This window comes from Ambystoma mexicanum, chromosome 5q (genome assembly GCF_040938575.1).
Source record: "Ambystoma mexicanum isolate Mex_15411 chromosome 5q, UKY_AmexF1_1, whole genome shotgun sequence".
NCBI lineage: Eukaryota > Metazoa > Chordata > Amphibia > Caudata > Ambystomatidae > Ambystoma > Ambystoma mexicanum.
This window is the reverse complement of record NC_090933.1, coordinates 180,596,020-180,668,108: the sequence shown is the minus strand read 5'-3', so window position 1 is coordinate 180,668,108 and position 72,089 is coordinate 180,596,020. Positions and strand designations below refer to the sequence as shown.

The following is a 72,089-nucleotide window of genomic DNA, read 5'->3' as shown; positions in this document are numbered from 1 at the left end:
GGGAGTTCGCAGGGGGGACCAGTGACAAGGAGGTGACGGAGGAACAACCTGGAGTGTCTAGACAGGAATTCCTGGGGGAACTACACGGCTTGCTGTCGAATTTGGCGAAAACCTTTAAGGACCAGTTTCAACTGATGCGGGCTGACCTGAATGAAGCCTTAGGGGAGATTAAGCAGGACATGCGGCAACTGGGTGAGAGAGCAGACATCTTGGAGAAAGGTCTCCAGGAGGTTGAGGAAGAAACCACGTCCAACAGTGTGGCCATTGAGAGACTGGATGTAGCAACGCGAAATCTGGAAATCCAGATGGAAGATTTGGAGAATCGATCCCGAAGGATTAATATCAGGGTGAAGTTGCTGCCTGAGTCGGTCCTAGACAAAGATCTGAAGGCGGTGGTTCAAGGCATTTTTGCTGACATCCTGTCTGAAGAGCACCCGGAGAACATTGAGCTAGACCGAGTGCATAGAACCAGACTATTGATTAAAGGACAAATGGCGAGGCCCAGGGATGTTCTGGCCCCATTTACTAGATATGCTCAAAAGGAGGCAGTACTGCGCGCTGCCCGGCAGCGGGAGCCCATTAAGTTCAACGGGCAACAAATTGCATTATTCCAGGATCTGGCAAGCAGCACGCTCATGAAAAGGAGACAAATGGGCCCTCTTCTAAAAGTGTTAAACGAGAAGGATGTCAGTTACAAATGGACACTCCCGTTTGGCCTCCTGTTTGAATGGGAAGGAGTTCAAAAACGCATCAAGTCTCTCCAGGAGGGGGCTGATCTTCTTCATCTGGATCTAGTGGAGACTCCCTCGAGATCGGTGGCGCGGGGAGCAACAGCACGTCCTGGGTTGAGGCCTTGGGAATGGACAACGGTAGGCGAGAAAAGGAGAAAAGGGGGCAGCGAAAGCAAGAAGCAGCGAAAGAGTCATCCAAGTGGGGAAAGGAGCGGGTCCCCAACTACCTCATGACCCTGGATCGCAGTAAGGAGGTGGTAGGCCACCAAAAGGTGAATCAGAATGTTGGGTGGTCGGAGGAGCAACCATTTTGGAAACGGAAAGGGCGATTATGCCCGAGGTGGGAGCGGGGAGCAAGCATGAAGGGGTTAGCCTTGCAGGGAGGGAGGGGGGAAGGAGGGAGGGGGGACGGGACAAGGGGAAGGGGGGAACGAGTCATTCAATGAGGGGAGAGCCAGGTGGACGGGAGTTCAAGTTTTGTTCCAAGAATTAACTCTGACCTCTTAGGCGGTTAACACATAATGTGAGGGGGCTGAAATCCCCCCTGAAGAGGAAAAAGCTGGAGCTATTTACGAGAAAGGAAAGACCCGATATTATGGGACTGCAAGAAACTCATCTTTTACTCAAGGACCAGGGTCGGCTGAAGTTAAGGGGGTTCGAGCAGATTCTTCATGCCTCTGGCCCCATTAAAGCACGTGGGGTAGCGCTGGCCATTAGGAATACTGTAGACTTTAGAGTAGAAGCAGTAATTAGGGATAAGGAGGGGAGATTCATCGTGGTCAGGGGGAGGTATCAGGAGGCTCCCTATTCAATTGCGGTGGTGTACACCCCTAATTCTGGCCAGGAAAGGTTTTAGTTCCGGCTCCTGAGGGTCCTCGAGGAACAACCGTGGGGACAGATCGTTCTGATGAGTGATCTGAATATCGCTAGGGACAGGGAGAGGGATAGGAATGGTATCTGCATAGGAGGAGGGGGGGGCGGTAATATCGGCGGGCTGAAGGAAAGATTTGGGGAGCTGGGCCTAAGGGATGTCTGGAAAGAAATAAAGGGGGAAGAGGAGGGCTACACCTTCTTATCTGGAGTCCACGGGTCACAATCTAGAATAGATTACATATGGGTCTCGGCGGAATTGGTGGGAGGTATTCGGGAAGTGGCTACGGGGCCGATAGGGATAGCGGATCATAAGATTGTCTCGGTAGTGCTGGATTTAGGTAAAAGGGTGAGGGGGGTATGGGGTTGGAAGCTTCCAAGGGCGATCCTGAGGAACCCGGGAGTACAGGGGGACATTGAAGAGAAGAGAGGGACCTTTTTTGCACTCAACAGGAAGGAGGACACGAGTGAGGGGGTTAGATGGGATGCTTTTAAAGCTACTATTAGGGGGAACCTGATTGCGGCGACCGCCTTTCATGCAAAGCAACTGAGGGCCCTAGAGGCCCAACTCGAGTCGGAGGTGGAAGCGGCCAGACAAGCGGGGGCATGACTCCCTCTCGGGCGACTATGCAGACATATAGGAAGGCGCTGGGGCAGTTGGAACTACTGCGTACCAAGAAGGCAGAGGGGGCATTACTGGCAGTGAGGCAGAAATTTTATGCAAAGGCTAATAAAGCGGGCATGCTTCTGGCGAGACTCCTTAGGGGTAAGAGGGCAAGAAACTCCATTACAGCGTTGAAGGTGGGGTCCGGGGTGAGAGTGTCGAAGAGGAAAGAAATACAGGAGGCTCTGGCAGGGTACTATGACTCTTTGTATTCATCGCAGAACCCTTGTAGCGAAAAGCAGGATAGGTTTCTGCAATCTGTAGAGTTAAGGGAGATAGATAGAGGGGCGCAGGAAGCGCTCAATCGGCCTATCACGGAAGAGGAAGTCAGAGGGGTAATTAGGGCTCTCCCTACAAATAAAGCCCCGGGCCCGGATGGGTTTACTGCGGCATTTTATAAACTGTTTGTTACGCAGTTAGCCCCTCAAATGACTTTGCTATTTAACTCTTTCCGGCGTTCAGGTCGAATTGCCCCGTCCATGGAAGAAGCGAAAGTGACCCTAGTCCTAAAGCCACATAAAGACCCAGAAGAGAGGGCAGCCTACCGGCCTATACCCTTATTTAATATAGATGCTAAGATTTTTACCAAACTTTTGGCTAATAGGCTGGACGGCATTCTCCCATCTTTGATACACCCGGATCAGGCGGGCTTTGTTAAAGGCCGACAAACTGCTGATAACATCAGAAGGGTCGCCCATTCAGTAGAAAAGGCGCAGAGAACGGACACTCCCGTGGTCTTGGTGGCGCTCGATGCTGAAAAAGCCTTTGACCGCGTGGAGTGGTCCTTTCTGTTCTGAGTTATGGAGAAGATGGGCATACGGGGGGGAATTTTTGACTATGGTGCAGGCTAATTACCGAGATCCGTCCGTTAGACTAATGATAAATGGGGTAGCTTCCCGAAGGGTAATCTTGCAGAGAGGGACAAAACAGGGCTGCCCGTTATCCCCAATCCTCTATGCGATTTATTTAGAACCTCTGTTGCAAGCAATAAGGGAAACTGAGGGGATTCGGGGCATTCCATTCGGGGGGGAACAGCAGAAGGTCGCAGCTTTTGCGGATGACATGCTGCTAATGTTGGCGTAACCGAGAGCATCGCTCCAAGCAAGTATGTCCTTAATGGAACAATTTGGTTGGGGAGGCATCAGGGTTAAAAATCAATGCCAGTAAGTCGGAAGTCCTAAATCTAACGTTAAAGGGAAGGGAGCGAGATGAGTTGAAGGGGGGCACTCACCTTCTCTGGAGCCCTGGAGGGATAAGATACTTGGGGGTCTGCATCACAGCAAAGTTGGAGGGGTGGTACGCAGCTAACTTCCCCCCTCTTCTAAAAATAATTAAGAGGGACTATCAAAGGTGGAAGGGGCTGCGGGTGTCATGGTTTGGGTGGATTGCGGCCGTCAAGATGGTGACTCTTCGCGGTTGCTGTACCTCTTTCAGGCGATCCCGCAGTCTGTCCCCGCTAGCTTTTTCAAGGAATTGGGGACCTTGACCAAGGAATTTGTGTGGGAACGTAACAGGCCTAGGGTGAGTGGTAGCTTGATGATGGCCCCCAAGAGCGTAGGAGGATTAGCGTTACCAAATTTTAGAAGATATTATGAGGCTACTCAGCTTCGCATCATTAGGGAATGGCTGAAGGCGGAAGATCCTCAACAAAATAAACGTTGGGTGAGAATGGACAGGGCGGTAGCCCATCGCAATTTGTCAGAAGTGCTTTGGTTGCCTAAAGACCACAGACCGCGGCATCTGTATGAAAGCACGATAACCAAACTAATGGCAGATTCCTGGGATAGGATGTGTGTTCCAAGGGTATCACTACGTACCCATCCCCATTCACCCCCCTCTTTGATAATGGGGACTTCACCCCGGGCTTGGAGAAAGGAGCGTTTAGGAGCTGGCGGGAGGGAGGTTGTAGGAGGCTATGTGACCTGTTTCGAGGCGGAGAGTTACTGTCCTTTATAGAATGTAAATGGGAATTTGCCATACAAGAGAGGGAAAGGCTGAGATATGCACAGTTGAGGCACTGGGCACTCCAGCCGGAAGTCAAAAAGGCGGCCACTAGAGAACCAATGCAATTTGAGGCCTTTTTACTCTCTAACGATGGAACGAAGGGCCTCATTTCTAATATTTACAAGATCTTGAACGGTTCTCACGCTGATCCCCGTTGGTCCTATATGCAGAAATGTGAACAGATTCTTGGTAGAGATATTAGTAAGGATGAATGGGGGAGGTTGTGGAGGAGGCTACCTAAATTAGCAAAAGCGGCCCAACTACAGGAAGCATGGTTCAAGATTCTGGTTGGGTGGCACTATACCCCTGCCCGGCTCCACAGGATGTTTCCCACTAGATCGGGTAGTTGTTGGAGGGGCTGTGGCCTGATAGGAACCGCAGAACATATTTGGTGGAAATGCCCCAAAATCGAGCCCTTCTGGAGGGATGTTCAAAGGATGCAAAGGCAGGTTTTTGGCTCGGGAGATGAACAAACTCCAGTACAGGTCCTCTTGGGCTTTCGGGAGCCATTGGAGGGAGGGGGAATCAGGGGAAGGGAGAAAGCGAAAGTGATCCTGATCTTCGCAGCTATGATGTTAATAGCCCAGAGGTGGAAAAGCCCCGATATCCCTATGACTCATGATTGGTTCTGTAAAATTTGGGAGATCGCTGCAATGGAATTGGCGTCCTACGCCATGGAGAACAAAGTGCAGAACTTTGCTGCAGACTGGGGGGAGGTGATGGCTTTTCTTAAAGATGACTATAGAGTGATGTGATGACCGCAACGTCTCAGACTGTTGGAGTTACAATGAGGCGGAGGACCTGTCCAGCCATAAGAAGATTTAGTTTGTTGAATGCTCGTAATTGTTTATTCGTTTGGGGGGTGGAAGGGAGGGGGAAGGGAATGTTTTTGTCTGATTTCGACTTGTTGTGAAATTCAATAAAAAGAGTTTTAAAAAAAAAATCACTTGTGCCAGCAGAACTTATTTAAAAACTCCCACAGTGCGAGATATCAACCAGAACCCAATCATTGGTCATTTACCGTGTACTACCTGTGTGGCATGCAGGTTCTCAAAGAAAATTACCTCTTTTTTCATGCAAAATAAAAACTGGGAACTCCGCACCTTCACGATTTGCAAGAGTAAAAACGTGATTTATGCTATTCGTTGTCCCTGCCAGAAGATCTATATTGGCAAAACAACAAGGGAAGTCAATAATCGCATTAATGAGCATCGCTCAAAAATAAAAACCTGTAACCTAAATGCCCCCATGGTCATTCACTATATAGAAATGGGGCATAAGGCAGAACAAATGGAATGGTTCTGTGTGGAAAAAGTTGCTGGCTTTAATCAAACGCAAGTTCTCAAAAACTTGGCCTATAAAGAAGAACTTTGATTTTTAATTTAAAAACACTGACACAGTGTTTGAATACCTTAGAGCCGTGGCATTCGAGTACTTGAACATCTTATTCTGATCCATCACCTATAGACTCTTGATATCTGGCAATTATTTATAATTTGCACAGATGCATAGGCCTTGATAGCACGTGCTTGATTCATTCTCCAACCCGTACATTTCCAGAGATTCTTATGTTCATTACATAGTCGCCGCCAGCCGCGCCCGGAATGGTGATCTTTAATTGGTTCTTTTCAACTATTGCCCATCTGTCTTTTGGTAAACATTTGGGACCTGGGGTTGCTATGACAGCACGCCCTCAGGTACCGCTACGCGTTCCGTGGAAAATACACGTCACCCGCGAGGTTCGTGCAGGTTCCACTCGCGAGGTCACGTGACTCTCCAGCTCGATCACGTCAGAGGCCCGAATTCATTGTAAACTCGCGCGCACATCGTTGCAGCGCTGTTGTGCGGCAATGTCGAACGCAAAAGCAGGTTCGTTGTGCGGCAACGTTGAACAAATAAGCAGGTTTGGCGTGTCCATCCTGCCCGGATCACTAGCTGATTCATCGCGGTCCCCGGCCTCAGGTAAACTATCGCTGGTTGTGCCATTCGGAACGATTAAACCAGCACTACTTTAAACTAATTATCGTAGGAGTTTCTATTATATCTTGCTAGCGTAGGATTAGTATGGCCTTCGCTGGTTGAATCTATGGAACCAGATTGCGACCGTAGGATTAGTTTAGCCTTCGCTTAATTGAACACATTGTTTGAATCTATGGAACCAGATTGTATATTTTAGAGTTGTTTCCTAACGTCCCATAAACATTACCAGTCACTTGCTCCTTCAACATTTCGCGATGTGACAGAAGAGTTTATCACTTCCTCTCTTTTCACTTAGAGACGTGTTACGCCCAGGGGCCATCGTGATTGAATCACTGGGACCCACAAGTTCCTTTCAGAGGAAAGTGACTCATCCATTCCGCACTTCTCCTATCCTTGGATCACTTGGGTAAGATTATCTATAGCCCAGTGTGTTACAACTTGGATTTTGCCCTTCCAGTTAGGGAAGAGTTTTTTAACAGTTTGGCATTGCATTACAAATTGAAGTTTCAAGTTTAGCAACCCATCACGCAGGAAATTCCTATGTGGACACTGGCAACTTATATGACGGCGGCTCCAGTTTACTAGATGAGAAACAACGACGGGTCTCTTACTGTTTGTGTTAAGGTTAGCTTTTTAAATATGCCTTCTTTACTTATGAGTACCCCGGGGTATATTGTAGTTTGTAAGGCAAATGGTTACTGTGAGTTCCCCATTATGCCAACTACACTGCCATTCCATGACACTTGGGACTTGCATTTCTGTTTATTTTATTTTGTGCGCCATGATCCATTGCCATTCTGCCCTGAGACACCAATTTATTGATGGTGGCACTCTCCATCTGATACCCACGGTCCGCCCCGGATACACAGATTTGGGGTGAGAGCAGGTTTTCGTTCTGGCTAATATTGTGATTCTTGTGAAATGATGTTATTCTATATTTAGATATATTTTTTAAGGTATTCACACCATCCCCATAGGAAACCATTGATCTGTTGTTTCCCTTCGCTTTTAGAAAGCTATTTTGTTATCTCCTGATGTAGACGTAACAAAAACAACGTTAAGACGTCGAAACCGGTAGAGAAATCTAGGGATGAGGCCGCTTTTGAAGACCTCTGGTGCCCACCCTAATTGTTGACCAATTATAGAACTCTTTGTGGCCATGTATTTTGTCTTGCACAAACAAATGTTTGTATAACAATTGAATTGTTTGGTATAATATAGACTAATAGGTTTTTATCTTGTATTTTTTATCTTGTACCTATTGATGTTTGGTATGAGTGGATTGATGTATGAAGAATGTATGTGGATGAATGTTCGAATGATGTCATAGTATGAATTGTATGAAATTATTGTGATTTTTTAAAAAAGGTATCAAGTATAATAACATTCTTGATACTGTATTTTTGAAATTGTAGCCTCTAGATTTTCTTTCCGAGATCAATTGCTATACTAATACCCTAATCTAGAGTGTGGCGTTCCCTGTGTCTTTCAGAAACACTTCCTTTTAGGGCAGACAGCTCTGTTTGGGTGACAAATATTTTAGGAAAAGACCAAGTGCTTGTGTGTAAGGCTGCAGGCTATTTTATACCTGTCTCTTTTTAGAAAGCTCAATTTCAAGGTTATTCTCTGATTTTATTGCAGTCTGTTTCATTAATAGTGCCAGTCCCCCAGTGATAGCTGGAGCCTGCCCCCTTCAGATGCTCTGAGGACCCTAATGGCCCACAATCACCCTATCAAAGAGGCTTCGCCAAACCACAATCCATTTTTATCCCACATGGAGGGAACACTTTCTCCACTAGCAGAGACAGTTACCAGGGCCCTGTCAATCCTTTACTTGCACCTGGGAAATTGTATCTCTTTCCGTCAGCAATTCTGGATCTTCAACAAACTGCCACACAGCTCCTCCCAGCTTCTACCAGGGTCCACGAGGGGACTCTGTCTGTTGCAGACCTCAATTGCAGGCGCCCAATTCACAGCACCGGGAAAGTTGTCATCACATACCTACAAAGCACTTATCAGGGGGAAAACTGTTTGCCAAGAAGAAACATGCTACTTTTCAGATTCTGTCCATCAAGTACTTGGTTAGTGGACTCAGACATATGTAGTTACCCTATAATAGGCTTACAGTATTGATAGCAAACAACTGTCGAAGTTGGATGAACGTGGATGTAGTAGGGGCTGCAAGTGGCCGCAGAGCCGGATTGACCAAGTGCGAAAAATTACCTTTGGTGGATGTGCCTGTGACTGTGATGTGTGTGTTGCTTTCACTCTGGGGTGGATTCACACTTTTTTCCATGGACTAATCTAGCTTTGGCCTATCTTCCTTTGTCACACTGTGCTCTCTTGAGGCTCATAACATAGGTGAACTGTTATTACTTTGTCTTGAAGAAGTTTTAGTTTTTCCTTTTGTATACAGTATCATGTCCAACTCCTCTTCCATTCTCTGCAGACATTCTGCTAAGCAAGGCTGATGCTGGAATTTGCAGACAGTCCATCGATGATGGCAGATGTTCTTGGCTGGAGGTGCAATCTTTGGGTTGTGATCGAAAGTTTATTAGGTGCTGTCACTAGCATGTACTTTACTTTAACCCTTGTTGATCATAGGGTCGCTCATTGGCATATGCTCTAAATTTCCCTTTTGTGGACTTTGTAGACACTCTCAAGCTGTGATCCTCTCTTTGCATGTCTACAGTCATTTCTTTCTCTGGAAAACCTCTCTAGACAGGGCTCTGTTAGATTGGTGTTCTTATTCACATTCACTAGTGTTACAGTGTCAAGAGGAGACCCATTTGGCAGGTGCAAGAGGTAGGTGTTGCATCTGAAGCTGTAGAACCTGAATGTGACTAGTCAGTTATTTTCTTATGTATCTGTATCCATATCATATTATTTGGTATGTTCCCCTCTGGCTAGGGTACTTCAAGCTTTGATGAAACATGAATTGTTCAGAGTTATGTCCACTTGCATTTCTGTGGTCCGATTTACTAAATAGTTAATAACTGCTCCTGATTGGGTTCTGGTGGAAGGCATTTCCTATACCATCAGGGCCAATTGTGCCATGAGACAAAAGGGGTAGGTGTATTCTGTATGGAATATTTTAGGATGAAATTAATGAAAAAAAAAGACTGGCTGATTTAGAGCACAAGGAGCTGAGATGGTGCCTTGGTATGTTCACATGTGGTGTGTTTTTCTTCAACTGAACCAAGAAGTGTAGGGCTTGTGAAATGCAGACAGATGCTTTATTATATGATAGGTAACTCATGACAAGTGGCACAGATGCCACTAGGAACTCTCTATCCAGACCTGTTATTGAATGTGTGCATGTTAAAGCACGAGGAGAAATCCAACAGAGAACTGGTGCCTCCTTATTTAGTATTTATGTATTGTATTTTATTTTTCCATTTATAGAATCATGCAAAGACCTTGGGCATCTAGGCGCTGGTTACAGACGTGATGAGACAGCAGATACGTAGGTGTCTAGGGTTAGTTAAACAGGTGTGTCTTTAGCCTTTTCCTGAACAGCTGGTAGGAGGGCTTAGTTCGTAGGTGAAGTGGCAGATTGTTACAGAGGTTGGCTGTCACCACCAGGAAGCTAGATCCACAGGCTAATTTCCATCTAAATCTCGGGATAAGGAGGCAGTGACTGTGGGAGGATCTAAGTGGTCTAGCTGGCATGTGTTTTTGGATCCTCTGGAGTAGGTATGAAGGGGTGTTGTTTGCCATGCACCGATGGGCAATTCTTAGGGTTTTGAACTGGACAGGGAGCCAGTGGACCAATCTCCTAGCTTCTGAGATATGGTCAGACTTACTCAGGTCCAGTGCTGCCCGAAGGGCATTTTATTGGAGAACTTGGAGTCTGTTCATGTTCTTTTCAGAGGTGCCATAAAGTAAGGTATTACAGTAGTCCAACTTTGACCCAACAAGCGCACATGGCACAGTGAGACAATTGGCAGTAGAGAGGAAAGGTGTGTTTGTCTGTATGAGTTTTGTGGCGTAGGTCGCTGTGGAGGTAATGTTGTTCATTTGGCGGGTCATACTGAATGAAGCATCTATGTAAACGCTGAGTGTTTTCACTGAGGTCGAGATAGGAATCTTGTGCCCATCTATCTTTAAGAGGCATTATGCAGGGTCAAGGTTCATAAGACAGGCTGGGGGAGCCAACTAGAAGGAGCTCCACCTTCTCGTCGTTCAGGCATAGGCTACGCTGGGCCATCCAAGTTTGGATTATGTTCACATTGATGCAGTCCTGGGCATGGGCACCTGTTAGGGGAATGAGAATGTGGGTGTTGTCTGCGTAGTTTGAGAAGGAGATGCTTAATGAGTCGAGGTTGTTGCATAGTGGTTTTGTATAAATGTTATAGAGGGTGGGAGACACACAGGAACCTTGCGGGACCCCACATTTGTTAGGCATCAGGGAGCTGCAGCCTCACCTGCAAAGACTCTGGATGTTCTGTTGTCGAGGAAGGAGGAGTCTCTGCTGGCAGCTTCCTATGAGAAGTAGGCTACTTCGGTCAGTTGGAGGCATAGGGTCTTTTGGTCCACGAGACCAAACACCGCTGAGAGGTCAAGTAACAGCAGGAGGGAGATCTTTCCTGCATTGTTGGTGTCATCAGTTTGGTTCTTTAGGCCAAGGAGGGCTGTTTCTGTGGAGGAAGCCAGATTGGCGGGGCTGAGGATGAGTTGTGCTTTCAGAAATTCCTGGATTTGAGTGCAAGTAACTCTTTCAAGGATTTTCAGGAGGGACAGGACAGTGGTGATGGGCCGGTAGTTTGTGTGAATGGTTGGATCAAGTGATTTTATTTTTAGCAGTTGCATAATCCAGGACTCTTACAGAGAGGGGACGGTGCTTGCAGAGAAGGAGGCATTGACAATAGCAGTTATGAGTGGTATGAGAGGTTTTGTGCATTGTTTGACCTGGGTAACAGGGTAGATATCGCCTTTGCATCAGTAGGGTTTGAGTCCCTTCATAATGGTGGACAGGTCGGGCTTGGAGATGGGTATTGAAATGAAAGAGATGTGTGCAGGTAGCTGAGGTGTTCGGGGGACTGTGTGGCGGGCTATTGGTAATTGTGTCTGATTTGGCTTTGATTTTGCATCGCAGTTGTGAGATTTTGACGGGGAGGCCATCTTGGATACTGCTACACCAGGTATTATCTTTGGTGACAGTCGATGGGGGTGCGACTTGAGATTCTAGATCACGAAGGATAGTGAACAGTTCTCGCGGGTTTGAGGAGGCTTCCATTATCCTAACATTCTAAGAGGCTGCTTTAGTAGCAAGGATGGTTTGTTTGTATTTCAAGGACCGATCTGAGAAGAGGGCCTTATTAGCCATATTGGGGACCGTTTGCCAAGCACCTTCTTCAGCTCGTTCTTCTGCTAGTAGAGCAAGGAGCTATGGGGTGACCCAGGTATTTCTATGTTTGGTGTTCTTTGATTTGCATGTCTTGAGGGGGGTCAAGGACTATACTGCATTAACTTGTAAGGAATTGGAATGTTCCACTAGAGAATTAATTTTGTGGTAAGTAGGTGGCTGGGTGTTGAGCAGTGAGAGTGGGTGGTCACTGGTTAGATTGCGAGTGCTGCATGCTAGTATATGGGGCAAGAGAGTAGGAGTTTTGGTGCATTTCTAAGGCATCGGGATGGTGAAGGATATGCAATAGTGGTCGGTCCGGGGGCATGATAAACTGGAGACCACGGATGTGTTGCAACTGAGGTCCAGTATTCAATCTAGTGTGCAGCATTGTGAATGTGTGGGGTTGAGAATCCGTTGGGTGCAGCAGAGAGCAGAGGTGGCTTTGGCAAGGGCTGAATCGTTGAATCGTCAAGGTCTGGGGGTCATTAAAGCCCAGATTGAAATCTCCTAGGATGATGAGCTGAGTTGTACTTTTGAGGTTGGCGGCAATGACTTGTATATGGTCATGTTCGAAGGTGGCGGGAGGTCCCGGGTATGGTAGAGGAGGTGGAGTGTGATGGAGCAGTTGCATGAGAAACTGAGTTTAGTGCCGATGAATTTGCAGTGTGTGATGGGTGAGGCAGTGATCTTTCAAAGCGGGATAGTGTCCTTGTGGATGAAGGTAACACTGCTACCCTTGCTGGCACTACTGTCTTCTCTACGTATGGTGTAGCCATGTGGTTCGAGGCCCACCTGGCCTTCCAAGTTTAAGTCTCTCTTTCCAGCTTTCAAAACACAGTTCACCAAAACGTTCACGCTGGTCTCCCTTAGTCGGGCTCGGAACTTTCGAAACAAAAACATTCATGTGTGTCGGGCTCTGACCTTTCAAACACAACACTTGCAGAGATTCCCTTCCCCAAGCTTAATTCACATGCTTTAGGGGTTCCCTTCCACTAACTTATCACAATTCCGGTCTCCCGCAGTCGGGCTCTGACCTTTTCCTGATGTCAAAGATTTTCGAATGTGCGGGCTTTTACTATAGACCTCCGCAGGAACACTTCAACTTTCCCTTAAGCTCACACTCTTGTATTATTTGCCACATGTCTCTTGGTCTGGGTAGTTTGATGTCATAAGCAAAAAAGCTCAACGTTCACCTTTTTACTACCCCCACCTCTTTTCCCGGAGTAAATTTTGATCACTTCGCTTTTTATAGTTCATTCACTTTATTGCTTCATAACAAAAACATTTCACCTTTCACAGAGACTTTCGAGTGGGGTACTTCCTTTCGCTGGACCACTCTGCTACTCAGTATCCCTGGTTTCACAGCTATTGGTAACTCAAAGTTCATCACAGGTCTGCCTTCCTTCGCTTCTCATCCACAGGCGTGCAGCCTTTAATTGTGCGATATATTTTTGCAACTTCAATCTTTCCTTAACACACACTGGTCTTTCATGTCGCTTGCCAAATCACAGGCTGGGCTGTGTGCATTTCTTTCTTGTCTTTGCAGTTTTTAATTCACGAGCCAAGGTTAATGCCACAGGCTTGGTCTCACCTCCCCAACTCTGTCGTTCACCTGGGAGGGTCGTTGGAGGCCTTGAAACACAATGCAGTCTTCTTGTCTGGGATTTGGGCTTCTCCACGTGTCTTTCACAGCCTTTTGGAGGCAACGACCTCCTGCAGGGAACCCATGGGCCCATCTACTCTTTGCTCTAATCCCTCTGTCTGTCGCTCTGCTCCAGTAGGTTCTCCTTTGCCCCAGAAGTTCTGCTCTTGCTCGTATTCCACCTTGCTCAGAGTGTGTCTCTATGTTCCACCTTTTATCCGTGTGAGGAGAGCTAATTGGTAACAGATGTATGCACTTAAAGTCAAGTGCCTGACTTTGCCTGACCCGATTAGCGGGACATGTCTCAGTCGCCCTCTTCCCCCGCCCAGTGTTTATGTAGAAAAGGGGAGTGGAGGATTTGGGACATTGGAGAATCCTAGAAAATAGGATGGGTCATGTGTATAGGAAAATGGGGAATACCGTGTCTCACCATCGATCGCCTCACCCTCACTCCCCGAAGACACTTCACCCAGGTGATCCTCCCACACTGGTCCACCCCCAGGGTCTGGATCCAAAGGCGATGGCCGTGCCCTGGCCACCTGAGAGAGAGACCCCCAGGGACTAGTAGGTGAGACACCCTTTAGTTTCTCACAATAGTCAGATAACAAGTTGACACATTGGGAAATCCCACTTCATACTAGGGGGTGAAAGGAGCTTAGGCGGGCAAACTCCATCCTTAGAAAACTATGCAATTTTAAATGAACATTCACATTTTGCCAATGAAATTGTATAGAAGTGGGAGGACCCTGAATTAGATAGACCCAAATCATCCAATGGTGTTAGGTGAATAAGTAAGTACGTTTAAATGAATTGATATTCGGTACGTTCTATAATGAAAAACACAGTTTCCTAAAACCAAGCCTGTGGCATTTGTTGCAACCTACCATAGTTTGCATTTTACATTCATGCATACACTAGAAACCTACACCACCATATATGCACAGGGGAGTATGACACATATGTAGAAATTATTTTACATATATTTGAAACTCTGATGTCTATTCTCTCCAATGCCAATATTGATATTAGAGAAAACAAGGTGAATTAAACAGTTTAACAGACTTGACGACTAGTGAGAAGTTTACCATAGAATTGCATTGTACTGCTTAGAAATAGCATCATAGTATTTAGGAATAGATGTCTAGATATAGGCTTGATCGGTGAATATAATTTTATCTGCATACAAAAGTAGTGGGATTGCTACAGGCAGGTTCATTTTGATTTTTGAAGACAGATTGCCTGTGATTGCTCATATTGTGAGTGTCTTCCCCGGCCTAACGTTAGGGGACAACCTTTGGTTTGATTTCTCCATTGAAGTAAAATAGAGTTTTAACTCCAAATACAGCCTGTTCGTGTCCCAGAATTGTGCAGTGTAATTGTATACTCAGGGTCGCTAAATCAGCGGGTGCGCCGTAGCAAAATTAAAACTTGCATTCACAAGAGATCAGGCATTATGTAATAGGGCATGACAATGTGACGAGGCAGTAAACAGAGGTTGAAGGGATGTTATATTTCCCTGCATGGAGGGAGACCCTCCAAGTTAAGGACAAGGTGTCCCTAAATCAGCGACAGCGCAGCAATAGTGTGTATAAGGCACAGTTGATGACTAGTGCTAGTCCGGGGATGAAGGGTGTGTGTGGATCAAATCTATGAGGACGGCCTTTCACATTCTAGCCACAAGTCCACGAGTTGAAAAAGTGGTATCTGCTGTCACCGGTTACGTTTTGACTGCCTTCTTGCAACGCTTTGCCATTCTAGCTCCCCTGAAGCTCCCTCATTGCCACTTACTCTCACTCACCCAGCCATCCGCCTTTGCCACGCATCTTACTGCCCACCATTCTCCCATTCACTTCCCACTTACCCCTTAGCAACAACACTAGAGATAAACCCGGAAGGCACGCAGATATGCAGAGTGCATAAGGGTGGCAATGGAGGCATGCGGGTGGAGTAACTTTACTGAAAATGTTGGGGGGGACATGACATCAATAGAAAAGGTGCCCCAGTCAAATGAATTGGGACAAATTGGTGAGCCATGAAAGTTGGGGGGACAAACACCCCTGTCCCCCGCTAAAATGACGCCCAATGCGGGTAAGCTGGTGCCCTTTGATTCTAGTACCAAGCCTTCATCTCCATGAGCAAGCTAGCCACTGGCGCGGTTCTCTGCTAGTCTGATGGTCCTGCTTCGTTCATGGGTACTTGAAGTGGCAGGTAGTTCCACAGCGTCCTACTCTTTCCTGTATGTCTCACCATACCGTGTTTACCGTTACTGGCTCAGGTCCCGAATCAAGATGCATGAAGTGCACCACTCCAAAGCACAGGCATATAATGCTGAATGAGTGAGCAAACTGCTTGCAGCAGCTCCCAAGACTCCTAGGGCTGTAATATGGCCATCTAGCCCATGATTGATACGGATTTAAAGTCTATCCCAGAGCATTCATCATCTAGCAGAGGTACGTCCATGCCCAATAATGTTATTGCAATCTAAATGAGAAATAGCACACAATAACATTAACAACATTGATTAAATTGAACTAACTTACTCTCGGTCCCAAAGAAAGAGCCAGACAATGTTGCACAGATTGTTGAAAATCCAAATCAGGAAGAAAGCTGGTGGATGAATTCTTGGTTGACAATACACGTAATCCAGATTATTTCTGAAAAGGGAAAAATATGCATTGTAATTTACAAACAAGTAAACTTGTTAAAACGGATTGATTGGTGTTTATTTCATATTATCCTCCTTGAATATGTTATTGGTGAAATGTAAACTAATTAAATGAAAGAAAAGCTCGATCCGCTTACTAATAAATATTTTGAGATATTTTAGTTGACTTACTTCGGTAAATTAATTATTAGAGCACACATATTGACAAGCAGGGGAACAGATTTGATATGATACGGTTGGTTATTTCTAACGCGCTTAATGCCCAGAGGTTTCTAAGCACGGACCCGGGGATCGAACCTGTGTTGCTAGGTGTCATCTTGCCTCCAAGGCGAGCACGTTGCCCCTGAGATAGCCTCCCGACATTTCATGTTAAGATGTATTACTGGTGCACTTTGGCAGACCCATTTGCATCTTTGATTTCCAGAATGCTCTAGCTTTCATAGGTTTTTTCTGCTATTCTAAATGGCCTTCTTCAGCGAGCCCTGCATGATGAGTGTTGGCAAGATGTGTAAATCTAAGTGAACTCGGCGGTGGTCTGCTCAATTACTCGAAGGCCATTGCTAGCCCATCATTTTGCCACTGGAAGTAGAGTAACTTTTTGCGTTCAGGTTTATCAGTGGCAAAATCTTGAACTCGAGAGAATACTGCATTTCAGGCAATTTTTTTACCTTTTTGTGCCCTTTCAGCTGGCTGGTAAACTGTGTTATGAGTGCTCTTGGCCCATAGATAGTATAAGTGGGGGTGTGCTGCAGAATCGGTAAGGCTGGGTCCTACACTAGACCCAGTGTAAGTTTACACAAAATTTAGTTTTACCAATTGTCCTCGCTCACCAACCGTGTTTCGTTTATCACGATTTATTATACCTCCCACTAATAGTAATCATTCATGCTCCATATTCAATATGTCATTAAATTTATCACAGTGCAGTACAACTGTTACACATTGTGGTAGATGGACTCTGTGGTCCCGTACCAGCTTGTGCGGTATCGTGCGGAAGTGCAGTTCCAAGATGGATGCCCGTCGGGTTCCTCCAGCCGACAGCTATGGTCTAGTCTTTTCACGTCTCTCCGAGACGCCACGGACCGCTCACGTGATACTATATCAAGACTCCAAGCCAAGGATTCATCGCATCGCTTCTGCTACCGATGCTCCGTGAGTTCGATATTGAATCCTGTACTTACTTGTCTATTAGTTCTTGGTTGTCCTTTAACTGTCCTAATCTTGTCTTTACCTATCTCTCAGAGATTATCTTCATTCACGCTATCCAATCACTGCTCCCTTCGTGTTCAGTCCAACCCGGCAAATCCTGCTTAACTTAGCCGTCTATAGAACCTCCTCCACGGCATTACCTTCCGCTTTGAAACCCGTCTGGGTAAGTTCCTTATTCCCTGAGTCTTCCCTTCTAGCCCCGATTAGGATCACTTACCTGTCTGTTCTTGCAGACGACCTGCCTCTCTTCCTTTGTTCTTCCGAAGTCCAGTTCTGAAGTTTCAGTCCCAATCCTTCCCTCCAAGGGTGAGAGCTTTTCCCTTCCGCCTTCTATTTTGGCTGTCTTACCTTTTCCATCTCTCTGATACTATCTTATTCCTTTCGTTTACTCAGAAGGGATATCCTGTGCAACTTCCGTTTGAAACCACCTCTCAAGGATTCTTCTGCTACAACTACTTCCCGATCGACGAGATTCCAGACTCGACCAGGGTTTTCTTCCCATTAGAGGGTTTCCCTGGCGATCCTATGCTCTCCCCCGGTTTCTTCTCTTTCCGGGTTGGAGGGGCCAGGACTGTCTCAGGGGAACTTTCACTGCTGCATTTGTCTCTTCCATATTGGATCTCCGAATTGTCAAGGTGAGCGGGTTTAAACCTTTGATATTTACTGAGGCTAACTACCGCTTTAAGCAATTTGCAGCAAACATAACAACAACAGCAATCATGAGTTATGATATTAAGTCTCATAAAGAAGGTCCAGCCAACAGGTGTTTCGACCAATGGTCTTTCTCAAGGCAGTAATTGTCATGCAGACTCAACTCGTGTAGTTTGACCTGTCACCATTTAGGATATGGCATTGGTCTGTGAAAGACAAGCGGGGCGCATGGGAGGATTCCTTCCAGGACATCCTGGTATTAATTAGCACTTCATTAGCTGGGAAGATACTACTCATCGGGAATTCAGAACGTTAATGAAAGACATGTGAAATCTGACAGGACCGAGACGAAAGCATTACAATTTATGCAGAACAATGCCGCATCCTAAGTGGTGGCAGGTCAAATGACACTAGTTGAATCCGCATGACAATTACTACCTTGAGAAAGACCATTGGTCCAAACCCGTGTCGGCTGGACCGTGGTTATTTCAATTAAAGAACAATTCATTAAGAGACTAGAATATCACAAGTCATTATAGCTGTTGTACTGCACTGGGATATATTTAATGGCATATTGAATATTGAGCATGAATGATTCCCATTAGTGGGAGGTATAATAAATCGTGATAAACGAAACACGGTTAGCTGAGCGCAGACAATTGGTAAAACTAAATTGTGTGTTAACTTTTATTGGATGTCAACTGCACTCACAAAGGCTTCAAAGTTGCTTATGGCCTTCTTGCCTCGTGCCTTTCTCTCAATTTCTATCTAATATAGACAATTATTTCAGGGAGATATTGTAGTTTGAGCGTCACTAAGGTCACCACAAGCCTATGTTTTGCGATGGGCTCTCTTTGTAGATTGTTTTGACTTAGAGCTTCCTTATTAGTTGTGTAATTTAAAAAAGCCCCATAATGCTCATGTTCATGCATGGGTTGCTGAACCCCTGAATTCAATAGAGCCAATGAAAGAACAGTATAATAGGCGACACATCTTGGCAGCCCCAATCGTGCCCTGATTGGTTGCCTATGGGAGCAGTGCACAAAGGAATACTCTTCAGGATTAGGAAAAGAAGCCTTGAAAAGTCAAAACTGGTAGAGTTTGGCCCAATGAGCTAGAACGTTGGCTGAATCTCAAACTAACCACGAATACTATATTGTGATTATGAATACAGGTGTTTCTTTCGCAACCCCTTTCACTTGAGAAACTGCTATCTTAGTAAACCTGATCCTTTAACATGCATTTTTGTAAGCAATGCAAACAATGTCAATTTCACTGGCGTATTTGAGTAAAATACATGCTATGACACTTTGCAAAATGAATAATATCCAGGGTATTTTGCACTCTATATAGGTAGACAATTCAAAAAAATTAGTTGTCATTTATTTTACTACAATAAAATAACACAACTTTTTAAATAGCTGTGCAATAAATGTATTATACATTAATTACTTTTGTATGACTTTACAATACTTATATTTTCCAGCAAATAAGTGGGAAATTCTAAGCGACTGATTTAGAACTTATTTTTCTAGTCAACTATTTAACAGATGTAAAAACATGTATAGATATTTTCTGAACTTCTATATCATGTTGGGAATTGTGTTTGGCAGTAAATAGGTAAAATATCCTTTGGCAATTATTTACGATTCGTTTCTTGTTTTACCGGGAAAAACGATCTTGTAAAAAATTAACAAAGAAGCAACCTCTTAACTGTAATGAATATTGACAACTTGCTTTTTTCGATTTTACAGACCATCAGTGTTTGATTCAGAAATATGAGGTGGGCCTCCACACTTCTTTCTCCAAAGGTACAAGTCCATGAAGCTTCACTGAAAAGGGGGTACAACAAGGCTCGCACTGGGCTACATGGTAATAGGCCCATGGCCGAACCAAAAACACAAAATGCTGGTGTGGGACAGTTTTTTTGGTCAAAGTGGGCAACTTTTATGGCCAATTTGGGCGAGTTGGATGAGTTATTCACTCTGCGGCTAGTAGTTTTGACCAGTGTTGCTGAATAAATATTCTTTCGAATGCACTATTTGCATCACACTTTATCAAAAAACTCCCCCTTGGGTACTACTCAAACAGTTTCACAAAAGGACTAAATAGCCATTTGCAACTGTGGGCCACGTTTTCATTAGTGCCCGAGACAATTGTATGGCCCAGACCAACCCTGAGCACAACAATAAATACAATATGAAGTTTCTCCTCTCTTTCCTTCACTCAGTAAGATCTCTGTGAGAATGACAGACGCGACTATGGGGCTTCCTCGTGTCAGCATGCACACCATATAAAGGTGCTAATAAGGCCTGCAGCTTCAGGAGTCAGTGGCGCCCCAAGAAATGTTTCATAGGGGTGGCCTGATGAGGTGACAGGAAATCTTTAGGTGGCACACAGGGTGCCACACCGAGGTGGATCCAGCCTCAACATTTTGGCGGGGCTGGATGGCAGCTTTGAAAACTGTTAGTAAGGCGGGACATTAAACCTATTACACTAGTGATTTCCCCCCAAACCCACCCGTCCTAATGCCCTCTCCCCAAGCCCAGGAGTCTGAGTAGATATCACGCCTTCCTTTGGCCCATTAGATCCATCTTTCATCCCAACTCACCAGAGGCGTAGCTATTATTCTGTAACAATTGGGGCCTGGAGCTAATGTAGTAGGGCCCACATTAGGAAGAGTCTGCGGAAGGAAGGGCACTTGTTCAGCCCCCAGCCAAATGCATAGGAGCGACAGAGAGTAGTGAGAGAGGGCGAACCAATCAAGGGGGGTTTGTCCCCTTGAGAAAAGGTTTTAAATAATGGGTTAAAAAAGTGCATTTTACAGTACACTTTCTGTGATAAATTAGGTAAAAAGCCACACAGTTTACAATCGGTTTTGTAGGGTAAGACATACAAAGTATGTTAGATGCCAAGCCAGCAACAATGCATAGGAGCATTTTCATTTTGTCCGCTATATGCCAGTACTCTGCATGTGTAGAAAAGCATGTTCATATTGATTGTGGTCTCACATGTCCATTCTGGTGCACTTATATATGGCACTATTCCCACATAGGAAAATACTCATGTTTGCTTTGTCCATAATGGCAGTAACCATACTATGACAAAGTATTTTTATGCTAGCTCTCCCAATACATGGCAGGATCTCCATGAAAGAACATTCTCCTGTTGGCTTTGCCTTAATGCCAGTGAAAAAAGCCATGCCACAGTAAGAAAATATATATTTGCTGGCTACACAAATCCCCCACTCCCCATATAAGAACACTCATGTTGTATTTGCTCCCTAACAGCAGTAAACATCTCATGCCACAGTAAGAAAAAACAGCTTTGCAGGCAGCATGAATGCCCCCACCCCAATGTAAGAACACTTATGTTGACATTGGCCTTAACACCAGTAAGAAACTGCAATGCCACAGAAAGAAGACATGCTCTTGCTGGCTAGCCAGTAAGATAACTCAGCGGGCTGAGCGCATGCTCTTGTAATCTGAGTGTAATTTGCAGGTTCAAATCACGACAAGGCCAACTCAGCCTTTCATACATACTTCAAAGTGACCTCCCTGATCTCTACCCTCCTGTACGGACCTTGTACTATTATGTTGCTTGTGCACCTTGTTACCTCTCTCTTACTATGTACCGTACTGTTTTCCCTGCTCACCAGGTTGTACCACCGCCGTGATACTTACGGGTTTGAGCGATGTCAATAAACACAATAAATAAATAAAGCTCATTAAATGAGTGCAAACTTCGGCTGGGTGATATATTTGATGTAAATATGTTCTCTGTCCATCGCTTTGGCGAAAGCACTATATAAATAGCATATCATCACACAAATCCCCTCATATAAGAACAATTATGTTGCACGCATCATGTTATATTCCCCATGTAAGAATATGCATTTTGCCTTTGTCCTTAAACACCAGTAAAATAAAGACCCAATTCAAAATAAGGAAACATGCGCTCCCCATGTAAGACCACTCATCATGTTGCCTTTTACCTCAATGCGAGTGCAACATTCTATGCTACAGTAAGACCCAGCCAGGTCAGCCCCACTGTAGTATTCTCCGCCCTCCCATCCCCACTCCAACCCCAACATCACATAAAAACACTCACGTTGACTTTCCTTTGCCCAAAAACAGCAGTAAAACATGCCATGCTCTTGTCAAAGAATGTCAATGCTCCAATGCCCCTCCTCAGATACACAGAGATATGGAGACATTCAGACACATGCACCCACACAGCTGATCTGTCATTCACACGAGCACCCAGAACATTTAGACTGTGCGCTCATTAACACGCACAGTCACGCCATCCACACTGCATTCATTCACAGGTGTGCACTTGCAGACAAGGCCTAGCATACAAACATACAACCACCTACACACTCCATTGCATGCATGCACACATACATTCATCCATGGATGCATACATACATACATAATACAATCCCCACATGCACACAAATATACTTTTTCTTTTGTTAATGGTAATTATTGAAAGCATGGACCTTGTAAAAGCTGAGCCAGCAGTTAAGCCTTTAGCTGCAACATGGGGGTGCAGGGAGTCCTACTGATGGTTAGGCAGGCTTTTGTCCTCAGCCTCTACCCTTCACTTCAATGCCCGTTTTCTCACCTCGGAGAGCAGTGTATTTGTTTAAGTAAATGCACCGCTCTCCGAGTGGAGAAATGTGACAGGTTCTTGCCAGCTGGGCCTGGGCTGGGCATAACAGCACTGATGACTGCTGTGTCAAAGGGGTGCGGGGGCCTTAGCCTTCCCAAGACCAGGGGCACGGGGGGCCCAAATAATCCATGCCATAATGATATTAATTGGCCATTGATAGTAGCAGGTGCAAACGGTGTGAGTGCCTGGGCATCTAATAGCAATGCCTTGCAATGCCTAATACGTCTTCACAAGCCAAAACTGTTGACTTTGCCAATACTTGTTTTTAACAGGACTTCAGCAATGGACATGCATAGTGTTTATATATTGGGTGCTAGACCTGTTAAGGCATTTCTATTACATAAGTAGCATGTTTACAGCACAAATGAAGTCATTAACACTCAGAATAAAGCACTTGAAGGCCTGCCAGTGTTTTTTTCAAAGCAAAGTTTGATGGCAAAGCATGAACAAAGAGAGCTCAAAGAATTCCCAGGAGGAGGTGCTTTGGCGGGGGTTTGGGATGGGGGGGGGGGTACTTGGTTGGAGGGACCATAGGGATTAGAATAGCCATGGCAGGCAATGGGTGGGTAGATAACCAAACAATACATTAAAGCTTTGTTTCCCTCCTCATATGCCATCTCCCCCCATCTCTACTCCTAATGCAATAGTTTCAGCTTTTAGGTGGCTCTGCCACATAATAGCCCAAATTAAAAGGGGGCATTTAAAACAGGAGCCTTGTAAGGCATACTCCAACTCATTGTAGGGATAGGGTGTGCCTTAGAGTGGTGTAATCTGCCTCTTTTTAGCCATGTAAATATCAGATTTGGCAAAAAGGTCAACGGACAACACAGGATAGTGGGGCAGGCAGAAAGAAAAAGGCAAGTCTAGGAAATATGGCAGTAGTGGTACTGCATGGCATGCTCGGATGTGAGAAAAGGCAGTACGTTAGAAACGTGGCATGGATGTGGGGTAGTGCAACATAGGAGCAAAAGAAAACATGCTAGTTAGACGACAGAGTGCATCATCTTTATTTAGTTTTGTCAGAATGGGCTGGGATACAGACCTATCAGGAAAAAGGGTATTTCCACAACAAAATAGGATATTGTTCTCTGAGAACACTAAGAACAGAGTCAGAATAGGGTCAGAATGGAATCTATTATTTTATTTTTTTTTTTTAAACTCTTTTTATTGAATTTTACAACAAATCAAGGTCAGAAAAAGAAAACCATCCCTCCCGCCACCCACCCAACCCCCAAAACCTGGAAACAAAGAGGATCCTTCAACAAATTGAAACTTCGTAAGACCGGACAGTTCCTCCACCTCACTGTAACTCCAACAGTCTGAGGCGTTGCGGGCACCACATCACTCGGTAGTCATCCTTGAGAATGTCCATAACCTCCTCCCAGTCTGCAGCAAAGTCCTGCAGTTTGTCCTCTATTGCGTAGGATGCCCATTCCATCGCAGCAATCTCCCACATTTGACGAAACCAATCAGGACTCACAGGAATATCCGGGCTTTTCCACCTCTGGGCTATTAACATCATAGCCGCGAGGATCAAAATTACCTTCGCTTTTTCCCTTCCCCTGATTCCCCCTCCATCCATGGGCTCCCGAAGGCACAAAAGGATCTGTACTGGATCTATTATTTATTGAGTGTCGCAATTTCTAACATAATAGGGATACTGGACACCCTTAGAGGCTTCTATTCCAGTACACATTTGCTAACTTATAGCCCACCTGTCCTCGAACATGCTTAGTTCTAGTCAAAGGTAGGGTTTGAGCTAAACACCTACAGGCTCAATGGGCATTACATTAGAACTCATAAAGGTTAATTCCCTATGTGGCAACCTCTGGAGAGACATATTTTGCTGACCATCCTAGCAATGACAACACTGATCTTTCCCAGGATTGCCAGATTCCTGAGTGGTCTTGCAGCGCCACCCCCAGGGTGCCACACGCATACCATCCTCAGCAAGCTCTGAGGTGTTTGCCAGGAAACACTACACCCCCTCAGTCAGCGCCACAGCCCAGGTCTCCTTTTCAGAGCCTGGAACACAGCCTGGAAGCACGGGCCAAAGCAGAAATGCGTGCGCTAAGGCTGTGTTTCCGGGTCCACTGAGCATGCCCAAATCGATCAATGGGGTGCAGGGCCACCATGTCTCTCTGATCTGACTACAGTCCATCCACGGCCGCAGCAAAAAAGACGATTTTTTTCGCACTGAACTGGGCATGTTATTGTTCATGCACAGTTCAGTGCCAAAAAAAATTGTTTTTTTTTGCTTTTTCGCTGGTGTGGCCGATGGGCAGGCCAGCATTTTTATAAGGGTGGCCACAGCCCCTCCAGGCCACCCTTGGTGGTGCCCCTGTCAGGAGTAAATGATCTGCCACTGTATGGGCGTTAATTTGATAAGTTAATTTCTCAGCATGGCAGACTTGGCAAATCCCCATTTACTGATTGAAGCTAACCCCAGTCGTGTAGCCAAAAATAGCAAATAATACATTTGTCTTCAACATATATTGTGGGGGATCCTACTGAGTAGCTAGCACAACAATGGCCTCATGGTGTATTCGTGTTTGGCACATTTCTCATGCGTTGCTGCTAGTGAACAAAATCCTAGGACAATGCCAAAGTCTTGCAGCGCAGCTGCCCAATTAGTCATTACTGAAAAGCAGCATAACTTAAATATTCTGCATGTTGTGTTACACTGCATGTATCATACATTTCTGACACTTTTGTACAGTGTCTTTGTGACGAAATGACGTTTGACCTGCAGGAGTACAAGGGTGAGTACAAGGGTGAGCACCTACTCAGCCCTCAAACTGCTACAAAACAAGAGTGAGCCCAATGAAATAGGTAAAACAGGCACAGTTAACAGATATTCCTTCTTTGCCTTTTGTGGAAACGTGGGCTGAGGGAAGGTTATACTGTCAAGAGGGGTGTGAATGTTATTCAGTAGCAACCCAAACAGCAAAGCAAAGCAGTCCAAAATAACGGGAATGTCCAATCAATGTTTTATAAAAAAATATACATACTTTAAATAACCACAGCCTCTGCAAAAATAACTAAATAGAAAAACACTACACATAATCCGCCCGTGAGGAAAGAACACTATGCAAAAGCTAGCAAGATGGAGCACTTTGGGTAATGAACCAGGGCTAAAAGGCAATATTAACCACAATGTTTGTAAACATGATATGTTCTGGTGCACAAAAGGGATTTAAGTGACCTAACCAATCTATAGGGTCCAAAACTGGAGGGTAGTTATTAGTCAATAATGCCTATCTGTGGTTCTTGGTAGTTCGACAGTGTCAAACCAGGCTTCTTCGTGCTCTGCAAGCTGAGTTAGGGTGCAGCTTGATCGTGTAGCCCCAAGAAGGGAGCAGGCATTGAGCCTGTATGAAACAGTAGCTCAGAGCAGTTCAAATGCAGCATTCAAGCAGTGCAGCTGGGTTGCTCACCAGGGTCAGTTTTGATGGTCAGGTCTGGTTCAAGTCGTGACAATTGCTGGTTGCGGTCGGCATGTGGCACTCCAGTTGTTCGAGGTGAGATCCAGGGATGGTTCAGAACTGTGAAAATGATCAACCGAGGTGCAGTTCGACGAGGTGGCAAATCAACGTTGAGTCGGTTTGAATTGTTTGGCTACCACTGGATCAGTCAGAGTGATTCAATGCTTCTAGAAGCTCCAGATGAGGTCAGGCAAATGAGTGGTTGGTTCAAACCAGACAGGTGGCAGGCTCTACTTGGGATGCAATTTAATCAAACTGAGGCTCCCTACAGTTCGAAGAGATGTTCAACAAAGTGCAGAGCGTGAGAGCCACCAGGGTTGGTCCGATAGTGGGGGTTGATAGCGAAGATGCTGGTGAGTGGATGCACAATTTGAGTTGGGAAGTTTGCTGCTTTGTTCAAAAGTCATAGTTCAATATGTACCCCAGGGTCTGGTCGACTGTTGATGAAGACCGACAAAAAAGATGCAGCAATGCTTTCTTGTTCAAGCCAAGGCAATGACACGCTCTGCTAGCATAGTGCATTGGCAAACTTGTTTGTAGGTTGCAACACATCCACTCATGGCTCAAGCGAGTGCCAACGGCAACATCAGAGGCTCCTTTGGGTTCAATTACGTCAAAGGAGTTTGAATCGCAGTTCGAGTTGGTTTGACAGCGAAAACTCATTGATCCTCTGTGTCTTGACTTTCAGGTTTCTGTGAGTCCCAATCCAGGACTTAAGGATAAGATTTAGTTCTTGTTCTAAGGCTCCAAAACAAAGGGTAGGCTGGTGCACAACTGCAGAAGTCCTTCAACATGGTGAGTTCCTGGTTACGATTTTGGCTTGCAGAGGCAGGTCTTGCTTTAGCAGCAGGGCACCTCCAATGTGCCCTGGAGATGGGTAGGGAGCAAAGTTTTATTCTGCCTTCAGCACTCAGCCATTAGTTACAGCTGAGGGCTTTGAAAAGATCAACTCTCCCAACAGAGGTCTAATGAATTATTCCTTAAGTGTTTGTTCCAAAGTGAATTAAAGAAGGATGGGAGACCCTTACTTTTAAAGGCAATAGCTGCAAGTGATTGGACAACAGCAAGCTCAAATTAAGGGTCCAATCCCTGTTCTTGGAACAAGCGGAGTTTGCCTTCTGACATCACACTCAAAGTGCTTTCTGCTACAGGAAGTGAAGGTGACAGGAAGGAAAGATAGAGGCAGACACGGGTGAACTGTTTAAAATCTGCAAGGAACTCGCCAATCCTACTGCAGCCTCCACTTCTCCCCTGCCATCCCTGACCCTCTGTACTTCACTGGCCTACGACATCTTAACCAAAACTCCTGTCTTCCCGCTCCTCTACTCCCTGCCTTCGTCCCTCCCCAGCTCTCAGGCCCCCCTTAGCCCCCCTACACCCTTCCCTCCTACTCTCCTCTTTCTCACCCAACTGCTGGAGAAGCTGGCCATCTCCCAACTGCTCCAACAGACTTAATCTATTGGTTGTCTCCACAAATCTGGCTTCAGAGCTGCCTGAGGCACGGAACCTGTTCTACTGAAGACCCGTGAAGACTGCTTTCAAATCTTGATTCCAACTCTCTATCCGTTCTTAGCCTTCTGGATCTTTTGTCTGCCTTCGGCACAGTGAATCATGCCACCCTGACAAATCGGCTCTGTGACACCCTTGGCATCACAGGCCTGGCACTGGACTGGTTGACCTCATTCCTCTCCGACCGACCCTCCCAGGTTCAACTGGCCTTTTCTCTCCCCTATCACAATATCCACCTGCAGCATCTCTCAAGGATCTATCCTCTTGCTGTGGCTCTTTAACATCGACCTTGCCCCTCTGGCCCAACTGATCTCCTCCTTCTCTCCTCACTTCCAGTGTTATGCAGATGACACGCAGCTGTCCTTCAAGCTTCCCTCTACTGCCTCTTCCTCCTCTCTCATCCCTGACTGTCTGACTGCTAGTCAGCCATGTTGTGCTGCAAATGATTCTGCCTTAATGCCAGTAAGCTTGAGCTCCTTCTTATTGGGACCCCAGCTCCCCCCTTCCCGTCTACCTTCTGGCTGCCCTCTATGGGTTCCCTCCCCACACCCGCTTGTGAGACAAAAAACATTGGTGTCCTCTTTGACTCCTCTCTCTCCTTCTCTCTCACATCACAGACCTTGCCAAGAAGGCCCACTATCAGCTGCACCTCCTCAGAGGCATTCTCACTTTCCTCACCTTCCCCCGGAAACTCAATGGCTCCAGAGCTCTGGTCCTCTCTAGGCTGGACAACTACAACAGCCTCTTCCTCAACCTTCCTTTCTCCTCCCTTTGCCCCCTTCAACTAATCCAGAATAGGACTGCAGGACTTCTCCTTGGCCTCAAGCCCAGGGACTGCATCACTCCAGTCCTAAAATCTCTCCACTGGCTCCTGGTGGCTTCTAGAATAAAGTCCAAGACCTGTTGCATCATCCACAAGGCGTTTTGGGGCCTGGGACCCGTTACATCTAACTCTCTCTCCCTAAATACCTCTGTGCAGATCAGACGCTTTTCTAAGCACAGAGTGCAGGGTAGATCTCTCTCCTCCACAGGAGCCTCCTTCTGGAATGATCTCCCTGCCACTCCCAGGCTTGAGCCAGGTCTCCTTAAGTTCCAGAAGCTCCTCAAGACCCTCCTTTTCTCTTCTTCCTTCCCTCTCCCCCTCCCCTGCTAACACCCCCTTCTGGCATAATGACTGGCTGTCTGGTTTCCTCCGAGTTTTGCCAGGCACCAGGTGCCCCCGCCAGGTCCACCCACCTCCTCGCACTTAACATGTGGACTTTCACCCCCTGCACCCAATGCAAATTTCCTGGCACTTGCCCTCCTGCCCTCCCTTTAGCACTTGCCTAGCCCCGTGGCCTTCTTCCCCCTCCTCTTGCACCCCCTCCTTTCACTTCTCTTCCCATCCTAGCACTTCGCATTTCACACAGACCGGCACTCCCTCCCTCGCACTTCTTGTTATTGCACTTGCACTATCCGAATGTCACAAGGCCTAGTAGGACCTTTATTGTTAGCTTTCTCCCTTGCCCCCCCCCCTTTTTGTCTTGTGGTGCCTTGAAACACCATGTGTTGTATAGGTGCCTTACAAATATCCAATAAATACAATAAATAAGAGAGAAGCACGATGGTGGAGCCTTCCTCCAGCTGTAAGGAGCTCCTGTTACACTACCCACGCCCACTTCCCTTCTCGATAGAATCAAAGGCCCTTTTGGTATGCAGCACCATAGTGTGAGGCTACTCCTTTTTGTGAATGGGTGTGCCCTTTGATTCCTGTTCCCATGACAGCTTCCTGTGGAGTGGCTGTCTCTCTCTGGAGGGTATTACCTGTCCTTACAAAGGAACTGAGAGCAGTAACCCCCAGGCCTACAGTCTTGCTGGAAGCAGCAAAGACTGCCTGGTTGGGGGAAATACACATAAACCTTCCACCGCTAAGCTGGGCATGCAGGGCTGATACAAATGTGATATAAAATTGGTATGGCTTGAAAACTTATGAGAGATGCTAGCCTTCATACCTTAAACTCAGGACTGACTTGCATTTGCAGTTTAATGTGCCATCAGGATAGCATGTTCATATTTATGTTATTTTTGGAACCGAGGTACATATCTTAAAATCAGCCCCTCAGCTGTAGTGACTGTGGCTTGCACTGCAGTTGTCAAGAGAGCACCTGTAACCTGAGCCTGATCTGTGCCAGTGAAGAGTAGGCACTGCAATCAGGCTACTGATTCAGCAGGGCACAGGTGTACACTGGCCTTTTGGCATGGAGCTTATGAAAGGTAGATCTTATTAGCAAATTTCCCTTACTGAGATGGAATTATCCGTATCATTTTATTGGTTTAATAGTAATAAATAACGTCGTCAGATGGCAAAAAAGTTGGAAACAGGTCTGTCAGAAACAGAGAGCAAATATCGATGTTCCTTCTCACACCCTGTTCAAGTGTCCAATAGCATTGCCATCCAATGGCCATGCAACATTTGACACAGAACAGGGACAGTTCAGGCAACAATGTATAACTGCACGCCCCAACGTAAACAAAATAGCAGAACATACTGTGATAGAAATGAGGTCACATGTTAACAAACCTACTAAACTCGACATGAGCGCCAGGGGACCACTCTTGTGGTGATAGTGCACGCTACAAATATCCATTAACATTAACATGTACCTTGACCGCACAGACCCAATGCTTTATATCATTGCTTTGGCATTGTTAGCATTTACATCAGGGGATGTGGATTCTTTTTTTTTTTAAAATCCACGCCACACTGCTGCTTTTCACCTATAACCCTTACTCTTTTACACCGCCCCCCCTTTTGTGACCACAGCCCTTACCCTTTTTTAGTTTTGTTTTGCTTGTTCGCTGAAAAAGGAACAAAACCGATGTAAATGTGCATTTGTACCCTTTAAAAAATGAGTGGTAAGCACACCTGGCCTCCTTTTTTTTACTATACCCTTTTTCCATCTGTTTTGTTTATACCCAGAAAAACAAGCAAACATTTTATAAATGAAACTATGCAAATGAACCAATGCAAAGACCGGCCACGCCCTAAAAGCGTTTTTACTGATAGTTAATGCCCACATTCCCACACGAATTCAACATTAAGCTATGTTTTTCATGTGAAAGGTGTGTCACCCATCCTCTCATCCTTACCTCCTGCAGAGCGTAGAGAGTGCATACGCCAGCCAAAGTCCGTTCCAGATGTAGATGACAGACCAAATGGAAAAGGTCCAGCCTGCTGGAGTGATCTCTAGATTGTACCTGCTGGACACGTTAGCAGCGGTTGATAGGAAAAGACCTGCAAATAGAAATGTACATAAGTTATCCATTCATTAAACCATTTTCGGGTCACTCAGCCATTATCATCTGTGTGTAAAATCGGGGCTGCACCAAAAGAGGCAACGTAATCCGTTCTGAAACCCAACTGAAGGCAGCTATCCAGCAGGCATCGTATTATCGGTCTATGGCATAGGAATCACCAAGGTGGTGGAAATGAGCAAACCGTTCGCCAGAAAGTGTAACAAGGCGCTGCATCCACCACCATATCTCTGCGTTCTCCCCAATCAAAGGATGGTGGAAGAGATAAAATGAGGTGAAGGCCTTGATGGGCAAGGCAGGTAGCTTGTGACAGAGCACAAAAAGGAGTTCTGAGCCACACGAGATGGAACTGTCCCCCCATTCACCATGCAGTCTTGAAATAAGGCATCCTCTAATCGTGGCCTTTGTGGTCTTGAGGATTTCCAAAGCCTGAAAGTTTGAGTTGGACCCTCACCAGCTGGAGGTGAGTCACACTAAAATTCCCATCTACGTTTTGCAAATGTTTCTAAAAGTACAATGGGGCCCATTTTGATGAAGATTGGATGTTACACAAAGGGAGCTGGTGCTGCTGATGGTCTGGGGCCCCGAGTTGCTGATGGTACCCTTGTTCAGAGGGTACTCGCTTAGCATTTCGGCGCTGGACTGCCCCTGTGGGTGAGATCAGACTGATATGTTAATAAATGTTTCTCCTCTGAAAGTTGCCAAGAGCTAAAACGTGGTTTTAGACCCTCCTGAGTGGAAGACATTCCATAGAACAGGTTATTTGAACCATATTCGTTCTCAGTAGAGGGGCTCCCACACTCTTGCTAATTAACAGATTCTTGGATGCTCCCCCAGCCAGTAGAAAAATACTTTCTGCCTCATTCTGAGTTTTCTCGTAATTCGGCAGTAAATCTGCCAAATGACCACCAAATGTTGCTATTGTTACTGCCACTCGGCTCCATAGACTTACCACAGGATTCCGGGTGGTGGTATGGTAATATCACTCCACATTTCCAGAGTACATAGGACCCCATGGCGATTTTGACAGATTTACCACAAGCAGTGAATCCGCTGAGGTAAATCTGCTTATTTTAAGCGCTGCAGTGGAGGAATGACCTCCAGCAGCATGCTAGAGGTAAATCCTCTACTTCAAGGCCAAACTCATAGTTTGGCTATGCGGTACATTCAGTGGTAATTCTGTTAGTGCCAAAAAAGTGTCGCTAATGGAATTACCACAACTTTCTTACTGCACCAACAAACTTGGAATGCGGGCCTTTACACATTACTTCTTCTTACACAAAAGTAATTTCAGGATTGATTTGATACCCCTCTCTGCAAAACTAATCCCCTTTGTCACCAAAGTCAAAATAAAGCCCTGAATAATTTCAGATCATGCGCCATGGTTTCTGACACAATTCGAATAATTGGAGCCTCAGCGCCACATCGTCCCCCATGGAAACTATAGAACCGTGTTGCATAGTTTAGTGTGACTGGTGAATTGGGTTGGTTTTTAGATTTTGTGCTGTCACCATAACATCCCTTTAACAAAGGTCTTCTCTAATAGATCATATTCTCATATTCACTAAACGCAATACAAACAGTAACCATTGAAAAGGGGAACAACTTGATATAAAACTAAATATCATTCAATAATGTAATAAAGGCAAAATCATTGGATTGCACTGCTTCCAGGTTATTCACGTATGTTGGAAATACAAATAATGTAATTAATCCCACAAGTTTGAATAGAAAAAGGGCAGTTTGATATGGAAATTCCATGTAGTGAAAGAGGAATGGTGATATTTATTAAGTGTTAATAAATGCAAATAAGTCAGAATCAGTGGGCCAATAATAGTAAAGGTTGACAGTGTTATAGATTTCCATCAGAAATACGAGATAATATGTCAAGTTAAAAGGAATAGCAACTGAACCTGGAACATTGATGCAATTCTAAATAGAGTTTGGGTATTGTGAAGGGTCAGAAATGTGAGGCGGACAGCTTTGTGAAGGTTTTTCAAAAGATGCCATTTTATTAACTGAAAAGGTTGGATGAACGCCTCACTATGCCTACCCTGACAAAGATTTCCCTGCCTAAAATAAACTAAAGGAAACACTCTAACAAACGTTTTATGTCCCTCACACTTGTACATACAACAGCTCAACAAGTTAATATATGGCAGTTCAAACGCAACAAATATAAAAGTTAAGTTCACAAGATAACTGTCTCTCCTTATAATCTGGGTGAATTTCCCTTCTGATTCAAGCAAGATTGTGTTGAACAGTTCCAAAAGAATAAGGAAATCCTGTCTTCCAATGCAGTTCTTTTGATTTCTACTAAGCAACAAAATGTTCAAACACTTCAGGGTTGTTCAACAAGGTTTATTTCTCTTCTTCTTGTGATGTTATGAAAAACAAGCTTCTTTGCATAAACCAAGAACGTTTCGTGAGTTCAGTAGAATGAATATAAATTGTCTTTGTCAGGCTTATTATAAAGACATATGTGGTCTGCAACCACATTTGTCTTTAGAAACAATAATACACTTCTGCAGCAGTTCAGCAATTAAAGATTATCAGGATGATTCGTTAACACCACTTAATAGCGCTTCATCAACTTCCACCTGCTTTACTTTCATGCCATGCCTGCTACTTCTGTGTTATGACTTGTCAACTCTGCTTCACAGTAGTTCATCAACTTTCACCAAGTTTACTCCCATGCCAGGCCTATTACTTCTTCAATTCTCTGTTCTGATACAGTCTTCTCTCAGAACAGTATAAAGTGTTACCACAACCTCTGACCTGGTATACTTCCCTGCCAGACCAGAAGATTACGAACAACAAGTGCTTCTGTGTTTAAGATCGGCTTACAACAACTTTGCAATGTCTCTTGCTTCACAACACCACGTTTTAAGAATTTCTTCAGGAAAGACAAGATTCACATTGGTGCTCTTTATTACACTTTGATGCCTTTCCGGAACCTCTGCAAGTTATGCTCAACTCCTTCTGAATATCCTTTAGCAGAAGGGCAGCCTTCTTGGCATTCGTGTTTCCCCACTTCTTCATTAACCAAATACTGACAATAATATTGTCGCCCTCTATCTGTTCTTTGGCTTTGGCAATGTGGTTTTTCCCCAGCTCCGTTTATGCACTTCCTTAAACATGGGCAACACGCTTTACAAACTTTTGGATTCTCATTTGCCCTCTCTTGACTTTGGCAATGTGGGTTTGTTTTAAATTGCCATACTTTGACTTTCTTTTGGCTTGGACAAGGGTAGTTTGCATCCGGTTCTGAAATTATTGTCACCTCTTGTTGCTGGCTTGCACACAAACCTACAAGCTTAAAATCACAGTCAGTTTGTTTTTATAAACTAATCCTTTCTCTGCTTTCTGTCATTTCGGTATTCAAAACTGCCTTCCTTTGTGGTTTTCCCTCTATGCGTTTGCTTTGTGTTGTTTAAGTACCTATTCTGAGCATGCAAGTGGTTACGGAGCACTCCGTTGTCAAAATAGCTTAGTGAACTCACAGGGTATGGCATGTGCATCCGTTTCGCTCATTGATCATGGGTACTCCACCTAAGCTGCTCTCGTGGTCAGGCAATCTGCTACTTCCAGTCTGCTGCGGCCTGTGCCACTCGCACACAGAGCTTCCTCTGCTCCAAAGGCTTGGCTCCCTGGTGCTGACCTGCCACTGAGACAGTCTTGCTGTGGGGGAAGCTTTTCAAACTTTTGCTTCCCGCAGCACAGCCTCTGCATTTCAGGTCTCCAGGGGGCAGGCTTCCTTCTCCAATGCTTCCCACTGCGTGACTTCTGCAATTAAGGCTTCTGGAGGTGAAGAACCTCTCAGGACCAGCTACTGCTCAACACTCGACAGTGACCTTGGTGTCTTCTTTCTCCTCCAGTCTCTGCTTTTGCTGCAACATGGAGAGTTCACAACTCCTCCACCTACGACTACTGCTCTGGGCCACCTTCTTACTAATGGCCTGCACCCAAGAGGGCCTTTTAAGCCTCCCAGTCTCCCTCAGGTGTCGGTCATTTCCATTAACAAGCTAAACTTTGCAGTTTTGTTCTGCTTCAGGCCTCTTCTTTGTCCAAGTACCCTGGGGATTAGGGGATTTGGGGTTATTAATGTAAAAATCAGTTTTTCTAATGGGAATGTTGTTTTCATGCTCATTTCTTTTCCTAATTGTATTCCATAAAGGAATATCACAAGTATAATTTAACATACTTGGCTTTACAGAGAAATAAAGATTTTTAAAGTCTAAATTAGTATTATTTTGTAGAGGAGCATCCAGCTTTATGAGTCTCCCTGTTTTTAAAAGGGTTTTCATTTCTTCCAATGACTAAGGGTCCATGAATGTTTTCACCCACATTACGATGTTCAACTTGGGAAGTTAAAAGCTCTCTCTGACAACAAGCCATTACAGATTTTGCTATCACTGACATTTCTTCCCTGGAGGAAGATAAATACTGCATCTCACCCAACTGAGCCCTCGTATTCCCCTGGGCCCTTTCTCCTCCCAGGTGATCCTCCTGCAGAACACCACCCCGAAGGTCAGGATCAGAAAGCATCTGTCTTTCCCTGGCCTCCTGGGAGGAGACTTTAGGTAGGGTCTTTGTGAGGACTCTGCAGGATTCATCACAGTATGTCAAACAAGTTTGAAATTATATTTATTTATAATAGAAAAAACACAAGTATGGAAGATGTCAGAGTGGTGCTTCAAAAAGCATATATCATTATATTACCAAATTAGAATGAATACGAGCAAGAGTCAATGGAAATATAAATGCATTTAAGGAGAAAGTGCCAGAAAAAGTGAGAAAAAAAATAATATTGAAGTATATTTATAAAACAGACAAATGGGTACACATATTTAATCATTCAGTTGGAGAGTAGGGTGTGCACATGATTACAAAATTATGCAAATCGTTCCCGTAAAACCTAAAAAACAACTATCCTTACTTTTCAATGTTATATTCTGAACATGTGCTAGAGCAAACACAAATATGTTCCCACCTTCCAACCTTCCGGCTGTGACTCATAGGGTCTCATTACAAGCCTGGCGGTCTGGAAATTAGGGTGCCTATAGCAGCGTACCGGCACCCTTTCCAGACCGCCAGACTACACTTATGCCTGCAGGGACCGTTACTGCTGGCAGGTCTGGCCTGTTGGGGGCACCAGCCACCGTAGACATGGTTTTCACGGAAGCACTGGCACCGTTAGCAACAGTGCCTCTGTATCCACATTCCCGTGGAGTCCTGGAGGATTCCACAGGAATGGGGACTTACACTTACATTTCGGCTGCAACCTGCCGGTAGCACAGGCGGGTTCCCACCTAACTCCTAATGTGGCCCATAGATTCAGTCAGCTGTAAATGGTACCTCTTCCCCTTTGTAGGGTGAGGGGTATAGAAAGTTTTTGTAAGTAACAGAACAAACAATAGTGTGTCTGTGGAATTCAGTCATAATCCTATTTTCATTGTATGCGTATTGATCGTTGCTGAGCAATATGTGACTTTTATTTATTAAAAACGTGTGAAAGCCCATGTACATGGACCAAAGTGCATGCGGAGAGGCATCTGGCCTTATATTTTTACTAAGGCAACAGCTTATTTCCCGAAGGCAACAGCTTCCTCTAGCAGTGACAAAACACAAAGCGGGCAGTCTCTACTGCGCATGACTGTAACTGCATCGGACAAACATACATCTGGCCTTTTATTATATTGTATGATGCTTAATGAAATGTAAAAACCCTACCCTTTCAGGTCTCAGGGCTCTGTAAAAAAATTATATAATAAACTATGAAAACAATAGTAGAAATACACATTTATTTATGCAGTTGTATAGCGCCTTCAGTGCATGGGAGGAGCAAATAATTAAAACCTAATACAATAAAGTTCATAAAGAGAATAAAACCTGCCCCCCAAAAAATAAACTGATGAAACTACTTAAATCAAAGGAACAAATTATACTATCAGTAAAACCGACTTGCTGAAACAGAATTATTAATATTCAGGAAACGCTCTTTAGAACTGGAAGGTTTTCACTCGTTTACAAATCTGTAATGATGAGTGCGCCAATTTTAGATTTTCTGGGAGTAGTCATTTCCAGATCTTGTATGTTCTGGCAGAAAGGGCTAGATGCCTCAGCCTTTCTGAGCGAATCTTTGCAAGTGATAGAAGATTTACAATATCGCATCTGAATTGCCAAAAGGTTGTAGTTTTTTGCCGAAATTAAAAAGAGCTCTTCAGTGCCTTACCTTACAGGTCTTACAATAGACATTAATAGACTCCTGCCCAATAGGGGGAGCCAGTGTAGTGGCTGCAGGATGGGGGTTCGGGGTAATGTGACAAAACGTCCCTATACCCTCAATCAGCCTAGCTGCTCTGTTTTGGGTAGATTGCAACTAGCTAGCAAGAAACCCTGAGGACCCAATAGGACCGAATTACTGTAGTCCATGTGGCATTTAAAAAACGTCTTCACTACCATTTTGAAGTCGAAGGAAGGGAAAACAAATGTTTGATTACTCAGCAGGACTAGATGGGAATTCAAGTTAAAACACCACACTTTCAATAATCAATATTGCAATGTACTGTGAAGTGGTCTTTTTTGTATAGCTCACCTTTGCCATTTTGGCATCCTTCCTGAGCATAGCCTTGCAAGAAAACGGGGAATGGTGTTCAAGGGATAAAGCAAGCAGCAGATGTCAGTCCTTTGAGGTTGATACTTGCAAGCTGGAATGACCAGGGTATTGAGTGCCAGCATGAACCTTCAGATGTGTGTTTCATCCAGAAGGGAGAGCTCATGGTTGATAGGTACTGCAAGGACCTAATTGGCCGCTGGTGTGGAGGTGTAATAGTGCTAGAGATTGCGTAGATGTATCCAAAACCTTCCAGTATTTCTCACTACCACCCTCGCCCATGGACTTTCTCTTTCTTGTCCACAAGCTTTTATTTATCAAAACCTCAGTCACTCTACCCACAAGGACTACCTATGCCCACCTCTTCCCTCCCTCTAGTCAATAGTGCACTGACCTCCCTGTGATGGGTCCTCTTACCAAACTCACATACGTTCCCTCGTTACACGCTCATTGGGCCGCCTTTTCACCATCTTGCCCACTCTGTCTCCTACCTTGATTTTTGCTATTTTAGCTTTTTTCTATGGTCTTCTTTTGTACTGGATTTGCGCTCCTTATGAAAGCGGGGCCACTGCATGTTTTCTGGTGCAATTGTATGCACATTGTCTGAGATAGGTTTGTACTCTGCACCCACTGCAGAGAGATCTCCTGCACTCAGTAACGAAGAGAGCATTTGTGCAAAGCCAGATCCTAATTGCTTTACTTTACAAGACATGGTTAGTATGGGCAACCTCGGGGAGGGTTCTGAGAGGCCAACCTAAGTGATGAGCAAGGGCTTTTCACACTTGGTCTTAGCAAACTCTCAAGGTAGTGCAGGCTGAGCAGATGGCCAGATTTAGGATATCAGGGGCTGGTGTGTAAATACAATAAACAACATCCAAGGAATAGAGTTCCACTAAGACATATTACAATATATTATTTGTTAGGCCTTAACATGCGTGCAGGTAAAACGTAAGAATACTATGTACTACAAAACACACATATCTACATATATATACGGTTTGTAATCTCAAACTGAGATTACAGAGCAGTTCACAATAAAGCCGGAAATAAGCAATTCAATGATGCAATACAAACACTGTACCCAGTAAAGTGAGAAAGAAAGTGGTAAAAAGATGTATAACATACAAAACGCCTTGTACTCCAAAGCAGGCACCTAATTTAAGCATTGCTTCCATATCATGGATGTAAGTGTTCAAAGGGCAGGTAAATACCTGGAATGGGGAGTAGAAAGTATCAAAGTTCCCCAGCACAGGTTTTGGCTGCAGCCAACACGTAAGAAAATGCTATTTAAAAGTACACGTTTTGAGTAAAAGATTTTAAGACGAATAAGCCCTGACTGCTCTGGTCCTCAGGTCTAATCGTGCTTCAGTTCAGCAAACCTACTGCCATGGTCTGTGCTGGACAAATATACTTGATGGAGTGGCTCTTAAAGCGAGGCACGCAACAGGGCTGCCTACTCTCGCCATTGCCGATTGCCCTTGTGGTTGAGCCACTGGTGACGACACTGAGGCGGGAGTTATGGGATTAAGGCATTGTGTTAGTTAGGTTAGGTTATCTCCCTGTACACGGATGACCTGATGCTATATATGAGGGATCCTGCACATACATTTCCCAACATGCCAACTGCAATAGGACACTAAGGATTGGTATCTGAGCTACATGTTAGTTTGCAGAAGTTGTTTATGTTCCCGATGGGTGCATGGGACTAATGGTGAGAACAATGTCTGAGTAGTCCTTGGACCCCTGATGCATTTAAGCCCCTTGGGATAATTAAAACACAGCCAGAGGAGGATAAGAGGAAAAATATCATTATGAATGTGGAAGCGTGTGGCAGTCCCTAGGTTTTTGGAATTCTCTGCAGTTGTCGCTGGTGGGTTGGAACGCAAACTGATCATCCTACTCTTTCCAATCCATGCCTATGCCCTTCCCCAGAAGAATATTTAAAGATTGAGACTGTATTCTAAATTGATTTCCTTAGGTGGGGAAGGTCCCAGGCATTACTGTCACCACAATGAAGCTTCCGAATGAATCGGCAGGGCTGGTGGCCCCATACTATGTTACTATGTGTCACAAGTTCAACACGTGGTGGACTGGCATAGCTGGGGGAGTGGTGTGTGGAATCAGAACTAGTGGGACGAATGCACAAGGACATGCTGGTGGAGGAACTGCTGCAGGGCACTGAGAGGCTGAGTACCCTAGCTTGATCAGCACAGTCTCACAAATATGGCAGGTCCATAGAAGGCTGCAACTCAGGGTGCTGTATCATGCAGATGCTATAGTCTTAATGACTTTTGACATATTAAAGGTGATTAACGTCAGGAAAAGGACTGGGTGGATGTACGAACCAGTGTAATGAGTGGGGGGGGAAAAATGTTCTAGAACGGTAGGTTTGCAGATTTTGGGTCACTACAGATGGAATGTTGCGTGCCAACCACCCAGCACATGGTGCAATTGAAGATTCGGGCAGTATGTAAAAACCTTGGCATGAGGTCCCAAATAAACTGCTGGAGTCCCCTCTATTACAAGTGCTGAGTAATTTGAGAGGTGCTTACAAAAGGGTATCTTGTATCTATAAGGTCCTGGGAGCAGTGACGTTGTGAGAGGTAGTGGGTGGGAAAGAAAGGGGGGAACAGAACCTGGAATTAAAATTTCTGAGGGAGAATGGTACAGAACTTCCACATTTACACAGTATTGTCTAATTCAAAGTTTAAATTGATAGACTTCTGGGTATTGCATTGGGGTCATCGGATCCCTCGCTAAATCCGGCCCTTTCTCCCAAGCTGGGCACTACCTTTCCCTAGATGTGGCTGGGGGGGGAATCCCAATTTCTCTCACTTAGTGCGGATGCACCAGCCTGTAATGGCACAGTGGGGGGAACTAGTAGACTACCTGGATACTGTGTGGTCCTGGCTTTTTGATCCTAAGATATGTGTGCTGGGAAGTGTTCCTCTTTTAGGAAGGCACAGAAGACTAGAGATCTCCGAGATGGTACTATATAAACACGCTTGTTGCCGATAGACGGCTGGAGAGGCAAGCGTGCTGATATGGGCAATGATGGAGGAGTCTGTGTTGCAGGAATGGGTAATGCACTGACTTAAGAGACCAGAAGTTGATGCCTGGGTTCTTTCATAGGACAATCTAGACAAGTAGTGAGAGGGAATGCTAGTTCAGCATTTCGGAGGGAACAGAGATAATGTTGATGGTGGAGTATAACTTTTGCAGAATTTCCACAGACACTGAATGGGGAAGTTGGGGCACAATTGGATGCATATGTAATTTTGGGAATAGCCTAGAAATTAGCTGAATTTAAATTTATTGAAGCAGTGAAGTCCTGACCATTTTGACCTCTGAATCAGTCAAACGAGTAGGAGAGTTAAGTTAGCAATGATCAGTTATTGCTTTTGGTTTTTGTTTTATTTCTTCATATTTGATTGCGTTCTTATGCTTTGCGCACTCATGAATAGTATGGACGTAAAAACATTTTTATTGAACAAAGATTGTACCTTTTTACAAATACAAATAAAAACCTTTGAAAAAAAGACAGGAACCTTAAAGGGAGAAGCAGCCTCCCTGCTCACCAGGGCATCCCAAATAAGTGAGATAAACAGGTAAATTAAGACAAAATGGCTTTTTTTTAAATAAAATTTATTGGTTACAAATTACATTCAACCTTTAACAAAAGTATAACAGAAACCACTACGCAAAAGGATTAAACAAAATAAGAAAAATAAAATAAAATAGTAAAAAAGTGATGAATAAAAAGCCCATTAAAACAACTCATACAATGAATTCATATTTTACTTTACATAATAAGTACAAAAACGTAAACGCACCTCAAACGAAACTGCAAAAACAATCAACTCAAGTGAGCATATACATTGTAAGCCGTATCAAACAGTTCAGATTTATATTTGACAAATAAGCTACCCATCCTATTCCTTTATAATTGTGTTAAAAAAAGATGAGACAGCATTGACAATTGATGTGGTTGAGCCTGGCAAGCATTAATTCCACATACATTCTGCTGATACTGTGTATTGATGTTGATACTTATGAAATGCACGCAGCCTAGTAGGTTTTAGTGCATCACATGCAAACAATAAATGCATAGCTGTCTCTGGCTGCGACTTATCTCTACTGAAGCTGCAGAAGGCTGTCTCTGGCTGCGACTTATCTCTACTGAAGCTGCAGAAGGCTGTCTCTGGCTGCGACTTATCTCTACTGAAGCTGCAGAAGGCTGTCTCTGGCTGCGACTTATCTCTACTGAAGCTGCAGAAGGCTGTCTCTGGCTGCGACTTATCTCTACTGAAGCTGCAGAAGGCTGTCTCTGGCTGCGACTTATCTCTACTGAAGCTGCAGAAGGCTGTCTCTGGCTGCGACTTATCTCTACTGAAGCTGCAGAAGGCTGTCTCTGGCTGCGACTTATCTCTACTGAAGCTGCAGAAGGCTGTCTCTGGCTGCGACTTATCTCTACTGAAGCTGCAGAAGGCTGTCTCTGGCTGCGACTTATCTCTACTGAAGCTGCAGAAGGCTGTCTCTGGCTGCGACTTATCTCTACTGAATCTGCAGAAGGCTGTCTCTGGCTGCGACTTATCTCTACTGAAGCTGCAGAAGGCTGTCTCTGGCTGCGACTTATCTCTACTGAATCTGCAGAAGGCTGTCTCTGGCTGCGACTTATCTCTACTGAATCTGCAGAAGGCTGTCTCTGGCTGCGACTTATCTCTACTGAAGCTGCAGAAGGCTGTCTCTGGCTGCGACTTATCTCTACTGAAGCTGCAGAAGGCTGTCTCTGGCTGCGACTTATCTCTACTGAAGCTGCAGAAGGCTGTCTCTGGCTGCGACTTATCTCTACTGAAGCTGCAGAAGGCTGTCTCTGGCTGCGACTTATCTCTACTGAAGCTGCAGAAGGCTGTCTCTGGCTGCGACTTATCTCTACTGAAGCTGCAGAAGGCTGTCTCTGGCTGCGACTTATCTCTACTGAAGCTGCAGAAGGCTGTCTCTGGCTGCGACTTATCTCTACTGAAGCTGCAGAAGGCTGTCTCTGGCTGCGACTTATCTCTACTGAATCTGCAGAAGGCTGTCTCTGGCTGCGACTTATCTCTACTGAAGCTGCAGAAGGCTGTCTCTGGCTGCGACTTATCTCTACTGAATCTGCAGAAGGCTGTCTCTGGCTGCGACTTATCTCTACTGAATCTGCAGAAGGCTGTCTCTGGCTGCGACTTATCTCTACTGAAGCTGCAGAAGGCTGTCTCTGGCTGCGACTTATCTCTACTGAAGCTGCAGAAGGCTGTCTCTGGCTGCGACTTATCTCTACTGAATCTGCAGAAGGCTGTCTCTGGCTGCGACTTATCTCTACTGAAGCTGCAGAAGGCTGTCTCTGGCTGCGACTTATCTCTACTGAAGCTGCAGAAGGCTGTCTCTGGCTGCGACTTATCTCTACTGAAGCTGCAGAAGGCTGTCTCTGGCTGCGACTTATCTCTACTGAAGCTGCAGAAGGCTGTGTCCCTGCGACTTATCTCTACTGAAGCTGCAGAAGGCTGTCTCTGGCTGCGACTTATCTCTACTGAAGCTGCAGAAGGCTGTCTCTGGCTGCGACTTATCTCTACTGAATCTGCAGAAGGCTGTCTCTGGCTGCGACTTATCTCTACTGAATCTGCAGAAGGCTGTCTCTGGCTGCGACTTATCTCTACTGAAGCTGCAGAAGGCTGTCTCTGGCTGCGACTTATCTCTACTGAAGCTGCAGAAGGCTGTCTCTGGCTGCGACTTATCTCTACTGAAGCTGCAGAAGGCTGTCTCTGGCTGCGACTTATCTCTACTGAAGCTGCAGAAGGCTGTCTCTGGCTGCGACTTATCTCTACTGAAGCTGCAGAAGGCTGTCTCTGGCTGCGACTTATCTCTACTGAAGCTGCAGAAGGCTGTCTCTGGCTGCGACTTATCTCTACTGAAGCTGCAGAAGGCTGTCTCTGGCTGCGACTTATCTCTACTGAAGCTGCAGAAGGCTGTCTCTGGCTGCGACTTATCTCTACTGAAGCTGCAGAAGGCTGTCTCTGGCTGCGACTTATCTCTACTGAAGCTGCAGAAGGCTGTCTCTGGCTGCGACTTATCTCTACTGAAGCTGCAGAAGGCTGTCTCTGGCTGCGACTTATCTCTACTGAAGCTGCAGAAGGCTGTCTCTGGCTGCGACTTATCTCTACTGAAGCTGCAGAAGGCTGTGTCCCTGCGACTTATCTCTACTGAAGCTGCAGAAGGCTGTGTCCCTGCGACTTATCTCTACTGAAGCTGCAGAAGGCTGTGTCCCTGCGACTTATCTCTACTGAAGCTGCAGAAGGCTGTGTCCCTGCGACTTATCTCTACTGAAGCTGCAGAAGGCTGTGTCCCTGCGACTTATCTCTACTGAAGCTGCAGAAGGCTGTGTCCCTGCGACTTATCTCTACTGAAGCTGCAGAAGGCTGTGTCCCTGCGACTTATCTCTACTGAAGCTGCAGAAGGCTGTCTCTGGCTGCGACTTATCTCTACTGAAGCTGCAGAAGGCTGTCTCTGGCTGCGACTTATCTCTACTGAAGCTGCAGAAGGCTGTCTCTGGCTGCGACTTATCTCTACTGAAGCTGCAGAAGGCTGTGTCCCTGCGACTTATCTCTACTGAATCTGCAGAAGGCTGTCTCTGGCTGCGACTTATCTCTACTGAAGCTGCAGAAGGCTGTGTCCGTTGTTATCAGATCATATCTCAATAAAACTTCCTATGTCCAAACCAAATTCAACCGGAATCTTAGAAAAGTAGACCAGACCCGTTGGCATAAATTGATAAGTATGAGGCGAATATTCCCTGTTGTTATGGCCGTATTTAAGACGGCATGGGTATGCGTGAAATGATAGTGTTAGCCCAAGCTGCTGCAAATAGTGCCTTCTTTACATTGTCTGGATTAAAATAGCTTTGAGTTCCTCAAAAATCAGCGATGGTTTCAGGACACAGACCAATATGAAGGGGTCTCATTTCATTGCAATTAATGGTGGGAAAGCTGCGAAAAGCAAAGCAAAATGTCCCTAATCCCCCACAACCCCTTAACCACCAGGTTTGGGGAAGCCCTGGGTGGATGCCCTTTTCCAGACATTTATACATCCTGAATTATCATTGGCATTGTAATGATAGGACGCAGGCCTATGCTCAATAGTGAAGTCAAAACCGTGACGGTTTATGGAGCACCTGAGCAATTTAGGATTCTCACCCTTCATGTCAAGCAGCCAATTAAGGGTTCTGTGGTCTGTCTGTACAGTCAAGTGAATCTCAAATGAGGAGGGTCTCAGCTGCTGAAGTGCCCTCACAGTGGCAAAACACTCTCTCAACACTGGCACACCTCAATTCCATATCTTTCAACAGCTTGCTTATCAAGCACACATGGTGTGCCCAGCCCTTTTGATCATGTTGGGATAAACCTGCTCGAACACCTGCTTCCGAAGCATCTGTTTGTACTAGAAAATGTCTCTTGAGAACAGGCTTTACAAAGGGTGTAATTTACACCCTGACACTTGGTTGCCTTTATGGTCATGTGGGCCTACTGAAGGGCTTACAACATTCTCCTGAGGTGTCCAACAAATTCCTCTCAAGTGGAGCTGAAGATAGCAATGCCATCAAGGCATTCCATGCACATTTCTTCAAGTCCGTTATAAAGACTAGAGGGATACTATCTGTACTACTCTTCTCGATATGGTTGGGACAAAGGCACAGAGCAACCCCAGCCAATGTTCTCTATATGGTAGCTTGGAAGAGCAACCAAGGCTTAAGCACTCAGGAGGTGATGCAGTCAGGTTCTTAAGTACAGTGAGTCCCCAAGACCCACAATGGAATGTCTACACAGTATGTTAGGTGATAACACAGCTTCTTCATATAAAATAAGGTTCAGTAATATATATACATATAAATAATAACACTGTGTACTCAGGCAGTTCTATTCAAAGAAAGGCAAATATATACACTATATGGCGGTTCTAGCTTTCCGGTTTTTGCCGCTCAATCTTGGAATGCACTTCCACTGGATCTTAGAATTGACCAACCTTACTCCGCATTTAGACGGAAACTCCTCACCCGGCTAATAACAAATGACTCCTAACACATTCTGACTTTCCAAACCTGCTAACCCTTCTGACCTCTCGCCCTACCCGCTCTTGAATGACATCTAAGAACTGCTACGCTAATCACTGATAACTGTACACCTTTGACACCCACCTGCCTATACTTTGGTTTCTTATTGGGACCATTTGGTCATTGCTAACTCATGGTTGCACTCGAGCTATCAATGTTTATAACTGCTTAAGGCACATTGTATGTACCTGCCTACCTATGTAACTAAGTATCCTATGTATTTGTATGCTCTGTAACTAAGCTTCCTAAGTATACTTGTATTGCTTGCGCCCAGCTACCTGGGGGTTTTGGTTTGCGCTATACTAAATAAACAAACAAACAAATGTGGTGCCACACAATACTTACATTCAATAATAAATACACTAACTGCAGACAGTTTTAAATAGGCATGTGAATTCTTAAGTGAGGTCTAACGGCATAGATAAGGGAATAAATGCAGGTTAGCGATGAACAGGAGCAGAATGCTTTCTTTAGACTAGATAAATCATTATTAATGAGGATCCCCCCACCTGGACAGCCTTTGATGGCAAGGTTAGGGAGTAACTTATCTTGTCTTTTACAGTCCAGTCCAAACATTTTTAATACCCTCTACTTTCTTCTTAAATGTTCTACCATCCCAAAGTACATGAGAGGCCACAGGCAAACAGGATACAAGATGAATCTGGGACACCTGGACGTCTCCTGAGGCTAGAAGATGCTCGTCTTCGTCACAGTACCTTTGGTGCCTTGGCAGGTGAAGCAGCAGATTTTCTCGGTTTCACTTGACAATTCACCAGGAGGATGGACCCCCCGTTGGAAGAAGGAGGCACTGGGTTGCTGCGTCCAAGAAGAAAAATGGAACCACATTCTTTCTGAAGTGCAGCAGATTTGCTCTTCGCAGTGATCTCCGTTGGACAATGATTTCTCTGACTGAAGAAGTCCTGGGAAGATGAAACTTGCTGTGGTCTCCTCAAAGGCTTGGCAGATGACAACAAGACCCCTCGGAACCTTCAATGACTTCTGGCAGTTAGAGGTAGATGGGTCACTTTTGGTGTTGGGGTTCAGAACATGAGGGTTTTCCACCTTTCAATTCTTTGGTGCTGCAGCTGCAGCACGGATGCCTGGATGGCTTCTGGTGACCTGGACTCGACCACTGGCGTGGATCATGAACCCTCACCAAGTCTGGAACTTTGAGACGTCTTTGTCGGATTCTGGTTGTGACAAACCCACTAGCGGACCTTCCTCGTCACTCAGCAACCCTGGACCTTTTCCAGCGGGAGAAAGTAGCCAGTGATGATGGCAAGGATGTCCCTTGAAGTATTGTTAGGAAGTTTGGTACTTTAGCAGCTCCGGATGTCCAGCAGCACTATGCTAGGGGACCTTCTATTCTGGGCGATAGTGTCATGCCTGCGCCATGGGCGCATCCAATTGCGCTCAATATGGACTATTTATCATTTATTTACAACAGACTCTTGGATCAATCTATATTTACTTTGGGGACTTTATTTCCCATTTGCGAGACTTTGGCGCTTTATTGTTTTTTCCAACAAACTACGCATACCACAATGCACTTGGCTATAAGCATCGATTCCTGGCTGTTCCTATTGGTCATCAAAGGAACTACACCCCCCAGAAGCCCTAGGGATTGGCTCTGCTTCCACCAACTCAGGAACAGAGAGGGAGGTGGCCGATTGTCTGCAGGTGTGCTTAGCCAGGTGCAACCAATTAGCCTGCCTCTGTGCTGGGCTAGGCAGTATAAAAGGCTACTGCCTGCAGTGGCTCAGCCTCTTGCATTGAGAGACCTTCCTCCACCTTTCGTTTCTTTCTACGGATCTTTGTATGCTGTTTACCATCACTCCTTCTTGGACCCTGCCTTGCAGCTTGCTACACTCTGCTGCCTACAGCCCTAGCCTTTTGGGCTCCCTGCCTCAGCCCTGCTCCTCTGGGCGTCATGTCTTGCAGTCTGCTACACCCTGCTGCCTACAGCCCTAGCCTTTTGGGCTCCCTGCCTCAGCCCTGCTCCTCTGGGCGTCCTGCCTTGCAGCCTGCTACACCCTGCTGCCTTTAGCCCTAGCCTTTTGGGCTCCCTGCCTCAGCCCTGCTCTTCCAGGTTCCTGCCTTGCAGCCTGTTACTCTTCGCTGCCTACAGCCAGAGCCTTCCAGGCTCTCTTCCTCACAGCCCTGCTCCTCCGGGCTCTTCACATTGCAGCCGATCACGCTCTGCTGCCTTCCAGCCTCCGCCCTTGCCCTACCGGGCTTTCTACATTGCAGCTGATCACGCTCTGCTGCCTTCCAGCCTCCGCCCTTGCCCTGCCGGGCTTTCCACATTGCAGCCGATCACGCTCTGCTGCCTTCCAGCCTCCGCCCTTGCCCTACCGGGCTTTCTACATTGCAGCTGATCACGCTCTGCTGCCTTCCAGCCTCCGCCCTTGCCCTGCCGGGCTCTCCACATTGTAGCCGATCACGCTCTGCTGCCTTCCAGCCTCCGCCCTTGCCCTACCGGGCTTTCTACATTGCAGCTGATCTCGCTCTGCTGCTTTCCAGTCTCAGCCCTTGTCCTCTGGGCTCCCTGCTCTGCAGCCTGCCTCACTCCGGCTGCCTACAGCCGTTGTCCTCTGGGCTTCCTACTTTGCAGCTGATCACGCTCCGCTGCTTACTACCTACCTTTTTCCGCTGGGTTCTCGGCCTAGCAGCCCTCTACAGTCCTCTGAAACCTTCTACGGTCAGCGGCCCTGCCCCTCAGGGCTCACTCCTTGCTGCCCGGACCTTCTGGGTTCCTTGCCGTGCAGCCTGCTTTACTCTGCTGCCCTAAGCCCTTTCCCTCTGGGCTCTCTACCTTACAGCCCTGCTCCTGTGGGCTTGCTCATTGCTTTCCTGCTCCTCTGAGCTCTGAACCTTGTTCCTTACTGTCCTCTGCTATCCTATCCTGTTACACGACTTTCCCTTCATTTCCTTCTGCTAGTTTGCTATCAACCTCCTTTTCCTGGATTTGTCTGTAAGTATCTTCTCTTGTCCTGTTTGTAGACCCTTTTGTACAGAGCTTGTCTGTTGGTTCCCATCAGTCAACCTCTGCCCCTTCCCTTGTCTCGTTTCTACATTACAGACACCCATAGCTGCTGTTCCAAGTCATGAGCAAACAGCGTGGGCCTCTGTTATAGCAAACTGTGCAGAAGGCTTGAGTATTTCCTAAGGTTCGTGGAAACTCTTTTCCTATATCTGCATACACCCCAAGAGGGAATTCATTCTGTACCTTTCCTTGCTACTCTTGCCTACTCTTCGTTCTCTTTCCTTTCAGCTGTGTGTGTGCTTCTCTGTCCACTTTATTTAGGCACAACCACCCAAACCCTTTTTGGGTGTCCTGTGCCACTCTTTATAGAGTGCCATCCCTGACAGAATGCAAGAGCCAAAAATGTCTTGTTCCATAGGCCGGAAAGGCACACACAGACCAAAGATGCTTTCCTTTCGGGTTAAGAAACCTTTGCATAAACCTATGGTTTCCCTAAAGACAGCAAACAAGAACCTTAGTCTAAAGGACAGCCTCGCCTTAGTCAACAAAGATTTACAAGCACGGTACTATACTCACTGGCTAGCTGACCCTTCTTCCATGTACAATTATTATGACATTTGCGACTATGACCCGCAGTCCTTATCTGTTGCAGAGCTACAGCAAGATAATGAATTCTTACAGATCTTGTTAAACCAAACAGTGAAAAACACTCCTGCGTCTTCTGACAAGCCTTCTAACACCGCAACAGCCAAGGATATTGCACTCATTGTGGGAGACTCTAAACCAGAATACGCTGTTGCCAGAGTGATATGCGCAAGATCAGCTTGGCAAGCTCCCCAGAATGCTGGAAACCCTTATTTGACAGGACAAGGCAGTCATTATCCTGAGGTTTGTGCATCTGGTCCTGGGTACAAAAGACCTATACTAACCATCGGTTGTCTTAATGCTTCCACAGTATCTACTAACCACAATAACCCTAAGGTCAGTCTTCCCATTGCTACAACCAAATTTTCTGCCACACCAGCTTCTGAAGCTTTAGATCAAACAAATGATACTTACCTGCTACACAAACAACTCCTACGCCTTAAAAGAAAGACCGAAGCCCTCTATGATGGCTTTGTTTATTTGCATTATAAGAATCTTATAAAGGGACACAAGTCACCAGACCATCTGACACTATGTCCAACACCTGACATCTTATCTTTAGAGATCGACATGATAAGGCCTGGAATTGCCAGGCAGAAAAGTATACAGACTTATACCAAGCAGATGGAAGACCTAAATATAGCATATGTATCCCTTCTAAATACTGACACAGCTCTTTCACCTTCCAGCCACAGAAACTCAGGTTGTTGTACTGACAGAAAAGAATTAACTCCTCCGGTGGGTCAAATCACTCACACAGCCATTACTCCACAAAACAAGGGTGGTCTTCTGATTGGAAATTCCTCTGAGTCAAAGGATGGTTCCGCCCTCGCCCTTGCCTATTGTCCAGTACTCACACTTACAAACTCTTCTGGAATGACACGTCAGCTGAGGAGACTGGCGCAGTTCACACCGAGCATGCTGAGTTGGCAAGCGGGGCTTGCCAAAGTGTGGCTGTGCTATCAGACAACACTCCTGAGCAATCAACATCTCCAGTTTCTTCGATACCCCCTGAATCGCCAGTGGTTGTGGTACCCGATCTACCAGTGGTTGCAACACCTGAACTGTCTGTAGCTGCTACAGCACCTGTACTTCCAACTGCAATTCATGATCTTCCTGATGCTGTGGCTCCTAAACTCCCTGCCACATTTGAGTCTCCTGAAGTCCCTGCTGCAAATCTTGAGGTTGCTATAGCTACTGTGATTCCTGAAGCTACTGCTAATTCTGATGCTCCCGATGCCCCGATTTCTACTTCCTTCGCAGCTGTGCTAGCTGCAGCAGAATCCTCTGCTACACAACCTGATCCCGCAGCACCTTCTCTTCCTGATCCTACATCCACCATGCTAACTGTTGCAAAGTCAGCGAAGGGTTTCCCTGTTAAGACTACTGCTCCAGTTGTTCCTGCTGGTGCATCTATAGCACTAAGACTGCCAGACTCTACTCTACCAGTCTCAGGTGCGTTCCAGCCCGCTGGTTCTCTCATGGCACCCACACACCCAGTTGCTACAGCCTCGATACTCTCTACAGCCATTCAAGATCTAACTGCTGCTGTAACCTCTGAACTGTCTGCTTATCATGGGGAAACCGCCGCTGTGACTCCTGAACTCTCTGCGGCTAACCCTAACGTTGTCATGGCTGCTCCAGATGTCTTGGAAAACCTTCCTAAAGCTACCAACTCTGCTGTACCTATGTCTCCACCTTCCAGCATCATACTGTTGCCCGTCAAAGCAAAATCTATCATGGAGCCTGCAGCAGTTTTTCGCAGTTCCTCTCTTCATGCACACACTGTTGGGGTTTGTGTTCCAAAGACTTCGTCTTTTCTGATTTCTACATCTAAAGTTCAGAACATTTGTACTGTCTCCGTCATTCAAGACTCTCACCTTGCAACCTTAAACCGTTTCTGGTGCTTCATGATGTGCCTTTTTGGATTAAGACTCTTGTACGGTGTGACAGACATTCTTCTTGTAGGTCGGTCTTCAGGGAGCCTGGAGAGGGGCATACTGTCATGCCTGCGCCATGGGCGCATCCATTTGCGCTCAATATGGACTATTTGTTTATCATTTATTTACAACAGACTCTTGGATCAATCTATATTTACTTTGGGGACTTTATTTCCCATTTGCGAGACTTTGGCGCTTTATTGTTTTTTCCAACAAACTACGCATACCACAATGCACTTGGCTATAAGCATCAATTCCTGGCTGTTCCTATTGGTCATCAAAGGAACTACACCCCCCAGAAGCCCTAGGGATTGGCTCTGCTTCCACCAACTCAGGAACAGAGAGGGAGGTGGCCGATTGTCTGCAGGTATGCTTAGCCAGGTGCAATCAATTAGCCTTCCTCTGTGCTGGGCTAGGCAGTATAAAAGGCTGCTGCCTGCAGTGGCTCAGCCTCTTGCATTGAGAGACCTTCCTCCACCTTTCGTGTCTTTCTACGGATCTTTGTATGCTGTTTACCATCACTCCTGCTTGGACCCTGCCTTGCAGCTTGCTACACTCTGCTGCCTACAGCCCTAGCCTTTTGGGCTCCCTGCCTCAGCCCTGCTCCTCTGGGCGTCCTGTGTTGCAGTCTGCTACACCCTGCTGCCTACAGCCCTAGCCTTTTGGGCTCCCTGCCTCAGCCCTGCTCTTCCAGGTTCCTGCCTTGCAGCCTGTTACTCTTCGCTGCCTACAGCCATAGCCTTCCAGGCTCTCTTCCTCACAGCCCTGCTCCTCCGGGCTCTCCACATTGCAGCCGATCACGCTCTGCTGCCTTCCAACCTCCGCCCTTGCCCTACCGGGCTTTCTACATTGCAGCTGATCACGCTCTGCTGCCTTCCAGCCTCCGCCCTTGCCCTGCCGGGCTTTCCACATTGCAGCCGATCACGCTCTGCTGCCTTCCAGCCTCCGCCCTTGCCCTACCGGGCTTTCTACATTGCAGCTGATCTCTCTCTGCTGCTTTCCAGTCTCAGCCCTTGTCCTCTGGGCTCCCTGCTCTGCAGCCTGCCTCACTCCGGCTGCCTACAGCCCTTGTCCTCTGGGCTTCCTACTTTGCAGCTGATCACGCTCCGCTGCTTACTACCTACCTTTTTTCGCTGGGTTCTCGGCCTAGCAGCCCTCTACAGTCCTCTGCAACCTTCTACAGTCAGCGGCCCTGCCCCTCAGGGCTCACTCCTTGCTGCCCGGTCCTTCTGGGTTCCTTGCCGTGCAGCCTGCTTTACTCTGCTGCCCTAAGACCTTTCCCTCTGGGCTCTCTACCTTACAGCCCTGCTCCTGTGGGCTTGCTCATTGCTTTCCTGCTCCTCTGAGTTCTCAACCTTGTTCCTTACTGTCCTCTGCTATCCTAGCCTGTTACACGACTTTCCCTTCATTTCCTTCTGCTAGTTTGCTATCAACCCCCTTTTCCTGGATTTGTCTGTAAGTATCTTCTCTTGTCCTGTTTGTAGACCCTTTTGTACAGAGCTTGTCTGTTGGTTCCCATCAGTCAACCTCTGCCCCTTCCCTTGTCTCATTTCTACATTACAGACACCCATAGCTGCTGTTCCAAGTCATGAGGAAACAGCGGGGGCCTCTGTTATAGCAAACTGTGCAGAAGGCTTGAGTATTTCCTAAGGTTCGTGGAAACTCTTTTCCTATATCTGCATACACCCCAAGAGGGAATTCATTCTGTACCTTTCCTTGCTACCCTTGCCTACTCTTCGTTCTCTTTCCTTTCAGCTGTGTGTGTGCTTCTCTGTCCACTTTATTTAGGCACAACCACCCAAACCCTTTTTGGGTGTCCTGTGCCACTCTTAATAGAGTGCCATCCCGGCGGGGCGCTGTTGTGCCGAAGCAAGATGGCCGCCTAACTACGGAACTCCGAGCTGGGAGAGCGTACGATCCCTTGGAAAGCACTCTTCTACTCTGGCTGTCCTCCTGTGTGCGGGCGGTGCTTCATCTTCAACCCATCCGCTGCACTCCTGCGGATTTCTGGCCCCCGCGGCCCCTCCCGTGGACCGTACTGCTGCCCTCCACTCTGCTGGGATCTCACTACGCCTGGCTGCCCGCCCGCGGCTCCACCGGCTGCGGCTTCCCCACCCACGTCAGGACGCGGCGCTGCGGGCCGCTCTGGGGGAGGGGCGCCGGGGCCTTCCTTGCCGGCCGGGCTGGCCGGTTCCCGCGCTTCATCCTCGGCCTCATCACCTCTCCTGTGAACCATACGCACCCTGTCTGGACCTGCGGCAACCTGTGTGATCCGGCTCCCGCGCCGCCCGCGACGCTGAACTGCCTGGCTCCCTGTCGCGGGCCGCGGGGAGCAGACCCCTCACCGCGGACACCCGCGTCTCCGCCCCGCTTACCTGCGGCGCCCCCCCCTACCTGCGGCGCACGGGACGCTGCACTGCCTTGCTCCCTCTCTCGAGCCGCAGGGGGCGGACTCCACACCGCGGACGCCAGCTCATCTGATTCCTGCGTACCTGCGGCGCCCCCCCCGGCGGGGCGCGCCTTCTCTGATCCGCGACAAGGTAGGGTGATTCGGGGGGGTGCCGCTTGGTGTTGCTCCCATCTGCTGCGGGCTTGGACTGCGACCGCACCTACCGGCCGCACTTACCACAGTGCTGCCCCCTGCTCGCTCCTGTGGTCTTGGCCTGCACCGACCTTGGTCTCTGAGCCCCGGCGGACACCTATTTGGGACACCACGGCTCTCTCCGGCCTCCATCTAACCTGCCGCCCCTCCCCCCCCAACTCTGGATCTGATCACCTCGTTGGGCGGCCCTCGTGTAATTCCCTCCTCAGCGCTACTTTTGGCCCACGTACAGATGGCTCTACTCACCAGCCGACCCACTACTAGCCAATTCCGTGGGCTCTCCTGCATTCCCAGGCTTCTGCTGGCGCCCACCAATAACTCGGAGCACCCCTGGAGAAGGGGTCCTAACCCCCTACAATTACTCAGCTTCACCTGCACACCACTGGCAGCCTCACCTCCGACCTACCCCACTGGTACCGGGCCCGGCGGTCCCACCCGCTGCTCTCTGTTGGTGACACTTGGTTCTCCCCCAAACACGTCAGCTGCTCTCCATACCCTCCCTCCTCCCCACCTGGCCACCCAACGGGTCGCCTATTGGAAGCCCTTCTTCCACACCTGCACCTGATCCTGGACACCAGACGCGTCCTATCGCCATGACCAAGGGAGCCGGTTCTAACAAGAGGCAGGCCTCGCTAAATATGTTTGCCAAAACCCCCTCCAAGCCGCTAGCCGAAGAGGCGCCAATCATCGCAACGCCCTCTACCTCAGACGACTCGCAGAAAATGATGGAATACATGCGAGAGGGTTTTACTGCGCTCCACACTAAGCTTGACGATATGAACGGGACCATCTCTTCCATAAAGGCACATATCGAAAAGACAGACAGCAGGGTCTCTGAGATCGAGACCAGGGTCGGCACCGCAGAAGACGACCTGGTCTCCCTTCGCACAGCTGTGACCACCCTAACCAGCCGGGTCTCTATGGTCGAAAAGAAAAACGACGACCTTGAATCCCGCTCCAGGCGGAATAACCTCCGCATTGTTGGCATTCCCGAGGACGGTATCGAGGAGCCCATGGAGGACTACGTGGAACGCACCCTTTTGACCCTCCTCGATAGCCCCAACCTCTCGTCACAATTCGCAGTGGAGCGAGCTCACCGCTCTCTGGCCCCTAGGCCCAGGCCTGGTGCCCCACCCCGCCCTATCATTGCCAGAATCCTCAATTTTCGTGACCGGGATGCTCTGCTCCGGGCGGCCAGGGCCAAGGGCGAGCTTCATCTTGGAGCTGCAAGGATACACTTGTACCCGGATTATTCTGTGGCTGTGCAGCAGGAGCGTAAGACCTTCCTTGCAGTGAAAAAGAGACTCCGGGACCTGGGGGTCACGTACTCCATGCTCTTCCCCGCCAAACTGAGGATTGTACACTCTAGTCAAACACACTTTTTTACCATCCCCGAAGAAGCCTTGAAATTTTTAGATGAACACTTTCCGGGTTGATGTAGACAGTGTTGATATGGGTTGTATGGTTTCTCAATAATTCTGTTGTAATTGGCCCGCGGGGTGGGGCCGCCGCGGCGCTCCCCCCCCCCGCGAAGGCCCCTATTCATTGTTCTTTATGGTGGTTCATATTGCCGTTGTCGTTTCATCTCCTATTTGTCTCGGTGTATCTCGCACCCTGCTACTGTCCCGCTCACTGTTATTACCATCTCTCTGGGGTCCCTTCCTGGAGTCACCCGACATCTCATTCCATTCACTTTGTTCGCTGTGACTGCGGGACCCATGCCCCCTCTAGCTAAATACACACCTAAATATGTGGTTACCGTATCCTATCACACGGCGACACCCCAACCTCTGCTGGGCCCACTTTTTCACAGATTTAGACCCGAGGTAACCCGCATACACTCTAAATGCCCTGCCTAATCCTACTACGTAGCATAACTCTCCTTACGCTCTCCCGGTCCGGCGCGCCATTGCCCGGCCGCAAGCAGACCCCCTGGCGTTGATGCCTAAAAGTTTACGTTTGTTGTGGTTGTGTTTGGGTCTCGTCCTTCCGATTGGGGGAGGGATGTGGGTGGGGGGTAATTTGGGAATGTTATGGTTTGTAAAACTCTTGACAGCTTTCAGAGGCACCACGGGCACCACGTGCTATCAATTCACACATTTGGTCGGAGGACCGCATACTCCATGGGTACACACCGGTCACCTTACTGGAATCCACCCCTATATATTCCACCATCACCCCTTCAAGTATGGCTGATACAACTCTGACCTTTATGAGTTGGAACGTCAGGGGTCTCGGCAACCATAAAAAGATGCGACAGATTCAGCTTCACGCTGAGCGCCACGGAGTGAAGATCCTGTGTCTGCAGGAAACTCACGCTCGCTCCGAACACTGTGAGCGTTTTGCCAAGCAATGGGGCCCCCAGAGGTATTATACTAATTACTCCACCCAAAGCCGGGGCACCCTGACCCTAATACATAAAAGCCTGAAGTTTACATGTCAGCACTCTCACATAGACCCGCTCGGTAGGTTTGTGCTCATCACCGGTATATTACAGCAACAGGAAATTGCCATTCTGAACATATATGGTCCCAACATCAACGACCCTGACTTCTACCTCCAGCTGGCCACTCTGCTCGAGAGCTACCCTCTAATTCCCATTCTATGGGGCGGTGACTTCAACACGATACTGGATGTCAATCTGGATAGATCGGGTTCTCGCCCCCGCCAACTCTCAAGAGCAGCATATTCTATCCTTACCACGCTCCCCCGCCTGGCGTTGGTGGACGCCTGGCGCCTGATGTACCCCGATGACCGTACATACTCCTTCTACTCCTCAGTGCATGACTCCCACTCTAGGATAGATAGGTGGCTCGTCACAGATATACTCGTTAGATGCATCACCCACTTAGCCATACTCCCCAGGACGCTATCGGACCATTCACCTGTACTAATCTCTTTGAACTGGGAATTAGACCCCAACAAAACTAGACAGTGGAGGCTTAGCCCCCACTCGCTTCTTGACCAAGTTTTCGTGTCTGAACTTGAGGCCTCTATCGAGGAATATTTTGAGTTTAACTTACATTCTGTTCCAACACACGCGGTGCTCTGGGAGGCCTTTAAAGCACATACTAGAGGGGTTGCCATCTCCAAGTGCAGTGGCATACTTAGGGACATTCGGGCCAATATCGCTGGTTGCGAATCGGCCCTCTCTGTCTATGAATCCCTATACGCCGATGACCACTCCCCCGCCACGCTTGCACTCCTGGGCTCTGAGTTGGACAGGTTTCGTGGCCTTGCTGAGCGCGAGGTCAGGTTCCTAGATTCCCCCCAATCAGCAAGAAAATATGGCGAGGGTGAACGACCCGGCAGAATACTGGCTAGACTATTGCGCCGCGAGCTCGGGGCCCCCCATATCCTGGCCATTTCCAGACCAGATGGCACACTTGCCACCTCCCCTCAGGACATCAACTCCGAGTTCCTCGCATTCTACACCTCCCTATACTCGGAGGTAGACAGTCCCCAGGTCTCCGACATTAACTCCTTTTTAGAGAGTCTTCCTCTGTCAGTTTTGTCGGACGACGCTAGCGCCTCCCTCGAGAGGCCTTTCACCTTAGAGGAAATTGTGGAGGCCATTGAGTCACTGGCATCCGGTAAAGCCCCTGGCCCCGATGGGATCCCGATGGACTTCAATAAGCTAGTCAAGACCCAATTTGCGCCACACCTACTAATGCTCTGGGAGGAATCGTGCGACAGGGGCATTCTCCCACCGTCCCTTCGGGAGGCAGTGATTACAGTGCTTCTCAAATCAGGAAAAGACCCTACGCAGTGCGGCTCGTACCGTCCCCTATCTCTGATTAATAGTGACATTAAGATATTTGCCAAGTTACTTGCTAATCGCTTAGTCCCATACATGTCCCACATTATCCATCCAGATCAGGCCGGTTTCGTCCCCGGTAGGTCCACCTCCCTAAATTTGAGGAGGCTTTTCAATGTGATCACTAGGATCGACCCTGCCACCCAGGCTGTGGCGGCTGCATTAGACATGCAAAAAGCCTTTGATTCAGTCTCATGGAGATACCTATGGTGTGTCCTTGAGAAATGTAACTTCGGCCCTAACTTTTGCACCTGGATTAAGCTCCTTTACACCACCCCGTCCGCCAAAGTCCGCACAGAAGATAGGTGCTCCTCCCCCCTACAGATTTTTAGAGGAACACGCCAGGGATGCCCCTTCTCCCCGCTTATCTTTGCAATTGCCATGGAGCCCTTTGCTGACATGATTAGACAGTTGCACTCGCACAGAGGGTTGTGCACGTCTGGCCAGACCGACATAATCTCCCTCTACGCAGACGACACCCTCCTGTACGTCCGATCCCCTGTAACCAACCTTCTGCCCATACTGAGGGATGTGGCCCGTTTCGGTGACATATCCGGTCTGAGGATTAACTGTTCTAAATCTGTATTGTTTCCGCTCACAGACTCCACACAGGCTCCCCCCGAGTTGCATGGGTTCAACTGGTGTCCCAATAGCTTCAAATACCTAGGGGTGGTGGTCTCCCGGCACACACCCCAGCTGCGCGATGACAACTTCCACACCTATCTAACTACCCTTCATGCTAAGGCCACCAGCTGGACTAAACTTCCTCTCTCGCTTGCGGGCAGGATTGGTATACTCAAAATGATTGTGTTGCCCCAATTACTGTACCGATTTACTAACCTACCTCTTTGGCCAGGGGATAACTTCTTTCGAATGCTTCGCAGCATATGTAACACCTTCCTGTGGCACTCCGGAGCTGTACGCCTCAAATTCTCCACGCTATCCGCCCCTAAGGCGTTAGGTGGTTTCGGCGCTCCTGATTTTGTCAGATACTGGGTGGTGGCCCAGTCGCAGTTTGCGGCATTTTGGTTCAACACTGTCGACCCCCCCCCACATGTTCGCCTTGAGAGGCTGTCTGTCTGTGACCGGGTGATAGGTTCCCTGATCCTCCGACCGATCCTTCCTGACCCGAACTCTGCGAATCCAGTGACCAGCACATCCCTGGCCCTTTCCAAACTCTGGACCATGGTTGACACTCCCTGCCCATTCCACGGGGACCTCCCACTGTGGAACTTCCTGCCCGGTGTCCCGCACGTTCCACTCTCAGTGGTCAACCGCTGGGCTACTGCAGGCTTCCTGACTCTGCGCGATGCCTTCGAGCAGGGGAACTTCATAGAATGGTCTGACCTTCCCCCCTCACTCAGGCACCGACCCTCGGTGTGGCTACAGTACTCGTCACTCCGTGGGCACCTTAAAGCCAGATACTCAGAGTTCCCCGCCTTGCCTCCCGATGAACCGATTGTAGAGGAGCACTGCTCCTACCTTTCCTTCAAAGGCAAAGTGTCCAGGCTCTACACCCTACTTCAGGCCAGAGCGGCCCCCCACTTCACCGAGCTTCGTCGCAAATGGGAGAGGGATCTCGGCTCGGAGATCACTGATGAGAGGTGGGCTCGTATGTGCGCCCGCACCCACGAGGTTTCCTACAACACTAAATTCAAACTCATCCAATTCAAAATCCTACACAGGTATCATTATACACCTATGAGACTTCATCAGATTTCTGACACTAACTCCCCCTCCTGTCCCAGGTGTGGCGCAGACCAAGCGTCTTACATGCACATGCTGTGGCTCTGTCCCCGGTTAGCCCGATTTTGGCTAGAGATTTGCTCTGCATTGTCTGACATTCTGGAACACCCGATAACCCCTACCCCACTGCATTGTTTTTTCCATGATTTCCCTCAGCTGTCACGTGACACTAGGAAATTGGCAGGTCTCTGTATGCTGCTGGCAGTTCGCTGTATATTATTATGTTGGCTCCGCCCTAGAGCCCCTACCTATACACAATGGCTGGGTTTGGTCACATGGGCTCATGACACCGAGCAGACCTGGAGTGCGATCCAGTGCTCCCGCTCCAGGCCGAGGGATGTTTGGCCGAAATTTCGAGACTATATTGCTACCCTAGCCTCGCCATCAACTTCCGCCACTGCCTCCCCAGGCCGTCCCCCATAGTGGATGTTATCTTAAAATGTATATGTTAATAACCTGTATTCTCTGTCCTCCTAAAAGGTTTTTTTTTTTTTCTTGGATAACAAATTGTATTGCCTAAAAAAAATATTTCATTGCGTGCTTTCGGCACTGGTGCCACGTGGCCCCCTCTGTTTTTTCTTTGTTTTGCTGTCAAGTCAATAAAAAAGAAGTTTTAAAAAATAAAAATAGAGTGCCATCCCTGACAGATAGACAGCAACGAGCTTCCAGCGATCACGAATGCTCCTGCGGACCCTGGGTGACACCAATGAACTTCTTCAACTCGAGATGTCCGAGCACTCCTTCTTTCGGGACTCACGAAGACCCCTTCTCCAGACATCAGGCACACAGTAAAGGCTGCCAGGGTACTTCGGACGAAGAGTAGCAGGTTGCACGATGGTCCGTTGTAGCTCGGGGAGAGGTCTCCTAAACAGGTCCTCTCTGGATCAGTCCTTGGAGGAACATGGCAGCTTTTGGATTACACAAAGAAAATACAGCACCAGACTTCTCCTCCAGGTGGGCTTCAATAACAGGTTCTTCTAGCTTCAGCTTCACTTTCAGCTTCTGAACCAACTGGTGAGTGAGAGGTCCCCTGGTATACACATTTGGTCCACATTCACTCAGGCTGAGCCAGACTCATTCAACCAATCATGCAGAAGGGCATTCATGCAGACAGGAAGCCAATCAGGCTCACAGGCATTCAGGCCATTCACTCCACCCAGACACCCATAACAAAGAATGTGGATTGGGGTAAGCACCCAGCCTTTCAGCACACTACACTGCATTTGTGTCAGTTTCAGTCAGGGCTGTCTCGGGCATTGTGTCACACACAGAAACCAGACGCCCATAACACAGAATGTGAGTTCACTTGAGGGACGTCATTTAGGGGTTGCCATGGGTCACAACTGCAACCCCTGAAATCTCCCTTGCTACCCGTTAAAAAACGTTTTTTAAACACATTGGGCCTCATTACGACCCTGGCGGACAGCCGTGCCGGTAACCCAGGCATGGCTACCGCCGGAGTCGTTCTTTTCCCAGCGCCCTGGGATGGGCAATTACAGGGATATTACAACCCCGGCAGATCCAGTAATTGCCCAATCCAGGGCACCAGAAAAAAATCTTCCCCATTCCCATTCCGGCCCCTTAGAGCTCAATGGGAATGGGGAAGCCGCATGCACCCCATTCCAGTGCATGCGGCATGCTGTGCTCGCGGGTGCTGCTCGGCCCACCAGGTAAGACCTAGCAGGCAGAAAGGTACCCTCGAGCACAACTCGTAGTTTGCCGGTTCGGAAACTACGGTACCAGCAAGCTTACCGGTACCGTAGTTCCTGGACCGGCAAACTTGTAATGAGGCCCATTGTTTTTAGTGAGGCTCCTGGGCTGTGGCCAGCAGCATGTGGCTCTTTGTTTCTGGAGTGGCTGGTTTTGTGGTAGCTATAGCTGGTAAAATAGCTCAGTGGGTAGAGCACTCACTGCTGCAATGTTTGTGTGATCTGCAGGTTGCTGGTTCAACTCCCAGCGAGGTCAATTCAGCCTTTCTTCCTGCTGAGGTTGATAAATGAGTACCAACACAGGTTGTTCTATATGGAACACTTAAGCGTAAGTGCTATATAATAACACTTCATTATCGTTTGGACTTGGACATCTGCTTGCATTCACAGTAATTTAGTAATATGGGCCTATACACACTAATATTAAGGATACATATGGTGATCCATTCTTGTATGCATATGTCACTTTACAGTGATACGTAACCATATTTTTCATAGTGTATTTAGAAACAATGCTATATGATGCCACTTCCTGTTTTGTCAAAGGGTGAAAGGTCATGTTCCTTCACTTCCCGTAATTTCACTTTAGGGTGGGGTTAGATGACATCACTTCCTGTGATGTCCTCAGAGGTCAAGGGTTGTGTGATGTCACTTCCGCTACCCCTGGCATGTTGGTGAAATGACGTCCCTGGTTCATTTCAGACTCCATTCACACAGGTCCCACCCCAAGGGTGTTCCCACAACACACAGCCCCCGGGTAGGCTCGAGTCATTCTGACAGGAGGCAGCCCCAGAGCCATATTTGGTATTTCCACCCAACATCCAGTCAAGAGGAACGGACAGAGTCAGGGCTTGCCAGGACTTTGGGAATCAAGGTAAAAGGCAATAGAAACCAAGAGGCCACAGTAGACATCTTACCTTCTATCAGGACTCCATCGATTCCTCTGGGAAGGACTGGGTGCCCAAAAAATGGAGGATGCTCAGAGCCACTGCCGAATCAGCATGTAGCTGCCACCAGCCCATACCCTGCTCTGTCTGCAACAGACAGGTGCCCAAAAACATGCATAAGGGGTACAGTGGTATGCCCCCACCCATGGGTGCCATAAGGATACCCCGTGGGTGTTGTTCACCAAAAGGAAAATATGAAGAGCAGCACTGCCAGAAAACATAGAGAAAACACACACACAGAAGTGGTAGCACAAGGACTAGGAGGCTCTGTCCCTCCAAAAGCATTTCCAGCATCACATTCATTCAGAACATGGTTCTGGAATGTGGTAGGAGCATTCTTTAATCCAAAAGTCATTACCCTGAATTGGTAAAGTCCTTTTGGAGTTGATAATGCAGTCCTTTCGTTAGTTCTCTCAGTCAGGGATATTTACCAATATCCCTGGGTAAGGTCAAAGATGCTTAGGTACTTGTGGCAACAAGCGTGTCTACTAGCTTATTAGTTCTAGAATGAAGGTGAGAATATGTCCAGCATTTAGAGCCCTATATTCCACACAGAAATGAAAATCTGAAGATGCTTTTTGGCCACAAGTACCACTGTAGTGGACCAAGGGCTACAGGAGGGATCTATTTTATCGAACATCCTATAACTCCTAGTTTTAGTAGGCACACTGTCTTCAGTGTAAATGTCATACCTACACCAATATGTCAGCCCTGGAGGTAGTAAGAACAGAGGGGCAAACCATCAAAGTAAAGTTTGACATTCCTCTTATTGCTGCAGGGTCAGTTGAGGAGAAATGTGTACTCCCTTAATGGGGTAATCTGAAGGGTTTCTCGGAAACAAGTCAGAGAGAGGTTTACTTTCCTCTTCCTCCCTGTCTGAAGACAAAATTAAGGCTCTCACTTCAAAGCTAGGGATTAATGTCTTCAATCTATTCACATGGAAGACTCTTGGAGCCTCTCTGGGATTGTTTTTATCTACTAAATAGTTGACCTTAACAGGTCTGTCTACAAACTTGTAAGGGCCTTTCAGGTATCCTGTGATGCTTTGGGTCTTATTGGTTCCATGTGCAGAACCTCTTGGCCTGGAATAAGAGATAAATTATGCCATACCATTGCTTGAACAAAACTGGCCATGCCTACAACTTATTTGCCTGAGTGACCAAAAGCGTCATTATTTTTCTCTGGCCCATAATAGCTACGTTTTAATGAATTTCTTTGCTAAGCGTTGTTTTAAAAATGAGAAGTTATCCATTATACATGGGCATGTTAAGATTGGGCGCCCCAGTCTTCCTTTCCCCATACGTTGAGCGCCCACCCAAACGGTGTGCCCTAAATAACTGAACGTCAAACATGATAGTGTCGCTACAAAACACGCAGGAAACCCTGCATACCTCTAACTATTCCACTACTATGATGACATCAAATATCACAAGTGTGTGTGTGCTCCCCTGCCTCTCGCTGGAAACCGCTAAAGGAAAACACGTGTCACCCTCTTTAGGCGAAGGGGTGGTGCACCCAGGGCTCAAGTCGAGGGTACACGCGGGGGGACGGAGTCCCCCCACTTTTTTCAGAGGATGGACTCAGTCCCCCCAGCAAAAATGAGAAACATTGAATGTCCTTTTTGAATGTATGCATTAAAGCAGACACGGGGATCGAACCACAGTCGTCAGGTTTTGACACTTCCCCACTGCACTATTTAACCTGATGAAAAATAACAAACAACTAAAGGTGAAAAGTCCAATTTTGGTACTGCAAGCCCCAGGGAAAACATTTGTGTTGGTTCTTGGAGTTTAAAACCTAAAACATGCACACCTTTTAACGTTTTTTAAAAGAATATTAGAAGAAAATATCCTCTCTTGGTTTTGTGTGTGTTGATTTTATGAAAGGCAAATGGCATTCATTCTGTGCAATGTGGGTGGTTATGCAAAGCCAATTTAATGAAATGTGCACGTTTCACCTTGATATGCAATTTCTGGCGACGCCACATCCCATTGCATTTGTTGATGAGTCCCCCCAATTGAATTTTTAGGACTTGAACCCTGGGTGCACCCATCTGCGTGGGGTACTTCGAGAAATCCACACTCTACCTTTTATCTTTCCGGCTCCTTATCTCATTGACCACCATGTGACGAACCGCGTTCAAGGTTTCCGCATCATCCTGAACACCATGGTGACAGAGGTAGGAGGGGTTTACTTCAGGGAGAAACAACAAGGGATTATGTCACCAATTATCTGACGAACACTGGAGAAAGGCAGTGGCAAAAAGTAAAAGCAGCCCACTTAGTACAACGCCTGACCAAGTTAGAGTGATATTGCTGGTGGCCCTAAATCTCAAATGCATCTCATTAACGAAGGTGCAATGAGTGCCTGGGATCATCATATGGCAGGCAGGCCTTTCTCGGTACCAAATGCTTGTGGCTCCCATAACCCATAGCACTTTGGTTATGATAATGAGGGGTTTCTCCAGACTGCCTCCTCAACTCATCTGCCAAGTCCGTAATACACACTGTGTGTGATGTATCCCATAAAAACAGGCTCAAGTAGAGGGTACACGCGGGTGGAAGGAGTCAACCCAGTTTTTTCAGAGGAGAGACTCTGTCCCCCCCAGCTGAAATGAGAAACATTGAGCATCCTCTTTGCATATACGAATTAAAGCAGACCTCGAGGACAGAACCACAATCGCCAAGCTTGCACAGCAGACACTTCACCACTGCACTATCTAACCTGATGAAAAATAACAAACAACTAGGGAAGCAGGTGTCCTGAAAGCCATAAGGCAAGCCCTAAATAATTCTGAAACTAAACTCAAGGCCCTTGAACGGGAATACATCGTCACTCTGTCCCCGACGACCCTAGCGGGGATCAGAACCGAGCTGGAACAGTTTGAGTCACATGCTATGAGGGAGGTGCAATACCATGCTTGCCCTATTGCCGCCCGCAGATATGGAGAGGGAGACAGACCGGGTAGAACCCTGGCCAGGCTGGTGCGAGCGGAGGGTGGTAAGATCCGAATTGATTGCATTATAGACGAGCAGGGACAGAGGCACTGGTCGAACCAATCCATCCTTGACATATTTGCTAGCTTCTATGCCAATTTATATGGTCCCCAGCCTGAACACTCAGCCCAGGACTTGGACGACCTCCTGGAAAACATCCCTATGACCCTTATTTCCCAGGACACCAGAGAACCTCTGGAGGCTCCGTTCACCTTGGATGAGATAGTCCAGGTGATATCAGACCTTCCCAAAAACAAAGCTCCTGGTCCGGATGGGCTCACCTCTGAGTTCTACCAGGAGCACGTGGCCGCACTGGCACCAGCGCTACACGGTGTCTGGGCCGAGGCACTTCGATTACACATCCTCCCCCCTCCTTAAGGGAAGCCTTAATAACAGTCCTTCCCAAACCTGGAAAACCCCCAGAGGAGTGCGGGTCCTATAGGCCCCTATCCCTCATTAACACTGACATGAAAATCTTTGACAAGATAATCGCAAACAGATTTCTCCCTTTCATGTCCCATATGGTCCATGCAGATCAGAGTGGGTTCATTCCTGGCCGATCCACGGCACTCAACATCCGCCACCTATTTAATGTGATGGCCAGGATCGACCCGAACGCTGATGCTGTGGCGGTAACAATAGATGCCCAAAAGGCTTTTGATATGGTCTTGTGGCAATATTTATGGGCTGTTCTGGAGAAAATGGGAGTGGGCCCAAATATGGTCTCTTACATAAAGCTCCTATATACGGGTCCGCTAGCTAGGGTTCTCGTAAACTCTGTTCCCTCCTCTCCCTTCACGCTACACCGTGGTACGCGCCAGGGATGCCCATTCTCCCCCATCCTCTTTGCGCTTGCCATCGAACCCATGGCTGACCATGTTAGAGGGCGCCACATCAATAAAGGTATTCGGTTAATTGACACACCGGAAATCATCTCACTTTACGCAGATGACGTGCTCTTATATATCAGAAACCCCTCCACATATCTGGACCCGATCAACCGTGACATTACCAAAATAGGCACGTACTCCGGTTTCACGATAAATTATTCTAAATCTGAGATTTTCCCTCTCACTGCAGCTACTCAACAACCAACATGTGAGTACCCCCTACGCTGGTCGCCGGAGGGAGTTAGGTATCTCGGGGTCCAGGTGACACTAACCAAACCTTCTCTACTAACGGACAATTATGAGGCTGTGGCACAGCTCGTCACTTCCAAGTTTGCCAAATGGTGCAATCTGCCGCTATCCCTGGCGGGCAGACTCTCTCTAATAAAGATGATAGTGGTCCCTAAACTCCTCTACGTCTTCACTAACGTACCAGTCTGGCCCGGGATGCAATACTTTAAGAGGCTCCACTCGGAGTGCGAACAATATCTCTCGGGGTCGGTCCGCAAGAAGTGGCAGCATATGACCTTACCCTATGATAAAGGGGGGCTCGCAGCCCCAGACCTACGTCTATACTGGAATGTGGCGCAGGCCCAACACGCTTCTCATTGGTATGCGTTTCAGAATCCGCCCCCGCATGTGAAACTTGAGAAATTGGCGGGGGTGGGACCAACATCATGACCCTTTTATTGCACCGCACATTCCAAACAGACGCCCAGGCAGACCCGGTGGCCACCACGATTAGGGCTTGGAATGGTATCCTGTACTCCGAGCAGGAGCAACATCCGTACTATAAGTCGCTTCCCATGTGGCAATTTCCCAGACTCCCCCCACACACGACCAACACCTCTTACGACACCGGGAGAATCTCGGCTATCGAGCTCTAGCTGACCTCTTCCCTGATGGTAAGTTTGTCACCCCTCAAACATGGCGTCCAGAACACTCCAACTCCCTGCTCGAAATGTTACGGTACTACAGGCTCAGGGCTGCGGTTCGAGCTATGTGGCCCTCATACCCAGAGGAGCCCCCAGAATCACCCGAACTCCGATACATAGCAAACTCTGCATGCTCCAAGGGTATAATATCCAATTTATACAAAATGCAGCTAGAAAAAATAGTGCCTGGGTCCCTCAAACCACGTGAAGCATGGGCTAGGGAGCTTGAAATGGAAATAACCGAAGAACTGTGGGGCAAAATGTGCGCACATACGCGCATGGTCTCCCTTAGTGCCAGATTCCGCTGCATACAATTCAAACTCCTCAACAGGCTCTACTATACACCATATAGAGTGGCGAAATTCACAGGTACCCCGACTAACACATGCCCTAAATGCAAATCTTCCGAGGCAGATCACATACACATGTTCTGGTCCTGCCCTGCAATCAACACATTCTGGGTGGCTGTGTCGGAGGCGCTCTCCGAAATAATTGGTTCCCCGATGGAGATGGACCCACTTGCCCTGTTTGGTATATGGGAGGGGGAAAATGTAAGGAAAATGTCTAAGTTCTTAAATGTGAGCGCCATTGTTGCTAAAAGATGTATATTGCAAAGTTGGAAGCGCCATAACCCCCCCACCCTCACGATGTGGCTCAAAGCCCTCACCTGGATACAAATGTGCAAATAGGAATACATTGGAACCTTCCCACTCACATCACACCCCAAAAACGTGTGGTCAGAATTCTGCAGCTACCTGAACAATAGAGACGAAGTGGAGTGGAGTTCTACCCCTCCACTAGTACGGCCTACTACGCCATGAACATTGTAACTCTCCTTCCTTTTGTTCTATTTGTGCCAGCCCAAGAGACTAATCGTCCTCTTCCTGAGAGGTTGTGCCAGGCCATATTGTGCTGCCTTTTGCAATGCGATATTGATTGTTTGAGTATTGCTATGGATTTTATGTTGTACCTGTCTTAACTTTCTGCCAATAAACAAAAGTTAAAAATAAATAAATAAATAAACAACTGAAGGTGAAATGTCCCATTTGGGTACTGCAAGTTCCAGGGAAAGCATCTGTATTGGTTCTTGGAGTTTAAAACATGCACACCTTTTAACGTTTTCTTAAAAACACTATTAGGAGGAAATATCCTCTCTTGGTTTTGTGTGTGCGTTGATTTTATGAAAGGCAAATGGCATTCGTCCTGTGCAATTTGGGTGGTTATGCAAAGCCAATTAAACGAAAGGTGCATATTTCACCTTGACATGCTAATTTCTGGCAACATCACATCCCATTGCGTTTGTTGATGAGTCCCCCACTTTAATTCTTAGGACTTGACCCCTGCATAAAGAAAGAGAGAAAGAGATACAGAGAGAGAGATTTTGGGGCACTGGAAACATTGAAATGGCAGATGGTCAATAGGGACCAAAGCTAGGAGTGCCTCATGGCAAGGGCGTAATTTTTTGGGGTGGGCAGGGGTGTTTCTCCCCCCCAACTTTCATGGCACACGATTTTGTCCCCATTCATTTGGCTGGGGCACCTTTTCTTCAGATGTCATGTCCCCCTCCCCTCCAACATTTTCAGCAAAGTTACTCCACTGCCTCATGGGCTTGTTACAGCTGGTTACATGTTATTATGTGGAATCACAAAAAAACGAATCCAATCACAACTAATACCAAAACAAGTTATTACAAAATAACTGATTCCTTTTTCATTGTTTTGGGGGGGTCACCCCAAAACCCCTCTTTTTTTTGTTCTTAATACTTTCCCCCCACTCCCAAAACCACTATTCCCACTCCCAACACCATTTTTAGTTTTTTCCCCAAATGTGTCATTTTGGAATTTGTTATTTTGGATTCGTTGTAATTGATTCGTTATTTTGTGATTCCACATAATCACTGCATAGCGTTACAGATACCATAGGCAAGGTACCGAAATAAGATTATTATAAATCGCAGAAATGGTATTTGGTGCAGTAAGAAAGCAAGGGGTGATAAACTAGAATAACATGAAGATGGCATTTGAGATATCCAAAAAGTAACTGTGCGCTATCAGCAACGTATGCTGTTTTTGAACGACATCTTAAACGTGTAATTAAGTGAAGTTTAAGTGAAGTTTAAAATGTACATTAAAGCCTGAGTAGCATAACGTAAACAGAACATAACCCCTACAAGATGGCATTTCAGTGGTCAAAAAGTGGCCCTTCGCTAATGACCGATGTATAAGGATGAGGAAGGACATCTATAAAGAGGGATTCTGTGAAGTTCAAAATGTGCAATACAAGCTGCGCAGCGTCAGAACAGAAGCAGCGCATAACACTCTACAAGATGGCATTTCAGAGGTGCAAAAGTAGCCCATTGCTGTCTGTGGTGCATAGCGATGAGGAATGATGCCTTCAAGGTGTGGCTTATTGAAGTGTGAAATGTGCATAATTAACTAGGAAGCACTGTGATTTAAAAAAAAAAAGAAATCGTAACAGGTCAAACTATAATCTTATAGGGAATATTTACATGCCATGTCAGGCGGAGATATACATCACAAGTACATAAAAATCGTACAGATTTACATTGCCAAGTTCTTAGAAGCATCCTCGTGTGGACTTTTTGTATTTACTATTCTGAGTGCTATAGGTACAAATTCCTATTATTTTAGCAGAGAACTGTTGATTTATTTGGTAAGTGCCAAGTTTCGAGGATCAACATGTTTCAAGCCCGCTCTTATGATTATGTAATGGGCACGGGTGTAGTTTTTACATTCCACAGTCTCTTTTATACTTTTCATGTGTTTCATGACTTAATGTGTACTCTGGGCTCCATTGCCCTTGAATATCTGTTCGTATAACATCATGTATATGTGGAATACTTGTCTACATCAGGCATTCAGCCCATGGTAGTGGGGTTGATATTGTCCAGCGGTTAAATGATGGCAATTCATCAACTCCACATCGCCCACATCTTGCATCAGTCTATTCGTCCTCAGGCAGACGCCATGCACCTATGGCTCTTGTAGGGTGCTTTCTGTTCCCTTCTTCCTTCTTCCCCTTCCCCCCCTTTGGTGACCTGCATTCACCTTTTTACACAGTCCATTGGTGGCTCTGTCACTTCTGACAACTGGCTTGACATTCCCAGATTCTAACCAGGCATTTGAAGCAGGGGCTTAGAAAATGCCACTTGACAATTCTGACCTCCACACTTAAAGGGCTTCCCAAGCACATGGCATGGCCATCACACAGCCATGCTTCTGCTATTTCTAGTTCTTCCAGAGTACCAGAATACGCCATCACTGGAAAATGCGTGTTGCCATGTGTTTGCACTGCGAATCTACTGCCTACCAGGACACACACATCCCACTACCCATGCAATCCATCCGGTTCCACAATTCCATGTTAGATCTGTGCATCCCTATCCTGTTCCTGCTTTCTCCGCCGCCCCCAGTATTCTGCACTGTTCTCCTTTCTTCTTCTTCCACTGGCTGTGGTCTGGTTACCTCTCCAACAGGCTAGCAATGCCATACGACCACAGTGGCGACGACTGGTGCCCTTCAACCAGGGGCGTTGCTAGGGGGGGCTAAGGGGGCTTTAGCCCCTGATCTTTTGGTTGTAGCCCCGGATAGAATGCCAGGAGCTACAGCCAAAAGACTAGCTAGCCCCCAGTCCCAACAGTTACAACATCAGCTTAGCCCCGGGTCTTTTCCAGACCTAGCAACTCCCCTGCCTTCAACCGCTTCATAACATCACACAACATAGATGAGTGGATGTTTCCATGTTTTTCTCATTGTTTTGAAGCTACGCTGGCTTTTATTTTAAACTGAAACTGCTTCACTTCCCCTGCCTGAGGTTAATGTAAAGATAGGCCTCCAGCTCAGGGGCAAAGGCTCACTTTGGAAGCAAGTCACAACGCTGTTGCTAGGTCTGGAAAAGATCTGGGGCTATGCTAATGTCAGGACTCTGGACTAGCTAGCCTTTTGGTTGTAGCCCCAGAGCTACCCTCTCTCCCCAATACCCCCCCCCCCCCCACAACGCCTCTGGCTGAGCAACACAGGTTCAATCCCGGATCTAAATAACCAATTACATTTTATTTTACCTGTGCGATTTGGGACTTTTAAAATGGGTATTTTCACTATTGTCTTCGTTGTTAAGTAAATTGATATTGAATAGTAGGAATTGTATGGGCGCTGCCGCCGACATGTTTAAGTGTTTCATACATTATCCATCTGCAATATGTCTTACAACCTCCTGACCAGTCAGTCCAAACCCCACTGGCGGTTAAGGCACTACTGTACTTGCCCGCCGCCGCCTTCTGGACGTGTACTCTGCATAGTGAAACAAGCACGCGCCTTCTCCCGTCTGTGTATCAGAGTCAGTAAGTCACCTCCTTACCTTCTAGCGAAGTGGCTGCCAGAGCGTTGAAGATCACGGTGCAGACAAAGGTTATGAAAGAGAGAACAACGAGTGCAACCAGCAAGACATTACTCCCGGCCATCATCTCACGGGAACCAAAGCACAACACGCAGCCTTGCTGGTTGGGAGCTCTCGCGTGTGGCACTCAACCCGCGTATTTACCGCAACTCGCTTTTAAATTGTCGGACGGCGCCGCAGAGTCTTATCTACAGACTTTGTCCTGCGCGTCTAACCTATCCTGAAGAACACTACTTATGAAACTCTGTATAAGAAGTGGATTTTGCGCATCTGAAGGTTACACAAAACAACTTGTATAACGCGTGTGCGTGTGAAAAGAAATACTGCTGTTTAAGCTATTTATTGCTCCCGTGCCCGTAGGAACAGCCTTGGGTGAGAGATGTGTAGATAACGGCATAAGCACGCAAGATCATTGCTTACAAAACACAAGGCACGCTTTCTCTCCAGCACACACCACACTGCTTGACTCAATGACTGTAGGGAGGGGCAAGGCGGGATCGAGAGCAGGATTATCTGAACCACTGGCCTCAATTATAGATGTGTACACATGCCACTGAATTGGAAGCCATCCCACCCTCGCCAGGGGAATGGGGGCACATTACTGACGGCCTTCGTGTCGGGGGTTATTACAAGGTTTGCCGGTCTGGTAACAACGGTGCTGGTAAGCTACCGGCACCGTTGTTACCGGATCGGCAAACTACGCGTTCTGCGAGCAGGTGCCTTTCCGCCCGCCAGGTCTGACCTGGCAGCCAGAAAGGCACCCACTCGCAGACCTTGACGGATGCACTGGCACCATTCATGAATAGCGTAGCTCCTTGCAGCAAAGGAGGCATTTTTCAAAAGTGAATTCAAATTCTGTTTCCTCCTGCGCTGACCCTAGACCACCTGAGGACCAACACAAAACCTTTGTCACACAACCAGGCCCACCATGGCAGGCTTTTGGGTGACATCTTTGTTAGTAATTGAGACAATGGCCTCA

The 72,089-nt window shown here is 47.0% G+C and overlaps 1 long non-coding RNA gene across 1 annotated transcript; it reads right to left on the bottom strand.

The window, feature by feature from the left end:
* Positions 1-15,792: 15,792 nt before the first annotated feature.
* On the bottom strand, positions 15,793-71,304 carry LOC138498561 (uncharacterized). Its single transcript, XR_011278746.1, has 3 exons — positions 71,072-71,304; positions 30,567-30,711; positions 15,793-15,895 (listed from the first exon to the last, which is right to left on the bottom strand). It is a non-coding gene; the product is annotated as an uncharacterized lncRNA (long non-coding RNA).
* Positions 71,305-72,089: the final 785 nt, after the last annotated feature.